At 44.6% G+C, this 70,611-nt stretch overlaps 4 protein-coding genes across 6 annotated transcripts in view; 1 reads left to right on the plus strand and 3 right to left on the minus strand.

Annotated features, from left to right (window-relative positions):
- LOC135522850 (carboxypeptidase A6-like) overlaps positions 1–10,536 on the minus strand; it is a 58,917-nt gene extending 48,381 nt beyond the window's left edge. The window contains exon 1 of the mRNA XM_064949485.1: positions 10,056–10,536. Coding sequence (XP_064805557.1) covers positions 10,056–10,171 — 116 coding nt within the window. The 5' untranslated portion in view covers positions 10,172–10,536. The remainder of the gene's footprint in view (positions 1–10,055) is intronic.
- Positions 10,537–24,874: 14,338 nt separating this feature from the next.
- LOC135522853 (E3 ubiquitin-protein ligase RNF31-like) lies at positions 24,875–46,907 on the plus strand. The gene is made up of 33 exons (XM_064949490.1): positions 24,875–25,044; positions 25,509–25,716; positions 25,857–26,003; positions 27,319–27,474; positions 27,628–27,696; positions 27,802–27,946; positions 28,200–28,337; positions 28,462–28,621; positions 30,072–30,217; positions 30,425–30,585; positions 30,733–30,981; positions 31,070–31,411; positions 32,041–32,226; positions 32,364–32,570; positions 32,781–32,954; positions 33,195–33,293; positions 33,530–33,619; positions 34,237–34,351; positions 34,598–34,710; positions 34,881–34,994; positions 35,686–35,734; positions 35,863–35,959; positions 37,552–37,743; positions 38,473–38,524; positions 39,655–39,681; positions 40,246–40,368; positions 40,504–40,684; positions 42,669–42,820; positions 42,896–42,980; positions 43,158–43,211; positions 44,546–44,941; positions 45,053–45,168; positions 45,549–46,907. Exons 2-33 carry the CDS (start codon positions 25,516–25,518, stop codon positions 45,678–45,680), a joined length of 4,668 nt encoding a protein of 1,555 aa, XP_064805562.1. The 5' UTR covers positions 24,875–25,044; positions 25,509–25,515; the 3' UTR covers positions 45,681–46,907.
- On the minus strand, positions 46,612–56,684 carry emc9 (ER membrane protein complex subunit 9). Of its 2 annotated transcripts, XM_064949488.1 has the most exons (7): positions 56,309–56,684; positions 53,866–54,078; positions 51,104–51,300; positions 50,849–50,925; positions 50,628–50,697; positions 50,389–50,483; positions 46,612–47,247 (listed from the first exon to the last, which is right to left on the minus strand). In XM_064949488.1, exons 2-7 carry the CDS (start codon positions 53,966–53,968, stop codon positions 47,067–47,069), a joined length of 723 nt encoding a protein of 240 aa, XP_064805560.1. In that variant the 5' UTR covers positions 53,969–54,078; positions 56,309–56,684; the 3' UTR covers positions 46,612–47,066. The 2 variants fall into 2 exon arrangements, with proteins under 2 accessions (XP_064805560.1, XP_064805561.1); XM_064949489.1 differs by lacking the exon at positions 53,866–54,078 and having other exon boundaries at positions 56,309–56,650.
- Positions 56,685–60,620: 3,936 nt separating this feature from the next.
- The window catches only part of si:ch211-217a12.1 (alanine aminotransferase 2-like), a 13,266-nt gene continuing 3,275 nt past the window's right edge, over positions 60,621–70,611 (minus strand). For both annotated transcript variants that reach the window (XM_064949487.1, XM_064949486.1), the window contains exons 3-12: positions 63,682–63,771; positions 63,466–63,574; positions 63,250–63,383; positions 62,833–63,076; positions 62,661–62,740; positions 62,405–62,541; positions 62,077–62,251; positions 61,774–61,929; positions 61,516–61,628; positions 60,621–61,331 (exon numbers count right to left, since the gene is read on the minus strand). In XM_064949487.1, coding sequence (XP_064805559.1) covers positions 61,241–61,331; positions 61,516–61,628; positions 61,774–61,929; positions 62,077–62,251; positions 62,405–62,541; positions 62,661–62,740; positions 62,833–63,076; positions 63,250–63,383; positions 63,466–63,574; positions 63,682–63,771 — 1,329 coding nt within the window. In that variant the 3' untranslated portion in view covers positions 60,621–61,240. The remainder of the gene's footprint in view (positions 61,332–61,515; positions 61,629–61,773; positions 61,930–62,076; positions 62,252–62,404; positions 62,542–62,660; positions 62,741–62,832; positions 63,077–63,249; positions 63,384–63,465; positions 63,575–63,681; positions 63,772–70,611) is intronic.

Raw genomic sequence — 70,611 nt, forward strand, 5'->3', positions numbered from 1 at the left:
GATACCGATTATTGGAGGACCAAAAAAAAGCCGATACCGATTATCCAGACGATTTTTATATATATTTGTAATAATGACAATTACAACAGTACTGAATGAACACTTATTTTAACTTAGTTAACTTTAACTCAATAAAATCAATTTAGTCTCAAAAAAATAATGAAACATGTTCAATTTGGTTTAAATAATGCAAAAACAACGTGTTGGAGAAGAAAGTAAAAGTGCAATATGTGCCATGTAATAAAGCTAACATTTTAAGTTCCTTGCTCAGAACATATGAAAGCTGGTGGTTCTTTTTAACACTAGTCTTCAATATTCCCAGGTAAGAAGTTTTAGGTTGTAGTTATTATAGGACTATTTCTCTCTATACCATTTGTATGTCATATACCTTTGACTATTGGATGTTCTAATAGGTATTTTAGTATTGCCAGCCTAATCTCGGGAGTTGATAGGCTTGAAGTCATAAACAGTGCAATGCTTGAAGCACAGCGAAGAGCTGCTGGCAAATGCAGGAAAGTGCTGTTTGAATGAATGCTTACGAGCCTGCTGCTGCCTACCACCGCTCATTCAGACTGCTCTATCAAATCCTAGACTTAATTATAATATAATAACACACATAAATACGAGCCTTAGGTCATTAATATGGTCAAATCCGGAAACAATCATTTCGAAAACAAAATGTTTATTCTTTCAGTGAAATATGGAACCATTCGTATTTTATCTAATGGGTGGCATCCCTAAGTCTAAATATTGCTGTTCCATTTCACAACCTTCAATGTTATGTCATAATTATGTACAATTCTGGCAAATTAATTACGGTCTTTGTTAGGAAGAAATGGTCACAGTTCACAGTTTGCAACGAGCCAGGCGGCCCAAACTGCTGCATATACCCTGACTCTGCTTACACAGAATGCAAGAGAAGGGACACAATTTCCCTAGTTAAAATAAATTCATGTTAGCCTGTTAATGCTCGGAACAATACTGCTCCCTTTGGATGAATTGCGTGCCCATAGTAAACTGAACAAAATCTGTCCAAAATTGCTAATATATGCATATAATAATAATTATTGAATAGAAAACACTCTAAAGCTTCTAAAACCATTTGAATTATGTCTGTAAGTATAGCAGAACTCACAGGGCAGCCAATCTCCCAAACTAGTTTTGGCATCCAGAAAGTTGGGGCAACTTTGACGTCATCGCCCCCACCCTTCCCAACCAGCTATGGATCTGGGAACAGTTTCTATGTCTTCCGCGAGATGTCCTCTACCAGTAGAGCGTTTAATTGTGCAAATCCCGCAAGCTGTGACCCTTTGGCAGGCAAAATACTGAGTGTCGCGAGAAAATACATACACTTTCGGGCGCGCGTTGGGCACAGAGCTCCCTTTGTTCCAACTTGCATGAGAAGAAGTCAGATTGTCCGGTTGAATTGAGAATTGTTTTGTACGTTAATAGCATCCTAAAGCTTGATTCTGCACTTAGTTTGACCAGTTTAGTCGACATATAATATGTAATTTTGAAGTTTTGATGAGCAACTGTTCGGGACCAGAAGTCATTTTGGATGCATTTCAGCTGGAACTTGTAGCATATGCTAATACAAAGACACACGACTTGAAACCAAACGATGTATGTATGACTCCTTCCACTACATTCTGATCGAAGACCATCAAAGGTAAGGGAATATTTATGTTGTAATTTTGTGTTTCTGTTGACTCCAACATAGCGGAGAAATATTGCTTATGTCTGAGCGCCGTCTCAGATTATTGAATAGTGAACGATTTCTGTAACGTTAAAAAGAAATGTGACAAAGCGATTGCATTAAGAAGCAGTGTATCTTTCTAACTATATGTAGAACATGTATATTTAGTCAAAGTTTATGATGTGTATTGCTGTTATCTGGCGTTATCTGGCGGAGCTATCTATAATTTCTCTGGACATTTTTTTGCATTTTCTGAACATGGCGTCAATGTAAACGGAGATTTATGGATATAAATTGCATGTTATTGAAAAAAACATAAATGTACTGTGTAACATGTCCTATTACTGTCATCTGATGAAGATTTTCAAAAGGTTAGTGAATTATTTTTCTTTTAATCCTGCGTTTGTGATTGCATCTTTTGTTCGACAAAATGGCTACATATCGTCTGTGTCTTTGTGGTGGTTTGACATACATATGTGCTATATTTTCGCCGTAAAACATTTTAGAAATCTGACTCGCTGGGTAGATGAACAAGGTGCTTATCTTTCATTTGAGCTATTGGACTTGTTAATGTGTGGAGGTTAAATATTTCTAAGAATATTTTTGCATTCTGTGCGCCACTTTTGAGTTGAGCGGGGGGTGCCCTTGGGGAACGTGTAGCGTGAACACGTTAGCAGGCAATATTAACTAAATATGCAGGTTTAAAAAATGTATACTTGTGTATTGATTTTAAGAAAGGCATTGATGTTTATGGTTAGATACACATTGGTGCAACGACAGTGCTTTTTTCGCGAATGCGCTTGTTAAATCACCCGTTTGGAGAAGTAGGCTGTGATTCAATGATAAATGAACAGGCACCGCATTGATTATGTGCAACACAGGACAAGCTAGATTCACTAGTAATATCATCAGCCATGTGTAGTTAACTAGTGATTATGTTAAGATTGATTGTTTTTTACAAGATAAGTTTATGTCATGTCTTGTTATGTCTGTTCCTGTCCTTTCTCTTCACTCTGTCTCTCTCTGCTGGTCTTTTTAGGTTACCTTCTCTGTCTCTCATTCTTCAGCTGTTCTACATCTTCCCTAACTAGCTCATTCACTCCTTCCCACCTGTTCTCTCTTCCCCCTCTGATTAGGTCTCTATTTCTCTCTCTGTTCCTGCTACTTTCAGTGTCTGATTCTTGTTTGTGTTTTTGATGCCAGAAGCAAGCTGTCGTCCCGTTTGCTTCCACCTTGTCCTATCCTGTCGGAGTCCGCCTGGCAGGTGCATCCTGCATTATACTAACGTTCTTTTTGTTCCATTGACTACGTTGGAAGAGGATTTATGCCATTCCTGTTTTTCATTAAAGAACTCTGTTTTCTGTTAAAACCGCTTTTGGGTCTTCACTCAAGTACATAACAGAAGAATCAGACCAAGAATGGACCCAGCGGCTCCGGACCCTTTTCACTCCGCCGTCGAGATCCAGGGAGCGATGCTAGGCAGACACGAGGAGGAATTGTCTGCTGCTCGACATGCCGTTGAAACCCTGGCCGTCCAAGTCTCCGACCTCACAAGACAGGTTCACCAACTCCACCTCGATCCACCGCCCACTTCCAGGGTTTCCGAGTCTCCGGAGCCCAGGATCAACAACCCGCCGTGTTACTCTGGGGAGCCCACTGAGTGCCGCTCATTCCTCACTCAGTGTGATGTGGTGTTCTCTCTCCAGCCCAACACTTACTCCAGGAGCGCAGCCCGCATCGCCTACGTCATTTCTCTCCTTACCGGACGGGCGCGTGAGTGGGGCACGGCAATCTGGGAGGCGAGGGCTGAGTGTATTAACCAGTATCAGGACTTTAAGGAGGAGATGATACGGGTTTTGACCGTTCTGTTTTTGGGGAGGAGGCTTCCAGGGCCCTGTCTTCCCTATGTCAGGGAATCGATCCATAACGGATTATTCTATTGAGTTTCGCACTCTCGCTGCCTCTAGTGACTGGAACGAGCCGGCTTTGCTCGCTCGTTTTCTGGAGGGTCTCCTCGTCGAGGTTAAGGATGAGATCCTCTCCCGGGAGGTTCCTTCCAGTCTGGACTGCTTAATAGCTCTCGCTATTCGCATAGAGCGACGGTTTGATCTTCGTCGCCGAGCTCGTGGAAAGGAGCTCGCGTTCTCCGTTGCTCCCCTCTCCACATCACTGCCACCTGCCGCATCACTGCCACCCTCCTCCGCCGGCTCGGATGCTGAGCCTATGCAGCTGGGGGTATCCGCATCTCGGCCAAGGAGAAGGAACGGAGAATCACCTGTCGCCTCTGTCTCTACTGCGGCTCCGCTGGTCATTTTGTCACCTCATGTCCAGTAAAAGCCAGAGCTCATCAGTAAGAGGAGGGCTACTGGTGAGCGCAACTACTCAGGCCTCTCCTTCTGGATCACGCACTACCTTTCCGGTCCATCTCCGCTGGCCCGGTTCATCTGCTTCCTGCAGTGCCTTGATAGACTCTGGGGCGGAGGGCTGTTTTATGGACGAGACCTGGGCTCGGGAACATGACATTCCTCTCAGACAGTTAGGGAGCCCACGGCCTTGTTCGCTTTAGATGGTAGTTCTCTCCCCAAGATTCAGCGTGAGACGCTGCCTTTATCCCTCACTGTCTCTGGTAATCATAGTGAAACCATTTCTTTTTTAATTTTTCGTTCACCTTTTACACCTGTTGTTTTGGGTCATCCTGGCTAGTGCGCCATAACCCTTCTATTAATTGGTCTAGTAATACTATCCTATCCTGGAATGTTTCTTGTCATGTGACCTGTTTAATGTCTGCTATCCCTCCTGTTTCCTCTGTCTCTTCTTCACAGGAGGAGCCTGGCGATTTGACAGGGGTGCCGGAGGAGTATCACGATCTGCGCACGGTGTTCAGTCGTTCCAAGGCCACTTCTCTCCCTCCCCACCGGTCGTATGACTGTAGTATTGATCTCCTTCCGGGAACTACTCCCCCGGGGTAGATTATACTCTCTGTCGGCTCCCGAACGTAAGGCTCTCGAGGATTATTTGTCGGTTTCGCTCGACGCCGGTACCATAGTCTCCTCCTCCTCTCCCGCCGGAGCGGGGTTTTTTTTTGTTCAGAAGAAGGACGGGTCCCTGCGCCCATGCGTGGATTATCGAGGGCTGAATGACATAACAGTTAAGAATCGTTATCCGCTTCCTCTTATGTCTTCAGCCTTCGAGATCCTGCAGGGAGCCAGGTTTTCACCAAATTGGACCTTCGTAACGCCTACCATCTCGTGCGCATCAGGGAGGGGGACGAGTGGAAGACGGCGTTTAACACTCCGTTAGGGCACTTTGAATACCGGGTTCTTCCTTTCGGCCTCGTTAACGCTCCAGCTGTCTTTCAGGCACTAGTTAACGACGTCCTGAGAGACATGCTGAACATTTTTGTTTTCGTTTACATGGACGATATCCTGATTTTTTCACCGTCTCTCTCGATTCATGTTCAGCACGTGCGACGCGTCCTCCAGCGCCTTTTGGAGAACTGTCTTTATGTGAAGGCTGAGAAGTGCACTTTTCATGCCGCCCTGTCCCTTTTCTCGGTTCCGTTATTTCCGCTGAGGGCATTAAGATGGATCCCGCTAAGGTCCAGGCTGTCATTGATTGGCCCGTTCCTAAGTCACGCGTCGAGCTGCAGCGCTTTCTGGGCTTCGCTAATTTCTATCGTCGTTTCATCCGTAATTTCGGTCAGGTGGCAGCTCCCCTCACAGCCCTTACTTCTGTTAAGACGTGCTTTAAGTGGTCCGTTTCCGCCCAGGGAGCTTTTGATCTTCTTAAGAATCGTTTTACATCCGCACCTATTCTTGTTACACCTGACATCTCTAGTCAGTTTGTTGTTGAGGTTGACGCGTCAGAGGTGGGCGTGGGAGCCATTCTTTCTCAGCGCTCTCTCTCTGACGGCAAGGTCCATCCTTGTGCGTTTTTCTCTCATCGCTTATCGCCGTCAGAACGTAACTATGATGTTGGTAATCGCGAACTGCTCGCCATCCGCTTAGCCCTAGGCGAATGGCGACAGTGGTTGGAGGGGCGACCGTTCCTTTTGTCGTTTGGACTGACCATAGGAACCTTGAGTACATCCGTTCAGCCAAACGACTTAATGCGCGTCAGGCTCGTTGGGCTCTGTTTTTCGCTCGTTTCGAGTTTGTTATTTCTTATCGTCCGGGCTCAAAAACACCAAGCCTGATGCTTTATCTCGTCTCTTCAGTTCTTCTGAGGTCTCCACCGACCCCGAGGGGATTCTCCCTGAGGGGCGTGTTGTCGGGTTGACTGTCTGGGGAATTGAGAGGCAGGTAAAGCAAGCACTCGCTCACACTCCGTCGCCGCGAGCTTGTCCTAGGAACCTTCTGTTCGTTCCCGTTCCTACTCGTCCGGCCGTTCTTCAGTGGGCCCACTCTGCCAAGTTAGCCGGCCACCCCGGCGTTCGGGGTACGCTCGCTTCCATTCGCCAGCGTTTCTGGTGGCCCACTCGGGAACGTGACGCGCGTCGATTTGTCGCCGCTTGTTCGGTCTGCGCGCAGACTAAATCTGGGAACTCTCCTCCTGCCGGCCGTCTCAGACCGCTTCCCATTCCCTCTCGACCGTGGTCTCACATCGCTTTAGATTTTATCACCGGACTGCCTTCATCAGCGGGGAAGACAGTTATTCTTACGGTTGTCGATAGATTCTCTAAGGCGGCTCATTTCATTCCTCTCGATAAGCTCCCTTCTGCTAAGGAGACGGCTCAGATCATTATCGAGAATGTTTTCCGAATTCATGGCCTTCCGTCTGACGTCGTTTCCGACAGAGGCCCGCAGTTCACGTCTCAATTTTGGAGGGAGTTTTGCCGTTTGATTGGGGCTTCCGTCAGTCTCTCGTCCGGCTTTCATCCCCAGTCTAACGGTCCAAGCCGAACGGGCCAATCAGACTGTTGGTCGCATTTTACGCAGTCTTTCTTTTCGTAACCCTGCGTCTTGGTCAGAACAGCTCCCCTGGGCAGAGTACGCCCACAACTCGCTTCCCTCGTCTGCTACCGGTCTATCCCCTTTTCAGAGTAGCCTCGGGTACCAGCCTCCGCTGTTCTCATCTCAGCTCGCCGAGTCCTGCGTCCCCTCCGCTCAGGCTTTTGTCCAGCGTTGCGAGCGCACCTGGAAGGGGTCAGGTCGGCACTTTGCCGTAATAGGGGCGCAGACTGTGAGGGCCGCTAATCCAAGCGTAGGACCAAGAGTCCTAGATATTGTTGCGGTCAGAGAGTATGGCTCTCCACTCAGAACCTTCCCCTTAAGACAGCTTCTCGCAAGTTGGCCCCGCGGTTCATTGGTCCGTTCCGTATTTCTCAGGTCATTAATCCTGTCGCAGTGCGACTTCTTCTCCAGCGCTATCTTCGTCGCGTTCACCCGGTCTTCCATGTCTCATGTGTTAAGCCCGTTCTTCGCGCCCCGCTCGTCCCTCCCCCCATCCTTGTCGAGGGCGCACCCATCTACAGGGTTCGTAAGATTTTGGACATGCGCCCTCGGGGCCGTGGTCATCAGTACCTAGTGGATTGGGAGGGGTACGGTCCTGAGGAGAGGAGTTGGGTTCCCTCTCGGGACGTGCTGGACCGTTCGCTGATCGATGATTTCCTCCGTTGCCGCCAGGTTTCCTCCTCGAGTGCGCCAGGAGGCGCTCGGTGGTGGGGGGTACTGTCATGTCTTGTTATGTCTGTTCCTGTCCTTTCTCTTCACTCTGTCTCTCTCTGCTGGTCTTTTTAGGTTACCTTCTCTGTCTCTCATTCTTCAGCTGTTCTACATCTTCCCTAACTAGCTCATTCACTCCTTCCCACCTGTTCTCTCTTCCCCTCTGATTAGGTCTCTATTTCTCTCTCTGTTCCTGCTACTTTCAGTGTCTGATTCTTGTTTGTGTTTTTGATGCCAGAAGCAAGCTGTCGTCCCGTTTGCTTCCACCTTGTCCTATCCTGTCGGAGTCCGCCTGGCAGGTGCATCCTGCATTATACTAACGTTCTTTTTGTTCCATTGACTACGTTGGAAGAGGATTTATGCCATTCCTGTTTTTCATTAAAGAACTCTGTTTTCTGTTAAAACCGCTTTTGGGTCTTCACTCAAGTACATAACAAGTTTAATGCTAGCTAGCAACTTACCTTGGCTCCTTGCTGCACTCGCATAACAGGTAGTGAGCCTGCCACGCAGTCTCCTCGTGGAGTGCAATGTAATCGGCCATAATCGGTGTCCAAAAATGCCGAGTACTGTCATGGATCCCCCGGAACTGTCATTACGCACACCTGGTCCCTATTCCCATTGATTGGTAATTGTATGAGTGTGGCCTTTGTTCGCCATTGTCCTGTTGATTATTGTTGCTATGTCCATTGGTCGTGTGAGAACCTGTGCTATGTTGTTTTGGCTTTCGTGCCACGTATATGGTGCAGATGATTACGGGTCTCGTCCCATGTGATAATCAATGTGCGATTGTGTATTTATTGGAGGTACTCTTCGCTATTTTGTTTGGGTTTCAACCCTGTGTTTTGTTACATGTTTGTTTGGTCTTCGTCCCTGTGCCTTTACAAGGCACGCTGTCATTTGGAAAATAAAACCCCTATTACACATTCCTGCGCCTGTCTCCCGATCTATAATAAGCCATGGAAAAGGTTGTAGAATTGCAGGAAATTAGCTTTAAAACAGAAATATTTCTCTCAGCCCCCATGAAAAAAAAATGGCATTGCAGGAAACTAGCTTTAAAACTGTAAAATGTTCTCTCCGCTGCATAGCAAAATGGGTAGAATTGCAGGGAATTAGTTTTAAAACCGTGCAATTGGCCGCGCTCACTACCCCCCCCCATGCTAACTTTACCACCTCTGCTGAAAAAATCTAGGGGAAACACTGGTATTAGACCATGCTCAACCAACAGGAGACATGATAATTACCGAAAGTAAACTCATATAATCACAAAGATTTAACAACAATAGTGACCATTTAGTCCTTAAGACTAAAGGCTCATTGTGCAATCCTTCAACAGATTAAAACTAAGTGGGACAACACCCACTATCATACAGTATAAGGAATTCTGAACAGAACGGCACAGAGTTCCCTACAGTGTCAGCGTCGGGAGTCTTGTTTCCTTGCCCTGGTTTTCCTACCTTGATAAAGTGGGATGGTCTGTGCTGAGCAGCTAGGGTTTGGGTGGGTTACCGGGGCTTTTGGAACAAGTCCAGGATGCAGGGGAAAGAGGGGGGTGGGGCTATGGAAGGACAGATGGGATCCTGCTGTGCTTCCCAAAACTACCCCAAAGCTCCCTGAAATTATGTCTAGAGGAGAGCAATTACTTGCTCAGGAATACCCTCCAAAATTACCCAAAGTGTACTCTAAACTATCCCTCAGTTCATCAATGTGCTTCAGGCGCCCAAAGTGTTCCCACTGTGCCCCCTCGGTGTGCCCCATGCACCTTGACGGAACTCTGTGAATTCTAGAACTTCAACACAGCCAGGTTCTCTGCTGAGGTTCTCTGTCCCAAAAGAGGCTGTCTCTCAATGTTCCAGTTTCCCAGATCTGTTTGGTATCAACTGCAGTTGCTGCATCTCTAACTAGCCAGCACTTATCATAAGAGCTGTGGGGCCAAAACGTGACAACTATGGGCTTATCTTACATCCATCATAACATTTTGGTGTCCCATATGTCTCGAATACACAAAGTAGAAAACACGTGTCTCCAGCAAGGATTATTTACTATCCATACGAGAGAAAAACGTGCACTCACACATACAAAGTTGCTTTGGAAAATCCATCTCTTTTCAACAGGAGATGAAGGGAAGTAAACCCCATGCTTAATCTGAGGATAGAATTACTTTCAGTAGACCAACTTAAATCAGCAAAGTAGAAACAATAACAAAGCGTCCCTGCCTCTGTTTCGGTAAAAAGCTGAGGGATAGGGCAAGAGAAATGTAGGCCTAACCACTCTCAAATTTGTAGAATGAGCTATGGATGCAAAGGCGACCATCCATGATATCCTATGCATTGTTTTCACTATGTTTTTAGTGGTTGTTGACATTTACTTTGTTTACCAACATTGGAGTAAAACAAGCTTATATTTTGAGTTCTGATGGGATATGACAGTTTAACTAAGTTCATGACTCATTTATAGCCTATGTTATAATCTTCCAGAATCAATGGGTAGGCTATATTTCATGAATGAATGAATCCAAAAATGGATGTAGCAACTGCTGATTGCCCCTTTAAAATACAGATAATTGCTTTTATGTTTTACCCTTCTTTTTTTTTACTTCATAGGTGTTCAACTTCAAGTCTTCAACACGAATGAGAGCTCAGGATTCAACTTTATCTTCCAGTCACAAAGCACAGAAATGAATGAGAATCCTCACTTACCCTGCATAGCGGTTGTTGTAGAGGTACGCACCAACGGGACATAGCACGTTACTGAGGATAATCACACAGCCCAGTAAAACTAAGGCTTGAACTGCGCATCTAAAGTTAACTGCCATCCCGAGCAAATATTAATAATGACAGAGGATAGCCCCACTTTTCGCCCTCCAATTTGATTTCTCTGCAGACTGTAGATCAACTTCGTATAAGAATATAAACGGGGATAAAAATAGGACGGGGCCCCAGTCAACAGGTTTGATTATTAAGTCTCGTGTCGTTGGTGCGTTCAGCGCGTTGTTCCGTTGACGCTCCTCTGACAATTGCACAAAAGGGCTGCGGAGGTGCGAAAGTCGGTCAACTGGCACCGGGGAGTCATTTAGCCACCTCGGTGAAGCCCTGGTGTGAATTGAAGGATATCCCGTTCTTTTTAAAATGTGCAGGATCTGTCACGTGACCCGGTGTGTGTCAAGGAGGTCGGTAAATGGATCCCTATCCCGTTTGGATACGAATAGTGCTATGCTGTATCCTTGGGACATATATACACTGAACCGTCCCTAACCTTAACCCTAACCCTAACCTTAACCCTTACTACCTAACCCTAACATTAACCGTTACCTTAACCATTTGAAATGTCAACTTCAATGGGGTAGGGACTTCCCGATTATCCCAAATAGCAGAGACGATGCGCGTGTTACCGAAGCGAGTTATTTAAATCGATAGCATCGTTTAGTTACACTGTGAACAGGACCATATGCCTCTTGCAAAATAGGCTTTGCCTGACGGTGCTCAATCGGAGAAGAAACGTCAGTTTGGCCAGAGCGGTGTGGATGGGTAGACAGGCTATATAATAGCCTGCCTGACAAAGAACTAACTCTAACAAAAAAATAACTATTGGGGTCTTTAAATACATTTTGGAGAACAGATATTATTCCATTTATTTAAACAAAAAAATATAAGTATTAAATTACTTATATGATGGTATATATGATGGTGCATTGATATAATAATAGCCATTATTTTTGCATTTATGCACAAAGTCGACCTTTAAATTAACTTTCCACTGTTTCCATATGTCTATGAAATATGATCTATAATTATGGTGCCTTCAGAAAGTATTCATACCCCTTGACTTATTCCACATTTTGTTGTGTTATAGGCTGAACTCAAAATGGATTCAATATTTTTTTCTGACCCATCTACACACCATAACCTATAATGAAGTGAAAACAGATGCTTCTACAAGGTATTGACTCAGAGGTGGGAATACTTATGTAAATTAGATATTTCTGTATTTTATTTTCAATACATTTGTTAAAATGTCTAAAAACATATTTTCACTTTGTCATTATGGGGTATTGTGTGTAGATGGGTGAGAAATGGTATTTATTTAATCAGGTTGCAACACAACAACATGTGGAATAAATCAAGGGGTATGAATACTTTCTGAAGGCTCTGTGGTTACAATATGAGTGAAATAGTTTCCTTCCAAAAAATGTTAATCAAGTATTTTAAAAAGCAGCTTTTCTATGTTGGTATGGTGTGGGCGTATACCGGTCATAAAACATATTCATGCAATGACATCATCCTCTATGAGCAAATAGCAAGCATTTTTTAAATGGTCTGTTTGAGATCGAAGCTTGAGGTGGTTATGCATTGGCCACAAATAAGAGTATAGGATAAGTCATCAACATTATTTGGGTATCAGTTAACAGAATATTAACTGTTAAAAGTGAGATGTTTCCAGGGCAGTTCATTTAAGACAGATAATGTTTCTCTCTGCCCCATGGTAAAATGTGTAAAATTGCAGGAAATTAGCTTTAAAACTGCAACATTTTATCTCAGACTCATGACAAAATGTATAGAATAGCATTATAAAACCACACATTTTTCTCTCTGCACCATGGCAAAATGTGTTGAAATGCAGGAAGTTTGCTTATTCCTAAAATAAATATTTCCACTTATCCTTTCACTTATACTGTGTTTTCAAAATCCCCCTCCATATACCCCTAAAAATAAATGTCAAACTGTAGAATTGCATGATGTTTCCACCCCCATGCTTCACAGTATGTATGGTGTTCTTTGGATGCAACTCAGCATTCTTTGTACTCCAAACACAACGAGTTGAGTTTTTACCAAAAAGTTATATTTTGGTTTCATCTGACCATATGACATTCTCCCAATCTTCTTCTGGATCATCCAAATGCTCTCTAGCAAACTTAAGATGGGCCTGGACATGTACTGGCTTAAGCAGGGGGACACGTCTGGCACTGCAGGACTTGAGTCCCTGGCGGCGTAGTGTGTTACTGATGGTAGGCTTTGTTACTTTGATCCCAGCTCTCTGCAGGTCATTCACTAGGTGTGTGGTTCTGGGATTTTTGCTCACCGTTCTTGTGATCATTTTGACCCCACGGGGTGAGATCTTGCGTGGAGCCCCAGATCGAGGGAGATTATCAGTGGTCTTGTATGTCTTCCATTTCCTAATAATTGCTCCCACAGTGGATTTCTTCAAACCAAGCTGCTTACCTATTGCAGATTCAGTCTTCCCAGCCTGGTGCAGGTCTACAATTTTGTTTCTGGTGTCCTTTGACAGCTCTTTGGTCTTGGCCATAGTGGAGTTTGGAGTGTGACTGTTTGAGGTTGTGGACAGGTGTCTTTTATATTGATAACAAGTTCAAACAGGTGCCATTAATACAGGTAATGAGTGGAGGACAGAGGAGCCTCTTAAAGAAGAAGTTACAGGTCTGTGAGAGCCAGAATTCTTGCTTGTTTGTAGGTGACCAAATACTTATTTTCCACCATAATTTGTAAATAAATTCATTAAAAATCCTACAATGTGATTTTCTGGATTTTTTTTCTAATTTTGTCTCTCATAGTTGAAGTGTACCTATGATGAAAATTACAGGCATATCTCATCTTTTTAAGTGGGAGAACTTGCACAATTGGTGGCTGACTAAATACTTTTTTGCCCCACTGTATATATATCTACAGTACTAGTCAAAAGTTTGGGCACGCCTACTCATTCAAGGGTTGCTCTTTATTTTTACTATTCTCTACATTGTAGAACAATAGTTATGACATCAACACTATGAAATAACACATATGGAATCATGTAGTAACCAAAAAATTGTTAAATCAAAATATATTTTAGATTCTTCAAAATAGCCTTGGCATTCTCTCAACCAGTTTCACCTGGAATGCTTTTCCAACAGTCTTGAAGGAGATCCCACATATTCTGAGCACTTGTTGGCTGCTTTTCCTTCCCTCTGTGGTCCAAGTCATCCCAAACCATCTCAGTTGGGTTAAGGTCGGGTGATTGTGGAGGCCAGGTTATCTGATGCAGCGCTCCATCACTATCATTCTTTGTGAAATAGCCCTTACACAGCCTGGAGTTGTGTTGGGTCATTGTCCTGTTGAAAAACAAACGATAGTCCCTCTAAGCACAAACCAGATGTCTGCAGTATCACTGCAGAATGCTGTGGTAGCCATGCTGGCTAAGTGTGCCTTGAATTTTAAATAAATCCCTGACAGTGTCACCAGCAAAGCACCCCCACATCATTACACCTCCTCCATGCTTCACGGTGGGAACCACACATGTGGAGATCATCCGTTCACCTACTCTGCGTCTCACAAAGACACGGCAGTTGGAACTAAAATCTCAAATTTGGACTCATCAGTCCAAAGGACAGAGTTTCACCAGTCTAATGTCCATTGCTCGTGTTTCTTGGCTCAAGCAAGTCTCTTCTTATTGGTGGTGTCCTTTAGTAGTAGTTTCTTTGCAGCAATTCAACCATGAAGTCCTGATTCACGCATTCTCTACTGAACAGTTGATGTTGAGATGTGTCTGTTACTTGAACTCTTTGAATCATTTATTTGGGCTGCAATCTGAGGTGCACTTAACTCTAACACACTTATCCATTGCAGCAGAGGTAACTCTGGGTCTTCCTTTCCTGTGGCAGTCCTCATGAGAGCCAGTTTCATCTTAGCACTTGATGTTTTTTGTGACTGCAAGTTCTTGAAACGTTACAGATTGCCTGACCTTCATGTCTTAAAGTAATAATGGACTATTGTTTCTCTTTGCTTATTTGAGCTGTTCTTGCCATCTTCTGTATACCACCCCTACCTTGTCACAACACAAGTGATTGACTCAAACACATTAAGAAGGAAAGAAATTCAACAAATTAACTTTTATCAAGGCACACCTGTATACCTGACTACCTCATGAAGCTGGTTGAGAGAATGCCAAGCGTGTGCAAAGCTGTCATCAAGGCAAACAGTGGCTACTTTGAAGAAACTGAAATATAAAATATATTTTGATTTGGTTAACACTTTTTTGGTTACTACATGATTCCATATGTGCTATTTCATAAGTTTGATGTTTTCACTATTATTCTACAATGTAGAAAATAGTAAAAATAAAGAAAAACCCTTGAATGAGTAGGTGTGTCCAAATTTTTGACTGGTACTGTATATAGATCAGGGGGCGTCTACTGTTCTTCCCCCTTGTTTATCAGTTTTATTAAGCAACTATTTTGACAGCATAGCCTTACGCATATTTATAAAGCACAGCTAAAGTGATAGTCTTCATATGTCCTTTCTGTAGGCCTACTCTGTAAAACACTTTTTTAAATTTAAAAATGAATCCACTCAGTGTTTGCTGAGCTCCTGCACACTGAAATATTTATATATTTTTAACCTTTATTTAACTAGGCAAGTCAGTTAAGAACAAATTCTTATTTACAATGACGGCCTACCCCAGCCAAACCCTATCAATGCTGGGCCAGTTGTGCACCACCCTATGGGACTCCCAATCACGGCAAGTTGTGATACAGCCTGGAATCGAGCCAGGGTCTGTGATGGCGCCTCTCGCACTGAGATGCAGTGCCTTAGACCGCTACGCCCCTTAGGAGCCCTAATTAAGACTGTTAAGTCTATATATTAATATACCCTAATTAAGACTGGAAATCATAGACCCTACAAGAAGGTTTCTTACACAAACTTCCTAGGTGGCAAAGGACGGGCTGGATAATGTAATTTATAGTAACAAACACCAACCTCACAACCCATGCAACCCGAAACTGTTCACACCCCTCTTGTTGCCAGAGAGAAAAAATAGCAGCTTTAAAGCTATTTTTCTGCAGTTCTACACGTTATAAACATGTCTTAATGGAAACAGAGATCTGTGGGGTTTCAATCCTTGACTGGACTGGAACAATGTAATTGTCCCCAGCCCTGAGTTCAATAGAGGTCTGTGCCATTTAATCAGTCCATCAGTCAGTCAGTGTGCCCCAGACTATGGGGGAATGAGTGAAGCCAGACCCTATGTTAGAACTGGGACGAGAACAGAATATCTCCCCAAATGTTCAGATAGAGCTAGAAATACTAGATTGTTGTGAAATAATAACTTACAGTGAAAGTATTCTGACCACTTGACTTTTTCCACATTTTGTTACATTACAGCCTTGTTCTAAAATTGATTAAATAGTTTTTTTGCTCATCACACTCATCACAACATTTTCAAAAATAAATATGTTTTTGTTTTGTCGTTATGGCGTATTGTGTATAACACAATACGCCATAACGACAAAACAAAAACATATTTATTTTTGAAAATTTTGCAAATGTATTACAAATAAAAATGGAAATATCACATTTACATAAAATGTGGAAAAAGTCAAGGAGTGTGAATGCATAGTAGCTACCCAGCGATCCATCAAATCGCCAGACCCATTGAAGATGATACAGTTCTGTCTGGCCTGATGATTGGGGCATCCATCCCAGCCTACTGCTACTGCGTTGGCATGTTTCCACCAGGAATCCCTGTGTAGGCTTTAGGTGGCTCTCCCAGTTATTCCAGGCATCGCGTGCCTTCGTTTGATCCTATACTTATCATCCAGCACTGTGATTAAACGTCTAAATCAACCGCCTGGCTTTTCCCTTTGTGATTGCATGGCAGCAGCACATTTTTCACATGCTTCCCTCCTATGTCAACACTGCTCCACCTGTTTTACACCTGATTACTGTACAACACTTTATTCCCCCCCAAACAGATACAGACAGGAATGCTCTGGTTCCTGCCCAGACAGTGAGCTGAAGGAGAGAAGCGTTGTACATGTAATAGAAAACGGTATGGGTTCTCTACATTGGTAGAAGGCATCGTTCTACTACCTTAATATTGATAATATTGTTCCTAGGCTGTCATTGAAAATAAGAATTTGTTCTTAACTGACTTGCCTAGTTAAATAAAGGTAAAATAAAAAATACAAATAATTATCGTGGCAAAAGTTGGTGTCTATATATTCATTTTAGTGTAAAGTAACTTCTCCTATGGAGAACTTATTCCCATGCAGCAATTACATTTGGATATAACTGAAATATATCTCCAGAAAAAGTGATTCCACAAGACACAGTTTGGGGATGATGCCCCTGGTGTGCTTGTTGTGAAATGTAATGGTTTTTCAATCAATCATTCTGTGAGTACCACTGCTCACCGAGTTGACTGCAAATCATACCTACAAAAAAGAATGGGGTCAGAATCTGATAGTTGAGTGTGAACATCCATTATCTCTCAGGTGCTGAGTAATAAAATACTATTAGAGTGACTGACAGCTATGCTCACTGTAAAATAAAACATAGATGTTTAGGGTGCATGAATGAGTGTGGGTGCTGGGCGTTCTTCCTCCTGAAGATATAATGTGATCATGGAATCATAATTGGAACTCAGCCCGTCTGACACCGATGTGTAGTATGCTCTGCATTTGGTCTGCTTTGGCACATTCCACCGGCCTATTTCAACAAAATCTGTCTGCCACATTCAAAGAGAAAAACAGGTTCATGAGAAACAGAAGAGTAATTTTTGCCTGTCAGAAGCAATTGAATCAAAATGTGAACTGGTCAGTTTGGAAAGGTATAAAAGGCAGAGTGGTATGTGTTTTAGCTGACGTCCATTGAAAACACATCATTGAAATCCTCCTACTTTTGTGATCTTCACAGGTACATTTAGTAGAGCAATATGGTCAATGCAGAGGGCCGTTGACATACCCCATAGCCAGTTTACAAAATAACATAAAACCCCAGCGGAAGTGTTTTTGAGTACCTTGACAGCCACACATACAGTAGCATATTCATAAGACTCCTGCTTTGCGTATTAGTGTGCATATATCATGTTCTGGGTTGTGGGAGGACACAGATATGTTGCATATATGAAGACTGTGTTGCTTGGCGGACGGGCAGTAAAACTGAGCCGTTGACTTTTTGTTCGGTCAAAGACTCTTGAGATGTAGAGAGGGGCCACTGCTACCTCTCTGTGTCGCTGTGGTTTCCATGTTGTTTTTGAAGCACGGGAACGCAGTGCTCCGGTGTACAGTTGAGCTCTTCCTGTGGTTTGTGGGATATGTGGAGGATCCACTCACTCTGGCTCTCACAGAGCCAGGTTCTATACAACCTGGTATGGATAAAATGTCACTGCTGATACTGGGGGCCAGTAAATTAGAGTGTTTTCTCTCTCAGGCGGACAGTGTGTTGTGAGTGGAAACTAGGGTGTGAATGAGTTCTTTAATATGTCTCTGTTGGCCTGGGGCTGTGGGCATGCGTTGAGGGGGCCTCTGGTCAGACTGACTCTGCTATGCTCAGGGGGTGACTGCAGTTCTTTATGTCCAAACCCCCTGTTGCTCTGCTGGGTCAACGATTAAGTCTGAGCCGGACTGTGAGTACACATCTACAACCTTTGACCTTTTGGGGGGAGGGTTTGGTGAGTGAGTGAGTGAGTGAGTGAGTGAGTGAGTGAGTGAGTGAGTGAGTGAGTGAGTGTGTGTAAGGATTGATGTGCGAACAATCAGTCAAGGTCATTGTTGAAGGATGAAGGGTAGAAGCAATTCATCCCTAAATGTGATGAAATTCAGCAATGTCGTTACTCAGGGTTTCATGGGGATTGACAGGGCTTGCTTTAGTTGCGCTAGCTAGGGGCCTGAATTCTGAAGCCCTTCTGAGGTCCTGAAATATTCTCTCAACATTAGGGACATCAGAGTTGATTGGAAACACACTAGACTAGATCCAGAGATTCACTCAGTGGTTAGAGAAGTTGTTTCACCCTGATCCTGGATATAGAGATATAGGGGGTACATAACACAACAGCTTGGGGGAAGGAGAGCGAGAGAGAGGGGTTTGACAGGTAAAGAAGTGTTAGCATAAAGACATCTGCCATCCCCTGCCTTCCATCTCCACACACAATGAAGCTCTCTGTTAATAGAAACCAGTGAGTCTGTCACTGGTATTCAAAATATGAAAGGGCAGCATAAAAGACCATCGTTTGTTTTTTTTAAGTGTCAGATGAACTCAAAAGGACTCAAACCTTCATGGTTGCCCTTCATGGCTGATACCCACAGGCACTTATTGTGTGTGATTTTTAAACGTAGTATGAGTTTAGCGAGTGGAATGAGAGAGGGAGGAGAGTAACAGATGAGGTCTGTCTACTCAGACATTGAGATGATGAACACAAAGATAGATGGTTGAGGTTAGCTCACCCAGGCTTGGTGTGATGTTGTCAAGAGCAACATGTTTGGACATTCACCCACCATTCTGAGAATGATTCATCCTGCAATGGTAGCTACATCACACAACACTAAACACAGATATAGGAACTTACCACAGATATTGTATTACGCTGAAGGTGGAGGTGGGACACAAAGCCATCTCTGTATTTCCATAAGAGTGCTGTACTTCCATCATTGAGTGAAAGAAATGTGGTGTTGCTATCCTTTCAAAGCTACTTTGATGCATCTCAAGTATAACATATCTTCAACCCTTTAAAGGTGTCACAGTGGGTAATATTCCTTTAACATCCCATATGTGGGTCCTGATCTGAAGCTGTGACTAGTCTGATAAATGGTATCGGATTATGAATTTGAGACGTATCTAAGTGATGCGAGATGGAGGTCTGTTGTGCTTGGCACAAACCTAATTTATATGTGTGAATGGTACAAGGGGGGTAGAGATAGGCTGCTCACACTTACTGGTCTGAGGCCAAACCACACGACCAACAACATTGACCACTTTATGGAACACAAAGCCTTCACTATCTCATCCTGGAATATCCACGTTCTGAGGTCATCTGCCTTTGGCCTGAAGAGCAGGAACCTGGACTTCATCAAAGAAATCGGAAATACAGACATTGTCATCCTACAAGAAACCTGGTATAGAGGAGACGGACCCACTGGTTGCCCTCTAGGTTACAGAGAGCTGGTAGTCCCATCAAACGACCAGGTGTGAAACAGGGAAGGGACTCAGGGGTATGCTAATTTGATATAGAGCAGACCTAACTCACTCCATTAAATTTCTCAAAACAGGAACATTTTACATTTGGCTAGAAATTCAAATGAAATAATCTTAACAGAGAAAAATGTCCTCCAGTGTGCTACCTATACCCCCCACTAGAAACTCCAGACTTTAATAAAGACAGCTTCTCCATCCTGGAGGGGGAAATCAATAATTTCCAGGCCCAGGGACATGTACTAGTCTGTGGCAACCTAAATGCCAGAACTGGACAAGAACCTGACACCCTCAGCACACAGGGGGACAAACACATACCCAACAGAAACGGGTCACAACTCCTGCAGCTCTGTCGCATGCTGGGTATGTACATAGTCAATGGTAGGCTTTAAGGGGACACCTATGGTAGGTACACCTACAACTCATCTCTTGACAGTAGTACTGTAGACTACTTTATCACTGACCTCAACCCAGAGTCTCTCAGAGCGTTCACAATCAGCGCACTGACACCCCTGTCAAACCCCAGCAAAATCACAGTCTACTTGAACAGAGCAATACTCAATCATGAGGCATCAAAGCCAAAGAACTGAGTAATATTAAGAAATGCTATAGTAGCAGTAGTATGCCAAAGTAGTTTGGAAACCTACCAAAAAACAATTAGGCAACAACAAATCCAATCCCTTTTAGACAACTTCCTGGATAAAATGTTCAACTGTGTGAAGTGAAGGTGTAAACTTGGCAGTAGAAAATCTTAACAGTATATTTGACCTCTCAGCTTCCCTATCAAATCTATAAATCTCAAATAGAGAACCGAAGAAAATGAACAACAATGACAAAAGGTTTGATGAAGAATGCAAAAATCTAAGAAAGAAATGAGAAACTTGTCCAACCAAAAACATAGAGACCCGGAAAACCTGAGTCTACGCCTTCACTATGGTGAATCACTAAAACAATACAGAAATACACTACGGAAAAAGAAGGACCAGCACGTCAGAAATCAGCTCAATGTAATTGAAGAATAGACTCTAACCACTTCTGGGAAAATTGGAAAACACTAAACAAACAACAACATGAAGAATTATCTATCCAAAATGGAGATGTATGGGTAAACCACTTATCCAATCTTTTTGGCTCTATAACAAAGAACAAACAGCAAAAACATATATATGATCAAACACAAATCTTAGAATCAACTATTAAAGACTACCAGAACCCACTGGATTCTCCAATTACCTCGAATGAGCTACAGGACAAAATAAAAACCGTCCAACCCAAAAAGGCATGTGGTGTTGATGATATTCTCAATGAAATGATAAAATATACAGACAAAAAAATCCAATTGGCTATACTAAAACTCTTTAACATCATCCTTAGCTCTGGCATCTTCCCCAATATTTGGAACCAAGAACTGATCACCCCAATCCACAAAAGAGGAGACAAATTTGACCCCAATAACTACCGTGGGAGATGGCATGAGGGTCTTGTATACAAATTGATGGAAAGTGGTGTTGGGGGTAAAACACATGACATTATAAAATCCATGTACAAAAACAAGTGTGCAGTTAAAATAGGCAAAAAACACACATGTGTCTTCCCACAGGGCTGTGGGGTGAGACAGAGATGCAGCTTAAGCCCCACCCTCTTCAACATATATATAAACTAATTGCCGAGGGCACTAGAACAGTCTGCAGCACCTGGCCTCACCCTACTAGAATCTGAAGTCAAATGTCTACTGTTTGCTGATGATCTGATGCTTCTGCCACCAACCAACGAGGGCCTACAGCAGCACCTAGATCTTCTGCACAGATTCTGCCAGACCTGGGCCCTGACAGTAAATCTCAGTAAGACCAAAATTATGGTGTTCCAAAAAAGGTCCAGTCGCGAGGACCACAAATACAAATTCTAGACACCGTTGCCCTAGAGCACACAAAAATATATATACACCTTGGCCTAAACATCAGCGCAACAGGTAACTTGTGAACGATCTGAGAGACAAGGCAAGAAGGGCATTCTATGCCATCAAAAGGAACATAAAATTCAACATACCAATTAGGATCTGGCTAAAAATACTTTAATCAGTTATAGAACCAATTGCCCTTTAAGGTTGTGAGGTCTGGGGTCCGCTCACCAACCAAGAATTCACAAAATGGGACAAACACCAAATTGCAAAATTCTGCAAAGATATCCTCCGTGCACAACGTAGAACACCAAATAATGCATGCAGGGCAGAATTAGGTTGATACCCGATTATTATCAAAATCCAGAAAAGAGACGTTAAATTATACAGCCACCTAAAAGGAAGCGATTCCCAAACCTTCCATAACAAAGCCATCATCTACAGAGAGATGAACCTGAACAATAGTCCCCTAAGCAAGCTGGTCCTTGGGCTCTGTTTACAAACACAAACAGACCCCACAGAGCCCCAGAACAGCAACACAATTAGACCCAACCAAATCATTATAAAACAAAAAGATAATTACTTGACACATTGAAAAGAATTAACAAAAAAACAGAGCAAACTAGAATGCTATTTGGCCCTAAACTGAGAGTACACAGTGGCAGAATACCTGACCACTGTGACTGACCCAAACTTAAGGAAAGCTTTGTCTATGTACAGACTCAGTCAGCATAGCCCTGCTATTGAGAAAGACCGCCGTATCCACATCTGGCTCTCAAGAGAAGACAGGCTATGTGCACACTGCCCACAAAATGAGGTGGAAACTGAGCTGTACTTAGCAACCCCCTGCCCAATGTAAAACCATATTGGAGACACATATTTCCCTCAGGTTACACAGATCTACAAAGAATTCGAAAACAAACCCGATTTTGATAAACTCCCATATCTACTGGGTGAAATTCCATAGTGTTCCATCACAGCAGGAAGATTTGTGACCTGTTGCCACAAGAAAAGGGCAACCAGTGAAGAACAAACACCATTGTAAATACAACACATATTTATGCTTATTTATTTTCCCATTTGTACTTCAACCATTTGTACATCGTTACAACACTGTATTTAGACATAATATGACATTTGTAATGTCTTTATTATTTTGGAACTTCTGTGAGTGCAATGTTAACTGTTAATTTTGATTGTTTATTTAACTTTTGTATATTATCTACCTCACTTGCTTTGGCAATGTTAACATATGTTTCCCATGCCAATAAAGCCCCTTGAATTGAAGTGAATTGAAAGAGAGAGAGAGAGCCAGAGAGAGAGAGTTGATAGGCATCATTTTGGCAAGTCGCCAGCAGCATCAACACACGATTAATTCTTTATGATAACTAGAGTGAAAAGTCATAGGAGAGGAACTGCCTGGATTCTGAAATAGACCTGCATTCGCATTAGTTCTACTCTCCTTCTCTCTCTCTCTCTCTCTCTCTCTCTCTCTCTCTCTATCCCTCTCTCTCTCTATCCCTCTCTCTCTCTCTCTATCCCTCTCTCTCTCTCTATCCCTCTCTCTCTCTCTCAATCTCTCTCTCTCTCTCTCTCTCTCTCTCTATCCCTCTCTCTCTCTCTCTCCCTCTCCCTCCCCCTCTCCCTCTCTCAATCTCCCTCTCTCTCTCTCCCTCTCTTTCTCTCTCTCTCTCTCTCTCTCTCTCTCTATCCCTCTCTCTCTCTCTATCCCTCTCTCTCTCTCTCTCTCTCTCTCTCTCTCTCTCTCTCTCTCTCTCTCTCTCTATCTCTCTCTCTCTCTCCCTCTCCCCCTCTCCCTCTCTCAATCTCCCCCTCTCTCTCTCTCTCTCTCTCTCTCTCTCCCCCTCTCTCTCTCCCTCTCCCTCTCTCCATCTCCCTCTCTCTCTCTGTCTCTCTCTGTCTCTCTCTGTCTCTCTCTTCATCTCTCTCTCTCTCTCTCCCCTCTCTCTCTCTCTCTCTCCCTCTCTCTCTCTCTCTCTCTCTAATGTTGTCTCCATAGACAACATTGGCAGTAGAATGCCCTTACTGAACAGCTCAGTGACTTTCAACGTGACACCATCATAGGATGCCACCTTCCCAACAAGTCAGTTCGTTAAATTTCTGCACAGCTAAAGCTGCCCTGGTCAACTGTAAGTCTAGAAGAAATAATAGCTCAGCCGCGAAGTGATAATGCCACACAAGCACACAGAACGGGACCGCCGAGTGATGAAGCGACTAGTATGTAAAAACCGTCTGCCCGCAGTTGCAACTCTCACTAACCGAGTTCCAAACTGCCTCTGGAAGCAACGTTAGCACAATAGCCGTTTGTCGGGAGCTTAATGAAATGGATTTCCATTGCCGAGCAGCTGCACACAAGCCTAAGATCACCATGCGCAATGCCAAGCATCAGTTGGACTGGTGTAAAGCTCACTGCCATTGGACTCTGGTGTAGTGGAAACGCGTTCTCTGGCGTGATGAATCACTCTTCACCATCTGGCAGTTCAATGGACAAATCTGGGTTTGCGGATGCCAGGAGAACGCTACCTGCCCCAATGCATAGTGCCAACTATAAAGTTTGTTGAAGGAGGAATAATGGTCTGGGGCTGTTTTTCATGGTTCGGGCTAGGTCCCTTAGTTCCAGTGAAGGGAAATCTTTAATGCTACAGTATACAATGACATTCTAGACAATTCTGTGTTTCCAACTTTGTAGCAACAGTTTCAGCATGACAATGCCCCCATGCACAAAGCGAGGTCCACTTGACTGGCCTGCACAGAGCCCTGACCTCAACACCATCAAACACCTTTGGGATTAATTGGACCGCCGACTGCGAGCCAGGCCTAATCGCCCAACATCAGTGCCCGACCTCACTCATGTTCTTGAATGGAAGCAAGTCCCTGCAGCAATGTTCCAACATCTGGTGGAAAGCCTTCCCAGAAGAGGAGAGACTGTTATAGCAGAAAAGGGGGGACCAAATATTGGAATGAGATGTTCGACAAGCAGTTGTCCACATACTTTTGGTCATATCGTGTATGTCAGTACAAGCCTGAGTTAGATATTAGATATCACATAAAGGCCTTTCCCTGAAGAAAGGTCATTTTGTTGTTATGGCTCAAGCCCTAATACTGACCACTGCCGTATGGGTCACCTAGTCAGTGACCATATCATTGTCATTGCAAAAACTTAAATCACACTCTTGTGTCTTCTGAGTTCTTTTTGCCAGATCACGATGAAAAGGCACTATTAATTATTAAAATAGCAGTTGCCTCCTCTAGTGGTAAAACAGAGAAAGTACAATCTTTTGAACGTTGTACATTGGGCAAATGTTGTGCTTAGATGATTAAAAAAGCTTACACACAGAAGAGTTGAACTTGTATTTAAGTTATTTCTAATACTATGAATAATGAATGAAAGCAGTCCAACCATGAAAAGTAATGTTTCCAAGACAGTGTTCTGTGTTCAGTTCCAAGAAGACACGTGAACTGCAGTTTGTGGCTTTCATGATTGAGTGAGTGATTGATTTATAACAATGTAATAATAACAATGTTGTTTAACTGTAGTCAGCGTAACTACAGTAACTACTATTCTTTATAATACCACTAGAGGGTAGTGTACATCAAGGTTTATTCTACATCGCCCCTCTCGATAACAACTTCCGCGTCAACTACATTTTCACTGTTGTTGTGACTTTAGCTAGCTGTGCTTTTGAAGACATGCTTCAGAAGACCGACGTGATACAAGAAATGTAGCCACATTTTGCCTTGATATAACAGTCAGTTGGATTCATAAAGGACTTGGATCACGAAATACATCTGGAAACGCAGAAGATAAGGGTAAAGTGACACTGATCTGGCTGTCATCATAAACTTTCGATGTCGCCTTGCTAGCCAGTCATACATTAGCGTGAGCATAATTACAAATTGACTTGCCAGCCAGCTCAATGTGCCACTTCAATTTCAGAACATGCACCACTACAGCTAGCTAACTGTAAAGTTTACAGCTATCTAGTGTCACGTGTCATTTTGAGATATAAGTTGAAACTTCAATGTACTTACATTTAACATTTGAGCCATTTAGCAGAAGCTCTTATCGAGACAGAACTACTTATATTAGAAACGTTACCCTGGCGAGCGCTCTACCATTTGAGCTACCTTGGAGATATCCATGTTCACAGTAGACAGAGTAGCTAGACGGTACACCCATATACATAAGACATGACGGTAGGCCTACCTACTGCACATCAGTCAACAGTCCCATCCCTGAGTTGACCTGTCATTTTATATCTCTATCCCCCCAGTGTGTGAATGATGAGTACCCAGCCTGTCCCTTTTGAGGAGGTGCGGAGGAGAGCTGAGTCCCTCCTGTCCTATTCAGGCTCTGCCCAGGCATTGAAGACTGATGTCCAGTTCATGGCCAATGTTCCCCTGTCCCTGTCTGACAAGTTTCACCACATCACAGCACAGACCATGGTGACACAGAACATAGCAGGGCAGAGCAGGGAGGAGGTGAGGTTTTATATTCAGTCCAATCCAGTTGCCCCCTAAATGTATCTTTTGTCTTTACTGTACGCCTTGCACCTTCAGATATTCTTGTTAACCCCTCTGCCCCCTGATCCCCTCTCCCCCACCTCTCCTCCCTCCATCAGGTCCTAGAGTCTGTTGGACGGTTGTTTAAAGCCTTGAGCATCCTGGAAAAGTATGGCTGTAACCTGACCAGCCCCAGCAGGCCCAGGTACTGGCGCAGCGTCAAGCACAACAACCCAGTCTTCAGGGCTACCGTGGACGCCATCAAGGTAAAGGAGGGAGACAGGCCTCTTTAAACCCAATTATTTTCTTTTTTTTCTCACCTTTATATAAATAGGCCAGAGTGGCGAAATAATTACAATTTCGCTAATAAACACTGGAGTGATAGATGTGCAGAAAATGAATGTGCAAGTAGAGAAACTGGGGTGAAAAGGAGCAAAATAAAACAAAATAAATAACAATATGGGGATGAGGTAGATGGATGGGCTATTTACAGATGGGCTATGTACAGGTGCAATGATCTGTAAGCTGCTCTGATAGCTGATGCTTAAAGTTAGTGAGGGAGATATGAGTCTCCAGCTTCATTGATTTTTGCAATTCGTTCCAGTCATTGGCAGCAGAAAACTGTAAGGAAAGGCAGCCAAAGGAGGAATTGGCTTTGGGGGTGACCAGTGAAATATACCTACTGGAGAACGTGCTACGGGTGGGTGCTGCTATGGTGACCAGTGAGCTGAGATAAGGCGGGGCTTTACCTAGCAAAGACTTATAGATGACCTGGAGCCAGTGGGTTTGGCGACGAATATGAAGCGAGGGCCAGCCAACGAGAGCGTACAGGTCGCAGTGGTGGGTAGTATATGGGGCTCTGGTGATGAAACGGATGGCACTGTGATAGACTGCATCCAATTTGCTGAGTAGAGTGTTGGAGGCTATTTTATAAATGTCATCGCCAAAGTCAAGGATCGGTAGGATGGTCAGTTTTACAAGGGTATGTTTGGCAGCATGAGTGAAGGATGCTTTGTTGCGAAATAGGAAGCCAATTCTAGATTTAATTTTGGATAGGAGATGCTTAAAATGAGTCTGGAAGGAGAATTTACAGTCTAACCAGACACCTAGGTATTTGTAGTTGTCCACATATTTTAAGTCAGAACCGTCCAGAGTAGTGATGCTAGGCGGGTGGGCAGGTGCGGGCAGCGATCGGTTGAAGAGCATGCATTTGGTTTTACTTGCATTGAAGAGCAGTTGGAGGCAACGGAAGGAGAGTTGTATGGCATTGAAGCTCGTCTGGAGGTTAGTTAACACAGTTCCTAAGTTCCTATCAGGAACTTACTGCCCTTTTCTTATTATTACAGGATCATTATTGACTTCCTTGTGCATAGGACAGATTAGAGTCTATTGTTTTCACTACAAATAGTCAGATTGTTCAAATAGGGAGTGGATCAATAAGCAATGTTTAAAGTGCCTTATGGGTCATAGACATAGACCTAGAGCAGTGGGTACCCAGTGATTTTTAAAGCATTTTAGTTTACTTTTTCACTAATTTGAGTCAACGGTGGTTTATTCTACTGTCTGCTATCTTTTCTACAGGGTGGCAGGTCAGTCCTGTTTCTCTACGGTTACACCAATCAACAGCCAGACGGCCTCAGCTTCCCCGATGATGTCACAGATCCAGACGTTGGGAAGGTTGCTGCAGTGACCATTGAGGTCATGACCCTGCGCATGGAACTGGACATGCTTATCAAGGTGAACGTTCATATGAGAGTCTAAGAGTGTTATTATCTAATTAACATGTTTAAATTGTTCTCACTCTCATTTTGAGGATAACCACAAAGATGAGTTTCCATGGTTGATCTCTTGCTGACTCTTATGTGTTACTGTGTTGTTGTTGTCTGTCAGGGTACACATGCTCACCCAGAAATCTACAGCAGTATAATCCCATCCCTTAGTCTCCCGAAGACAAATCAGGTCTGTGTAACAACGTACAGTCGAGTGGTTAATCGGTTTGTCTGTTTCTACTTCTAACTTTTGCTGTGATTACTGTTGTAATTAGGGCTATTCTGCTCTCTTCAGGAGAAACCAGAGCTGATGTCTGATGCAGTGGTCATCCCACCAGGAGAGGAGCATGGGGACAGTGGGAAAGACCTTCAGCTGCTATCTCCTCCACCCAAACCGGCTGCTAGTCCTGGACAAAGACACGCCCCGACCACTCCCACAGGTGAGACAGACACCCACTCCCTGTACGAGTTTACCTGTCTGTTACCTGGCAACCTGCCCACTTCCAACCCCACTGGCATATGTCATCTGCCTGTCTGTTGTACTGTCATTGGATGACAAACTTATTGCATATTGCTTATTGAGCTTCTCTCCCTCTCTCTCTCCCTCTCTCTCTTTCTCTCCCTCTCTCTCCCTCTCTCTCTTTCTGTCCCTCTCTCCATCTCTCTCTCTCTCTCTCTCTCTCTCTCTCTCAGATGGGGGGTGTAATCTGTGCGGTGCCACTCCCTCTCTCCTCTGCCCACCCTGTGGTTCTCTTCCTTTCTGTCAGTCATGTGACCTCATCTACCACCGCCACCCGTCCAGAGCCAATCACAGGAGAGATAGAATACAGGGTAAGATATGGGTCATAGCTTTGACCATTTCAGCTCAAATCTCACTTTTAATCCAATATTTATTTAAATATTCTTACCCATGAATATGTAAACTAACACTTATCATCTTTAAACCCCCCCTTAGAGACCTGTACCATCTGTGGTATGTCCCAAGTCTACGCCCCTTGCTCCACCTGTTCTCAGAGGCTGTGTCTGGAATGTGACAGACTGTACCATTCTCACCCTGACCGTGGGGGTCACAACAGGACACTGGTTACCCCCGCCAAACTAACAAGAGCTTTTAGGTCAGAAATGAGGATGTGTTATAATCGACTCTACACACACATGCACACATACACACACAAACCTGATCACTCACTTCTTCCACCATATGTCCACCAGACGCGTTTTGCCCTATGTTGTTTTTGCCAGATGTCTAGACCACATTTTCCATACTCGATGCACATCTGCTTCGCAAGGCTGCAGTACGGTTTGCAGCATGGAGAAGATCATTATTGACCTGTTCAACGAAAGCTAATAGTTAAAGCAGATGAATGTTATTCTCATATGGACCTACTGGTTTCATCGGCTGCACACAAGGCCACATTACAGGAATTCATCGAGGTTGTTTCTAACCTTCTGGCACATTCATCTCGAGCGACATGAATAAATTGAACTGGTTGTTCCCATATAGAGTAGGCTACTGATTTCAAATCACTAGTTTGTCATGCATGATGGCACGCTAAATTACGCACAGAACAGTTCTGTGGATATTCATTTTACACGTCATTCTGTTGGCTGGTTTCCTGAAAACTATCCAACAGGTCTCACTGCCTTTTATGAACGTTTTGCAATGCACAAGTTGAAAATATTGAACTCATGTGGTAGACAGGGCGCACCTCGTATCTAGTGCAGCATCCCAACCTAGCGCAGCATTTCAACCTAGTGCAGCATCCCAACCTAGTGCAGCATCCCAACCTAGCGCAGCATCCCATCCTAGTGCAGCATCCCATCCTAGTGCAGCATCCCATCCTAGTGCAGCATCCTATCCTAGTGCAGCATCCCAACCTAGTGCAGCATCCCAACCTAGTGCAGGATCCCATCCTACTGAAGGATCCCGTCCTACTGAAGCATCCCGTCCTAGTGCAGCATCCCAACCTAGCGCAGCATCCCATCCTAGTGCAGCATCCCGTCCTACTGAAGCATCCCGTCCTAGTGCAGCATCCCGTCCTAGTGCAGCATCCCAACCTAGTGCAGCATCCCAACCTAGTGCAGCATCCCATCCTAGTGCAGCATCCCAACCTAGTGCAGCATCCCATCCTAGTGCAGCATCCCATCCTAGTGCAGAATCCCATCCTACTGAAGCATCCCATCCTAGTGCAGCATCCCATCCTACTGAAGCATCCCATCCTAGTGCAGCATCCCATCCTATTGAAGCATCCCATCCTACTGAAGCATCCCATCCTAGTGCAGCATCCCATCCTAGTGCAGCATCCCATCCTACTGCGACGGACTGCTCCACTGATGCTGAATGACTTCCCAGCGGAACGTAAAGAGTTTGAGGCGTCTGCTGGACACGAAGCTTTTCTAGTCTCTCTCTTTCCTCTCACTTGTGTTTCTTCTCTTTTCTAGCCTCTCTCTTTCCTCTCACTTGTGTTTCTTCTCTTTTCTAGTCTCTCTCTTTCCTCTCACTTGTGTTTCTTCTCTTTTCTAGTCTCTCTCTTTCCTCTCACTTGTGTTTCTTCTCTTTTCTAGCCTCTCTCTTTCCTCATGGGAGTGTGCTCAGTGCACTACAGTCAACGAGGTGAAAGCTGCGCTGTGTGTGACCTGTGAACGACCCCGTCTGGCCATCGCTTCCCTTATAGATCTGGAGGACCCGGGGCAGCCGCAACCCAACCCAGGTCACTTTCATATACACGTCTCAACTGTTGAGTAATTTTCATGTGATGTTCATTTGAACACCACATCAGTCACCTGTCCTGTCCTGTTCTGTTTGAGGTGTTCACGTAACCTGTGCCTCTATATCAGTAATAATAATCACGCATTACTAGAAGCTAAGATCAATATAAGGCTGTCTGTTTATCTACCCTCTCTGACCTCTTTCATAGAGTGGCAGTGTAAGAGCTGTACGGTGGTGAACCAAGGCAGCAGTATACTGTGTGAGGTGTGTGAGCGCCCCCGTCTGGCCACCCGTCCCTCTATCACGCCAGTACTCCCCAGTACTCCAGTACTACCCACGGCAGGACCCACGGCAGACAAGGAAACAAAGGTTACACCCCCCCCCCAGTGGTTTAAATACTCTCTAGAGTTGGAATGTTCTGTGAGATCAAATCATTCAAGTGTATCTTTTTGGTTTTAATCTTTCACAATCTCTCCCCGTCCCTGCCTCTTTCCCATGCTATTTCTCTCTCTGTAGTGGATGTGTCAGTTCTGCACCTATGTGAACTCTCCTCCTGCAGTGGTTTGTGAGGTGTGCAACCTGCCGTGCAAAGATCCTCCAGTGACCAGTCCCAAGTCCCTCCTCCTGCAGTCTCCAGTCAAAGACTTTGTCCCGCCTCCTGTGATGCCCCAGGTCCCTCCGGAGATCTCTTCCAGGGTAAACATCGACATTAAGAGACAGAACCTGATGAGGGATGAAGGACTGAAGCTGGTCCATCAAATACGAGTAGGTGGCTTTTGAACTGACTCTAAATGTGAATTAAAGCCACATTAACTGGTATTATTCTAACTTCTAAATGGATGTTTTTCCTCAGAAGGGAGAGAAGAAGGGAGTGGGCCCTGAGGAGGTGTACGCAGCCCTCTGCATTTCCAGGGGCAGCAACGTCAACCCCTGTGATTGGCTGAAATCAGAGCTGCCTCACCTACTGGATGAGATCTGTGCCATGGCAGCTTCGGCAGCTTTGCAGAACTTCAAAGCAAGGGTTTCTGGGCCGCAGGATAACACAGATAAGGGGTCGACAGAGCAACAGAGTCCCAGTGTGCTGCTGGGTGAGGGAGTGCAGCTGTCCAGGGTTGAGGCCAAGCAGGCATGGCTGGCAGCAGGGGGCAACACTGAGAGAGCAGTCCGTCAGCTGCTCCGAGACAGACAGGCCAAGGTGAGAACCAGACAGTTCACCTGACCCTAATGGTCACTCAAAACTGATATGGCTAATCACTTTAGATATCCACTCAAATAACCAAGCGTTCACTAGACCCATCTGTGGCCTTGTGGTTAGATTGTCAGCCCTGAGGTTGGAAGGTTGGGAGTTTGATTCCAGGCCGAGTCATACCAAAGACTGTAAAAATGGGACCTGAGGTGACTCTGCTTGACACAGATAGTCTCATGCTCCTATGAGCCATTCCAACTCATGCAAGGCTACTTACTGAGCTAGTCTGTGTCACAATTAAGCCTATATGCAAAGTATACTGAAGTTAAAAAATGTTGTCAGGTAGCAGAGGCTCTTATCCAAAGAGACTTAGAGGAGCAATTAGGTTTAAATGCCTTGCTCATGGGCACATCAACAAATGTTGAATCTTGTCGGCTCAGGGATTCAAACCAGCGACCATTCAGTTAATGGCTCAGCGCTCTTAACCTCTAGGCTACATGCACCAAACCAACGTTTATTTGTTACGTGCACAGGATACAGCAGGTGTAAACGTCCAGTGAAATGCGTACATGCATGCCCCTCAACAATGCAGTAATACTAAGAGATATAAAAGAGCTGTTTCTACTCTGACTGTGTAGATGCGGGAGCTGCGTTCGCTGGGCTTCCGAGAGGCGTCGCAGTGTGAGGAGGCTCTGCGTCTGAGTGGAGGGGAGGTGCGGGGGGCTCTGTCCCTGCTGCAGCGGCCCCTCCTGGAGCCCTTCCACCAGCGCATCTGGAGCGACCAGCCAGAGGCCCCCATTGATGCCAAGAACCCTGACAAGCAGGTACTGCAGAGAGTGTGTGTCTGAGAGAGACAGAGAGAGAGCATGCACAAGTCAACTAAACTGCATTTTCCAAGGCCATAGATAACACAAATCATCTGATTGTTGTTCATCATCATTACCCTCCATTGTCCTCTCAGAGGATGTGCAGGCGCCTGCTGGCGTTGTACGAGCTGCCCAGCTGGGGGCGCTGTGAGCTGGCCCTGTCTCTACTCCAGGAGCCTGATGCCCAGTACTCCCTGGAGGACGTCATCCAGGCCGTCAGAGAGTCCCAGGACAGAGAGTTCCTCCGCCGCCTCCTCAACAACGAGTGCCCCTGCTGCCTCAGCATCTTCCCCCACAGCAAGGTGGGCTGCTGGGGGTTTGGTTGAGTTTGTGTGGAATGGTGGAGCTACATTGCACTGCGTGTTGTTTTGTCATTCTTTAGCACAATTGACATACTGTAACTTTCACTTTGGTGCCCTCCTCTCTCAGATATGGTGCGTAATTTCCTATAAGATGTTAATACCGGTATGTGAGTTATTGGATTAATGCTATATATTCTCTGTACATCTCAGATGCAGTCCCTGACCTCGTGTCAGTGCTCGGTGTGCCACGAGTGTTTCACACAGCACTTCACCATCGCTGTGAGAGACAAACACATCAGAGACATGGTGTGTCCTGTGTGTGCAGGACCAGACATCAACGACCCTGAGCACCTGGACAGCTACTTCTTTACTCTGGACATTCAGGTGAGAAGATGAAGAAGAATCAACTTTATTTGGAATGGAAGATATGGAGATAGAAGTGAGAGATCCAGTTAGCAGTTACCTGTTTTCTTTTTTCAGAAATTCCAATTTGAGCATTTTTGGAAAAAGTCTACAATTTTGCGTCCCTTGGAGGGGCTATAGGTAGATTGAAATGGGACGATCATGAGCTGCTGCTGGTTGTGTTTCATGTTTATAACATTGTTATTGATGTTGTGTGTTTAGCTGCGAGACTGTCTGGATCGTGAGGTGTACGAGCTCTTCCACAAGAAGCTGATGGAACATGCTCTGATGAAGGACCCCATGTTCCTGTGGTGTTGTCACGTGAGGGGGTTTCTAACCAGCTCCATCACATCAACAGTCTCTACTGTATTTCCCTTTTCATTCAGGGAAAGGGGGATTTCTAGTCAGTTGTCCAACTGAATGTATCCAACTGAAATGTGTCTTCTGTGGGAGGGGGGGGGGGGGGCTGCCTTAATCGACATCCATGTCAGCGCTCAGGGGAACAGGCTACCTGCCGCCACTCTCACCACTCTCTCTCCCTCCTCTTCCCTTCTCAGTGCACCTTTGGCTTTATCTATGATGGAAACCAATACAAAGTCACCTGCCCCACGTGTATGAAGAGCTTTTGTAACCAATGCAAAAAGCCTGTAAGTACAAAATATACCTGTTGTTACCTTGCCTGCCATGTAGTGTCATTTCATAGCCACGTGTATGTGGGACCCAAATAATGATGCCTGTCTCTCTTTCTCTCTCTCTATCTCTCTCGCTCTCCCTATATCTCTTTCTTTATCTCTCCCTCCCTCTATCTCTATCGCTCCCTCTCTCTATCTCTCTCTCCCTCCATCTCTCGCTCCTCTATCTATCTATCTATCTCTCCCTTCCTCTATCTATATCTATCTCTCCCTCCCTCTCTCTCTTTCTCTCCCTCCCTCTCTCTCGCTATCTCTCCCTCCCTCTATCTCTCCCTCCCTCTCTCTCCCTCCCTCTCTCTCCCTCCCTCTCTTTCTCTCCCTCTCTCTCTCTCGCTATCTCTCCCTCCCTCTATCTCTATCCCTCCCTCCCTCCCTCCCTCCTCTCTCTCTCTCTCTCTCTCTCCCTCCCTCTCTCTATCCCTCCCTCTCTCTCTCTCCCTCCCTCTCTCTATCCCTCCCTCCCTCCCTCTCTCTATCCCTCCCTCCCTCTCTATCCCTCTCTCCCTCCCTCTCTCTCCCTCTCTCTCTATCCCTCCCTCCCTCCCGCCCCCTCCCCCCTCTCTCTCTGTCAGTGGGAAGCTCAGCACCAGGATGTATCCTGTGAGCAGTTCCAGTTGTGGAAAAGAGAGAACGACCCTGACTACCAGAGACAGGGGCTGGCCGGGTTCCTGCGGGACAACGGCATCAGTGAGTCAGTCAGCCTAAACAGCCTGCAGTTATTGGCCCATATTCACAAAGAGTATGATTGCTGATATACGATCAGATTTCATTTTTTAGATAATGATAAATACGATTATCTGGACAGATAGGGCCTGGTCCTAGATCAGCACTTCTACTTTGAGACTCTTGACTCCTGGCACACAATGCCATCTCATCACCATCATCATAATTGTTATAACACAATGATGTGGCCCTTCTCATCTCTCTACGTAGCCTGTCCTCACTGCAGGTTCCAGTATGCCTTGACCAAAGGTGGCTGCATGCACTTCAGCTGCTCCCAATGCAGATACCAGTTCTGCAGTGGCTGCAACAATCCCTTCCACACTGTAAGTCACATAAAATTGACTGCATGGAGTACCATATTTGTCACTAAATGGATTCAGTCAGAGAGAAGGATCTCCCTTTCCCCCAGGGCTTTCTTATCATACATTCCCAGCCTCATGTCTGCTTCCTTTTTCGCTTTCCCTTCTTCACCCTCCGCCTCCCTCTCTCTCAGACGGCTTGTAAAACTGTCCAGTGTAAGATCACAGGTCTCCATGCTCATCACCCACGAGACTGTCTCTTCTACCTCAGGGACTGGGAGCCTGCCAGACTACAGGCCCTGCTGCAGGTACAGAGATGAGGGATGTTTTGGGAACATTACATGGGTGAATGTACTGGGAATGTTCTGGGAACGTTACAGGGGGGAAACGTTAGAGGGAATGTTCTGGGAACGTTACAGAGGGAATGTTCTGGGAATGTTACAGAAGGAATGTTCTGGGAACGTTACAGAGGGAATGTTCTGGGAACGTTACAGGGGGAAACGTTAGAGGGAATGTTCTGGGAACGTTAGAGGGAATGTTCAGGGAACGTTACAGAAGGAATGTTCTGGAAACGTTAGAGGGAATGTTCTGGGAACGTTACAGGGGGGAAACGTTAGAGGGAATGTTCTGGGAACGTTACAGAAGGAATGTTCTGGGAACGTTAGAGGGAATGTTCTGGGAATGTTACAGGGGGGAAACGTTAGAGGGAATGTTCTGGGAACAGAAGGAATGTTCTGGGACCGTTAGAGGGAATGTTCTGGGAACGTTACAGGGGGGAAACGTTAGAGGGAATGTTCTGGGAACGTTACAGAAGGAATGTTCTGGGAACGTTAGAGGGAATGTTCTGGGAACATTACAGAGATAATGTTATAGAGAATGTTCAGAGAATATTTCAGGGGGAATGTTTTGGGAATGTTAGAGGGAATGTTCTGGTAACGTTAAAGGGTTGTCATTTCAATGTTGTGTTTCTGAGCTGAGTTGTTTGTATTTTGTCCATAGAGGAATGCTGTTGAGTTCAACACAGACCCCCCTAATGGGACACAGACTGGTGAGAGTGACCTCTTGTTTATCCTCTCTTAGATCCCAGATCTGTGAGAACTTTACTCTATTTTTTTCTCTCTTTCTGCCCATACTTTGATTTTCTCTTTCTGTCTGACTCCTTTCTGTGTGACTCAGACGCATGTGGAGTGATGGAGCAGAAGGACGAGGGGGGTCAGCAGATTGACTCACCCTGTGGAGTCCAAACTCAGCCAGGACAAGCTGGACTCTGCAAGTTAGTCACACACACACATAGTTGAAAATACCTTATTGTTTGTTTGTGCACTACACCCACATGCACACACACACAAACACACAATTGAATTGTATTTAATTGTAGAGGAGAGTGGGGTAAATTGAGACATTTTTTACATTCAGTTGGTTCAAGGAAAATACAGTATTCTTTCTAATAAAGATATCTACATATATTTCAGGATGTTCTGTATCCCTGGAAATAATCAGATTTATCCAAAAAAGCCTCCCGAGACGGCGCACAATTGGCCCAGTGTCATACAGATTTGGCTGGCTAGGTTGTCCTTGTCCCATTGCACTCTATCGACTCCTGTGGCGGGCCGGGCACAATGCACACTGACACGGTCGTCAGGTGTACGGTGTTTCCTCTGACACATTGGTGCGGCCGTCTTCCGGGTTAAGTGAGCATTGTGTCAAGAAGCAGTGCGGCTTGGCGGGGTCGTCTTTCGGAAGACGCACGGCTCTCGACCTTCGCCTCTCCCAAGTCCGTACGGGAGTTGCAGCGATGGGACAAGACTGTAACTACCAATTGGGGAGAAATAGTGGTAAAAAAAATAATAAAATGATTTGTCCAAAAAAAGTGGCCTCTTGGCACAACTTACCCCAGGTCTTGTTAAGTCGCCTACAAACGTCTGTACTGAATGAAATATCACCACTACCTTTTCAAAACCATGTATCTTCATTTCCCAAACACAATTCAACACAAATCACAATCGCTTTTTTGTCCTTTAATCATTTTAATCATCTTTTAACAGGTTTAACACCTAACAAACACTTTGCCTTGCATTATTCCTTGGAAGAAAACGTCAACTTGCCATTGGTTCAACCATTGGCTCAATTTACCCGTGGCAAACATTTTGACAATATAATCCCACACAGCTACAAGGATGCATTTTCATGCTTGGTTTAGGACCCAATACTGAAGCTCATAGAGACACAACTGATGTATAGAACAATCTTAAAATGACCTACTTTGGTTTAGATACAAGCATCATGAAACCTCTAACACAATAAACTAATTTGACTTGCTGAAAATCCATTTTTTGGACCTAACTTGCTTTCCACTTTTTCCATGTGGTTTCTTCCTTCACAGACTCCATGAAATGATGACCTCTTCCTAAATAGTTGGCCAAATTATATATTTTGTGTATGGTTTCTTAGAAATAAGGGTGGCTAAACTTACCCCACTCTCCGCTATTGAAGATATGTCATGAAAAGTTAATCATATTTATGCAGTAAGGCCTGAGGAGGTGTGGTATATGGCCAACATACCACGGCTAAGGGCTGTTCTTAAGCATGACGCAATGCGGAGTGCCTGGATACAGCCTTTGGTATATTGGCCATATGCCACGAACCCCTGAGGTGCCTTATTGCTATTATAAACTGGTTACCAATGTAATTGGAGCAGTAAATATACATGTTTTGTCATACCAGTGGTATACGGTCTGATATATCACGGCTGTCAGCCAAACAGCTTTCAGGGCTCGAACCACCCAGGTTATAATCCATTTTTAACCACCTTTTCTGGCTGTTAGGCTGTTCTCACTCTGTCTGTCTCTGTGTGTGCCATTGTAGTAAACACTACAGAGAGTATCTGGTTAGTCTCATCAACGGACACACCCTGGACCCCGGTATTCTCTACGACCAACAAGAGGTGACAGTTGCCTGCAAGAGGTACCAGGTGGAGGAGCAACAAGGGGAGGGGGAGGACGACAGGGTGTACAAGGCTCGACTGCTGAAGGTCAGTCATCACTCAGTTAGGCTTGTGTCCTCACTGGAAGTTTGCACTAAATCGTTTCTATGTTCATTTTGATGTAGTGTTTTTGTTGTGGTTCAGATTGTGTGAAAGTGTAATTGACTCTTTCTTTACAGAAACTGATGGAAGTTCCACTTGGAGAAAAGGTTCCTCGGATGAGATGAAATTGATTTTAAAGAATTTATTATCCATTTTAAGGAAAGTACAGGTATCCTATTTGCAAACAGCATCGGGTTTCAAACCTCCCACCACATAGCATTACCAACCTAGCTGTTATATTACATCTCATTGAAGTTTAACATGCTTTGTTTGTTATATGGTTCGTTAGATTTCTGAAATAATTTTGTTCACAATTACACATCTACAGGTAGTATCTCAATTTCCTCTCTGTACAAGGACAAAGCTGCAAAGGAAGACTTACAAGAAATACATGATCTCTTTCTGGTTTATTTGGATTAAATATATGAGTTTAAAATACAGCACTAAACAACTTCAGAACTCATAAGGGGAAGGTGTCTGTCATCTTCAAAATGGCAGTCAATATTGTGAGATCAATAGCACATACTATACAGAGTGTAACATTAGGGTATACCATGCAATAAAGTATTTTATTGATTTAAAAATTACTTTTGTGACCGGTCTCAATTTAGTCTCATCCAGTTGCAGGATATGCTCTGAGAAAATATCCAATATTTGAGTGAAATGTCGCCCCCAGTTGTCTAAGCAGTAACCTGCTGTAGTTCTCTAAAGTCACGTGATTTCGGGGAAAGGGAGCGCCTGCCTCTGCTCTGCGGGAGGCAGGCGCTCAGCCTCTGGATTTTCCAGTCAAAAGTACAGTACTATGCGCTCATAATCCGCTCTATTGAAGAATCCGAGGAAACGCAACCTAAGGTAAATGAAACTATTCACCTTCATCACACTATTTCTAAATATGTGGAAAAGTGGTATGTAAAATAGTTACACTTCATTAGCAATTTTATTTATTTATTAGTTTGATATATTTAGATGGGGACTTCAGTAGTTGATTTGATTACAGTATCGGCTCTAAGCATAATAGTTGCCTACATTCATAAATAAAACATAAATATAGTTATTTCAGCTGTTTGAAGCTGATGTAAAAAGCCGAAAGTAAAAAGAGCAAAAAAACGCAACTGGAAGCATAGAAATGGCTCTACCGGATCTACCGCTTCTCATATGCATTCAATGAGAACCTAGCCTTTACTACTGCGCCTTTAAGTAGCTATTTTGCAAACATACATAGCAGTCTGCCAGTGTGAATGTCCTCAGCTGAACTACACACACACGTCACGCATACATAATCAGTCATGTACTCACAATATTCGTTATCTTGCTAGCGCTGCTCTTACTGTATTATATTGAGTTTGTTTGTATCAGCCTATGTAGGCAGCAGGAGGTTGGTGGCACCTTAATTGGGGAAGACGGGCTCGTGGTAATGGCTGGAATGATATCGAACACATGGGTTAATGCCATTCCATTAGCTCTGTTCCAGCCATTATTATGAGCCGTCCTCCCCTCAGCAGCCTCCACTGAGGTAGGCCTAATACTATGTGTATAGTTTGTATGACACAATTATATATATATTTTTTGCCAGACTAGATGGAAATAAAGTTATACTGTTTTCACAGCTATGGCATCTGGGAGAATTCGCTCAACCCGCAGACTACGCTCCTGGATGGTAGACCAGGTGAGTGTTTGAGGATGATTTGTTCAATAGTTCCTTTTGAGCAAATTAATGTGTGTGCACCAACCGCTGTTTGTAGTGGATGTGTCTGAGCTGGTACACCATAGTGACCTGTATATATATTTATATTTTTTGTAATTTTTACCCCTTTTTCTCCCCAATTTCGTGGTATCCAATTTTTGTAGTAGCTACTATCTTGTCTCATGCTACAACACCCGTACGGTCTCGGGAGAGACGAAGGTTGAAAGTCATGCGTCCTCCGATACACAACCCAACCAGCCGCACTGCTTCTTAACACAGCGCGCATCCAACCCCGAAGCCAGCCCGGAGGAAACACCGTGTACCTGGCAACCTTGGTTAGCGCGCACTGCGCACGTCCCGCCACAGGAGTCGCTGGTGCGCGATGAGACAAGGATATCCCTACCGACCAAGCCCTCCCTAACCCAGACAACGCTAGGCCAATTGTGCGTCGCCCCACGGTCGCGGCCGTTTACGACAGAGCAGAGCCTGGGCGCGAACCCAGAGTCTCTCATGGCACAGCTGGCGCTGAAGTACAGCGCCCTTAACCACTGCGCCACCCGGGAGGCCCAGTGACCTGTATATTTGAGTCATTTAACTGATGCTCTTCTCCAGAGAAATAGGGTTAACTGCCTTTCTCTTTATTTTTTAGTCGGCTCAGGGATTCAAACCAGTTATAGGGCCAACATTCTTAACCGCTAGGCTATCTGCCACCACAGTTAGTGTACTGTCTGTCTGGGACATGGGTTGAGTGAGTGTTGTCCTGGTCTCACCCCCACCGTGTCTTGTGCAGGTCAGCAGTGGGAAGTACCCTGGCCTGATATGGGACGATGACGCCAAGACCATGTTTCGTATCCCCTGGAAACACGCCGGGAAACAGGACTTCCGCAGTGAAGAGGATGGTGCCATCTTCAAGGTCCTGACACTTTATTAGTACTATCCCTAGTTCGTTAAGTCGTCATTTTACAGTAGCCCCTTGTTATTTATAATCTATTAAAACATACAGTAGGCATTATTTCCTGAGCTGTGAGTCTAAATGCCTCATCCATAGGCATGGGCGGTGTTTAAGGGGAAGATGTCCGATGGGGGTCGTGTGGACCCTGCCTCCTGGAAGACCCGGCTGCGCTGTGCTCTCAATAAGAGCCCGGAGTTCAAAGAGGTCCCCGAGAGGTCCCAGCTAGACATCTCCGAACCATACAAAGTTTACTGCCTTGTACCGATGAATGAACAAGGTGAGAGACACACAAACACACACTGAGTTAGTTATGCAATGTTTATTTCTACCCCTCTTTTACAATGTTCCAGCCATTATCTTTTGATCTTGTGTAGGAATCTACAGTATAACCACATCCTCATATCCACTATCTGGGAACAGACCGGGTGTAGCAATGTACATTCTTTAGGTTTGAGGAAGTTACACTCGAGATTGAGAAGATTTAGATTGTTAATACTGGCTAACTCCATGACCACATGCATTCAGCACTCTACAGTTGTGGCCAAAAGTTGAGAATGACACAAATATACATTTTCACAAAGTCTGCTGCCTCAGTTTGTATGATGGCAATTTGCATGTACTCCAGAATGTTATGAAGCGTGATCAGATGAATTGCACTTAATTGCAAAGTCTCTCTTTGCCATGCAAATGAACTGAGTCCCAAAAAACATTTCCACTGCATTTCAGCCCTGCCACAAAATGACCAGCTGACATCATGTCAGTGATTCTCTTGTTAACACAGGTGTGAGTGTTGATGAGGACAAGGCTGGAGATCACTCTGTCATGCTGATTGAGTTCGAATAATAGACTGGAAGCTTCAAAAAGGAGGGTGGTGCTTGAAATCATTGTTCTTCCTCTGTCAACCATGGTTACCTGCAAGGAAACAAGTGCAGTCATTATTGCTTTGCACAAAAAGGGCTTCACAGGCTGCCAGTAAGATTGTACCTAAATCAACCATTTATCAGATCATCAAGAACTTCAAGGAGAGCGGTTCAATTGTTGTGAAGAAGGCTTCAAGGCGCCGAAGAAAGTCCAGCAAGACCCAGGACCGTCTCCTAAAGTTGATTCAGCTGGTGGGATTGGGGCACCACCAGTACAGAGCTTGCTCAGGAATGGCAGCAGACAGGTGTGAGTGCATCTGCACGCACAGTGAGGCGAAGACTTTTGGAGGATGGCCTGGTGTCAAGAAGGGCAGCAAAGAAGCCACTTCTCTCCAGGAAAAACATCAGGGACAGACTGATATTCTGCAAAAGGTACAGGGATTGGACTGCTGAGGACTGGGGTAGGGTCATTTTCTCTGATGAATCCCCTTTTTGATTGTTTGGGGCATCCGGAAAAAAGCTTGTCTGGAGAAGACAAGGTGAGCACTACCATCAGTCCTGTGTCATGCCAACAGTAAAGCATCCTGAGAACATTCATGTGTGGGGTTGCTTCTCAGTCAAGGGAGTGGGCTCACTCACAGTTTTGCCTAAAAACACAGCCATGAATAAACAATGGTACCAACACATTCTCAGAGAGCAACTTCTCCCAACCATCCAGGAACAGTTTGGTGACGAACAATGCCTTTTCCAGCATGATGGAGCACCTTGCAATAAGGCAAAAGTGATAACTAAGTGGCTCGGGGAACAAAACATTGATATTTTGGGTCCATGGCCAGGAAACTCCCCAGACCTTAATCCCATTGAGAACTTGTGGTCAATCCTCAAGAGGCGGGTGGACAAACAAAACCCACAAATTCTGACAAACTCCAAGCATTGATTATGCAAGAATGTGCTGCCATCAGTCAGGATGTGGCCCAGAAGTTAATTGACAGCCTGCCAGGGAGGATTGCAGAGGTCTTGAAAAAGAAGGGTCAAAACTACACATATTGACTTTTTGCATCAACTTCATGTAATTGTCAATAAAAGCCTTTGACGCTTTAGAAATGCTTATAATTATACTGCAGTATTCCACAGTAACATCTGACAAAAATATCTAAAGACACTGAGGCAGCAGACTTTGTGAAAATTAATATTTGTGTCATTCTCCAAACTTTTGGCCACGACTGTACTCTACTATAGTTCCCTCAGTCAGTCCAGAGGGACATAGTCATACAGGGGTCAGCGGTGCAAATTTTATCAGAGCAGCAATAACTCCACATAGTTTGTAGCTGTTGAGACAACTTCAAAGCAGGCTAAATTGCAGTAAACCAATTGCTAACATATGGTGCCTTTTCCCTTCAGTGTTGGGGAATGTTAAAATAAGGGGCCGAGCCAGAGCAGGAGGGAGGAAGAGAAGGAGCAGCGATTCAGATAGCGAGGAGGAGGAGGAGGTGAAGGAGGAGGTTGTGGTCAAACAGATGAAAGAGGAGATCATCACCGCCCCAATCACCATGGTAGGTCTGGCATTTTGAAGACAGAAACAAGTTCTAGAAACATTTGGGATGTCAATTTGTGTGTGTTTTTATCAGTCTGTTCAGGAGATTGATGAAAGTGTTCTTACCATCCAACAAGACCAGTTCGATCAGCCCTTGGTCATCCTGAAGAGCGATGGGAGTAAGTCTTATGTCTTACTAACTCAATGTCATGTCTGTCCTCCAAATGTCTGTCAAACACTGAATCTCTGTGTTAATTTATGTTGGATCTCTCAGCCACTGTTTCTCCACTCTTGGGAGTTCTCCAATAGCATGTGGTTGATTGACATGCTGTTGATATTCTGTTGTCTTCCTCTAGCGGTCGATGAGCTCCAGGTGAACGTCACGATTGAGACCGTCCCTCCCCCTGGAGGTAATGCTATGCAGAAAGGAAGTCAAATCAGCTTCTCAATCACATGGGGGCCGATTCTGATCTGAGTTAAGTGCACGTAAATGGAATGCATTTCCATTTTTATGCACTTTTCTCTCTACTCGTATTTTGACCTTAAACTTAAGCATGGAGATTGAATAAATGTAGGTGTGTATAAAAAAAATGCTGCCCCAATTTCGTGTCATCTAATTGTCCCATCGCTGTAACTCCCGTACATACTCGGGAGAGGCGAAGGTCGAGAGCTGTGCGTCCTCTGAAACACAACCCAAGTCGCACTGCTTCATGACACAATGCCCGCTTAACCCGGAAGCCAGCCGCACCAAAGTATCGGAGGAAACACCATACACCTGGCGACCATGCCAGTGTGTGACTGCACCGCCACAGGAGCGGTGATGGGACATGGACATCCCTGCCAGCCCTGCCTCCCCTAACCCAGACGACACTGGGCCAATTGTGCGCCGCCCCATTGGTCTCCCGGTCGCGGCCAGCTGCAACAGAACCTGGACTCGAACCAGGATCTCTAGTGGCAGAGCGATGCAGTGTCTTAGACCACTGAGCCACTAAGGAGGCCTGATACGCCTTGTTCTGACCTCGACTTAATTCCCTCATAATTCCACCACCTTTAGGAGCGAGGAAACCATGAATAACATCTAGCGAACCTACTGGTATCAAGTGGAAAAACATCTACTTTATTTTTTCAGATAGAAATAACACCAATTCTTCATATATTGTAATTTACAACTTTATAAATGCTAGGTAAATGAGTAATCCGTTTGGACAAGAGAATTGTAAATATAAATTACACTTGTTTTAGATATACTGTAGTTTCCTAACCCTAAATAATCTACAAGATCAGAGTAATTTTTTTATCTACCAATTTGTACTGAAACGGAGACGAATAAGCATATATCTGGATGGCTTTCTTTCATTGATCCCTAATATTCTGAACGTGTTCTCTCAAAATATTCTAGTGAGTCTGTCAACAAAATTCTAACTAAAAAGGTACACCGTATTTAAAGGGATGGCTTAAGTTAAATGTACTGTAGACCCTATTTAATTTAAACTCCATTAAATAATCTGTTGGCCAGCAAGTGGGAGGGTTTTCAGCTGTTGAATTACATTTGTTAAGAACGCGCCCGCCTGCAAAGCCTGTTACGCACCTTCGTGAGGGAAGTCTGAATAGCAACTATTGAGAAGTGCGTAGGAAAGGTGGAATTTCCTAAACTGGAATCGGGCCCATACTACATGAACTATTCCTGCTCGGTCTCTCATTCACTCATCTCTCTCTCTCTCTCTCTCTCTCTCTCTCACTCCAGCACGGGACTCGTTCCATGTCTTAGTGAAATACATAGGACAGGAGGTGCTTAAACGTGAGGTCATAGGCAGCGATGTCCGAATCGCCTACCTGCCCTCATCACCTGTTCCACCCACCCTGATGATGGGTGGGTTCCCACGCATCCCCCTCCCAGAGTACCCCTCCACCCTGACCTCCTGCCCTGGCATCGGGCCTCAGCTCCAGGCCCTCTCCACACTGTTGCCCTTCATGGAGAAAGGGGTGATCCTGACCTCCACGGGGGCAGGGATCTATGCTAAGCGCTACTGCCAGGGCCGGGTGTTCTGGACAGGGCCACATTCAACCACGACGGGACCCCACAAGATGAACCGTGCTGTGGAGCCCGTGCTGCTCTTTGACAGAGAGGCTTTCAAAATGGGTGAGTGACATGGTGCTGCTCACGCTCTCTTGGTGAGGATAACCCACTTCTTTGTTGGCCCCTTATTGGATATTTCAGCAGTCAGTGTGTATTTACTGACTGTTTCCTTAGAGCTGGACCACTTCCGCAGTTACGGGGGAGACCCTCCTCAGTGTGGCATCACCTTGTGTTTCGGAGAGGAGTTCAGTGCCACAGAGGACCCATCCAGCAAACTCATCATCACACAGGTACAGCTGAAAGCTTTTCCTCACTTACTAATAAACAACTGTAACACCTGTTCAAATGTAACCAAAAGGTGCAGTAAATGCATACCTTAGAACAGGGTTTCCCAACTGGCGGCCCCCCAAATTGTCTGTTGGACATAAAACACTGTAAAAACACCAGCAAATCAGCTCCAAGTGATTTTAATTTGGGACGTCTGTTCCAAAAATATTCCCACACATAATAAAGAGATATGTGATCGTATACAAATGTAAGCAAGGTTTGAAATTATTGGATCTAGTTGATGATCCCTGCCTTTCAACTAAGGTTTATGTAAGTACAGGATAACTACACGTTTCACTGTGAATTAAAGAGGGACTGAACCACGCACCCCTTCCTTCTCCAGATAACCCTACCCTGGGCTCAGCAGCAGGTCAAAGAAGCTGAAGACTTCCGGGAGTCAATGACCTACCTCCGCGACATAGCCAGCCAATCAGGAGATGTCACCATCAACCTGGTTCCAGTGCCTTACCCCTGAGCATCTGATCACAGGACATCTCGTATAAATTAAGAGAGAGAAAATATTGAAGCACTATCTGATCTGATACCAAGGGCTCAATTCAATCCGTGTCGCGGAAATTCAGCGCAATAGCGCAATTTAAAGGCAATGTTCCTGCGTTTGCGGAGACTGCATTCACGGTGAACGCTGCACAAGTCGGCTCAGTCGGAAATTAGTTTTACATTTCAATCGCACTGAACATCCATGATACGGATTTAACGGAGTCCCAAGCCTTCTCAGACATGAACCACTCGACTGAATAGCACTACATGGAATGGAGACATCACTTTGGTTTAGCCTTCAGGATTGCCCTTTACCAACCCAATCACCTGATGTTATACTATTGGTCCAAATGATATTCAACTCACTTTGGCTGTGTTTACATAGGCAGCCCAATTCTGATCTTTTTCTACTGACCAATCAGATCAGCTATGAAAAAGAGATGTGATTGGTCAAAAGACCAATTAGTGGAAAAACATATCACAATTGGGCCTTTTTATAGGGAGTCAGAGACTTTTACTCCTTATTGCTGTCTTTATGAATGCTGACTGTGGTACTGCTTCAGATACCTTTCAGGATCCTCCTCGTGTTGTTCACATAGTCTGTGATAGCGTAACTGTTGACAAAGCTGTTGTATGAGATTCTGCCAAAACAGGCTCAGAAAGCCATAGTAGGGCCAAAGTTCAGTTATTTGATCATCACCATGTCAACTGTTCGAGGCAGGAAACCAACTTGTCTGTCTGAGGTTTTGGTTTCTGAAAGTGGTAATGCTTGTTCAGCACATTTATATTGAGAAAAAACAATATTGTGTACTTTATCTCTTCGTCATATAGAAATGAATCCAGGGGGGGGCTCCTTTCTCTTATGAACCGATGTTTATATGAACACAATATCACATGAATACTTTAAATAGTTTGTAGATGTAGTTTAATGAGTTGATAAGCTTACACACTCTGAAAGCAGTGGGTCAGGATGTACGTAATGTTGTGATGCCATTGGCAGCCATTTAACAAAGCCGTGCTCATAGTTCATGATTGTAAGTGGGTTAACAACATGGCTGCTGGGTTTGACACAAGGCACACTCTGGACTGAGAATGTTGTTAGGTGGAAGACTGCACAGATCTGTCAATATTTCAGTTATTTATGCATGTCTTGTGTTGTCAGTGTTCTGCCTGACCGTATTAAATCTATTTCATATTTTGAAAATATCGTGGATGTGCTTATTTGGCTGTTAGATGGTAATAATAAAAATAAGATTCTTAACTAAATATGTGTAGTTTCAGCAGGTTTAAGACATACTGTATATAATTCCAACTATTTAAATTTGAAAGATGTTATCAAAAGTTAGTTATCTACAAGCTTATTTCAAACATTACCATTGGCTGGTGAGGCAAGCTCTGCTATTTTGGCATTCAGTTTCTGATTTGTCCAGTCCCTAGTGATGTCGTCCAAATGGCTGTCAAAATCAACTAATAACGAGTGATCTCCAGAGTCCAGCAGCTGACTGGCTATGTCCCGAGTCTCCTCCCACTGCCGCAGCATTATCCTGGGGAAAGAAAAGGTATCTTTAATGAATGTATACTTCAAATAAATGTATATTTTTCTAACAAATAATTGTATTTGTCACATGCTTCGTAAACAGCAGGTGTAGACTAACAGTGAAATGACAACGGGCCCTTCCCAACAATGCAGTGAGACAAAAGAGAATTAATAGAAAAATAATTACGAGGAATAAATAGACAATAAGTAACGATAACTTGACTATATACACATTGTACCAGTACCGAGTCGATTTCCCCGGGGTACGAGTTAACTGAGGTAGATATGTGTATATATAGGTAGGGATAAAGTGACTAGGTAACAGGATAGATAATAAACAGTAAAAGCAGCATATGTGATGAATCGAGACAAAAAGGGTCAATGCCGATAGTTAGTTAACAAATAGCTACCCGGGTTAATTATTTAGCAGTCTTATGGCTTGGGGGGGGTAGAAGCTGTTCAGGGTCCTGTTGGTTCCAGACTTGGTGCATCGGTACCGCTTGCCGTGTGGTAGCAGAGAACAGTCTATGACTTGGATGGCTGGAGTCTTCGACAATTTTCAGGGCCTTCCTCTGACACCACCTGGTATAGAGTTCCTGGGTGGCAGGGAGCTCGGCCCCAGTGATATACTGGGCCATGTGCACTACCCTCTGTAGAGCCTTGTGGTCAGATGCCAAGCAGTTGCCATAAACAAGTGGTGGTGCAGCCAGTCAAGATGCTCTCAATGGTGCAGCTGTAGAACCTTTTGCAGATCTTTTCATCCTCCTGAGGGGGAAGAGGTGTTGTCGTTGCCCTCTTCATGACTGTTTTGGTGTGTGTGGACCATGATTATTCCTTAGTGATGTGGACACAGAGGAACTTGAAGGCCTACCACCGTCGTGTCCTCTGCAAGCGTATTGATGGTGTTGGAGACGCTCGTGGCCACGCAGACCAAGCACGCTCCCCTGTGGCGGATGTGTTGTTACCTACCCTCACTACCTGAGGGCGTCCCGTTAGGAAGTCCAGGATCCAGTTGCAGAGGGAGGTGTTTAATCCCAGGGTCCTTAGTTTAGTGATGAGCTTGGAGGGCACTATGGTGTTGAACACTGAGCATTCTCACGTAAGTGTTCCTTTTGTCCAGGTGGGAGGGGGCAGTGTGGAGTGCAGTAGAGATTGCATCATTTGTGGATCTGTTGGGGCGGTATGTGAATTGGAGTGGGTCCAGGGTGTCTGGGATGATGGTGTTGATGTGAGCCACGACCAGCCTTTCAAAGCATTTCATCTCTACAGATGGGAGTCCAACTTTTGCATTCTTGGGCACAGGGACTATGGTGGTCTGCTTGAAACATGTAGGTATTACAGACTGGGTCAGGGAAAGGTTGAAAATATCAGTGAAGACTGGTCAGCTGGTCAGCACATGCTCTGAGGACGCATCCTGGTAATTCATTTGGTCCTGCGGCCTTGAGAATGTTAACATTTACATTTACATTTAAGTCATTTAGCAGACGCTCTTATCCAGAGCGACTTACAAATTGGTGAATTCACCTTCTGACATCCAGTGGAACAGCCACTTTACAATAGTGCATCTAAATCATTAAAGGGGGGGGTGGTGGTGAGAAGGATTACTTATCCTATCCTAGGTATTCCTTGAAGAGGTGGGGTTTCAGGTGTCTCCGGAAGGTGGTGATTGACTCCGCTGTCCTGGCGTCGTGAGGGAGTTTGTTCCACCATTGGGGGGCCAGAGCAGCGAACAGTTTTGACTGGGCTGAGCGGGAACTGTGCTTCCTCAATGGTAGGGAGGCGAGCAGGCCAGAGGTGGATGAACGCAGTGCCCTTGCTTGGGTGTAGGGCCTGATCAGAGCCTGGAGGTACTGCGGTGCCGTTCCCCTCACAGCTCCGTAGGCAAGCACCATGGTCTTGTAGCGGATGCGAGCTTCAACTGGAAGCCAGTGGAGAGAGCGGAGGAGCGGGGTGACGTGAGAAGATAACTTGTTTAAAGTTCTTTCTCACATCGGCAACGGAGAGCGTGATCACACAGTCGTCCGGAACAGCTGGTGCTCTCATGCATGGTCCAATGTTGCTAGCCTCGAAGCGAGCATAGAAAGTATTTAGCTCATCTGGTAGGCTCATGACACTGGACAGCTCGCGGCTGGGGTTCTCTTTGTAATCCATGATAGTTTGCAAGCACTGCCACATCTGACGAGCATTAGAGCCGGTGTAGTAGGATTCGATCTTGGTCTTGTATTGACGCTTTGCCTGTTTGATGGTTTCTCAGAGGGCGTAGCAGGATTTCTTATAAACATCCGGATTAGTCTCCCGCACCTTGAAAGCGGCAGCTCTAGCCTTTAGCTCAATGAGGACGTTGTCTGTCATCCATGGCTTCTGGTTGGGATATGTACGTACGGTAATTGTGGGGACGACATCGTTGATGCACTTATTAATGAAGCCGATGGCTGATCTGGTGAACTCCTCAGTGCCATCGGATGAATCCCGGAACAATCTGTAACTGAACATCCCCTTCATCGGACCACATCGGACCACTTATTGAGCAAGTCACTGGTGCTTCCTGTTTGAGTCTTTGCTTGTAATCAAGAATCAGGAGGATAGAGTTATAGTCAGATTTGTCAAATGGAGGACAAGGGAGAGCTTTGTATGCATCTCTGTGTGTGGAGTAAAGGTGATCGAGAGTTGTTTTTTTTGCCTCTAGTTGCACAGGTGACATGCTGGTAGAAATTAGGTAAAACGGATGTAAGTTTTCCTGCATCAGTCACCAGCCACTTGGAGCAACGCCTCTGGGTGAGCATTTTCTTATTTACTTCTGGCCCTATACAGCTCGTTGAGGGCGGTCTTAGTGCCAGCATCAGTTTTGTGGTGCTAAATAGATGGCTACGAATAATATAGATAAACTCTCTTGGTAAAATGTATGGTCTACAGCTTATCATGAGGTATTCTAACTCAGGCGAACAGACTTCCTTAATATTAGAGATTGCGCACAAACTCTTAAGAAACCCCCTCTCCCGAGCTTCCTCTTAAAAATACAATGTAGTCCTACACAGCTGCTACAGCCACAGCTACTGTGAATGTACTTGATAGAGGTGTGCTATCAACAGAAAAGCAAATGGTAATTAACTATCTTGAAAGAAGGATAGCAGAGATGTCCAGATCTTACGTGTGTTTGTCTTTGAGGGTCCAGCGGGTATCTTTTCGCTCATACATCATGATGGGAGGCACCCTGTAGTCAGGAGACATCTTTCCACCATCAATCTGACAAGCCACACAGGTCACAGTTAGAGAGAAGGGGATGCAGACACATCAGAAAGATTTACCAAAAAGCTGCTGCATTGTGAGCTTGGACACACACACGCACAATAAGGAATTACAGACAATAAAACCACAGTGGATGCCTACCATTAACAAAACTGCATTGTTACACTGCTCTGCGATCTTGTCTGCAATCTTCAACGCACATGGCGTAGGGCTGCCCAGCGAAGGGGAGAGAGAAGGAGCGGTTATTGTTTAACACAGGTGATTAGCATGTGATAAGCAGGCTAACAGGCCGCTGAAACCACATGATAGAGAAATTAACATCTAGAGTCAATAGTGAAGCTGAACCACAGTGGGACACACACCTGCTGTCTGACACACAGGCGTTGGCTTGGTAGTAACCTACAATCCTCTGCTGTGTCTGTGCACACCATACATCCACCTGAAGCAAAGAAGGTATGATACATTACAGCACATAAATACATGACAAGCCAAAAGACTGATCCACACTGTACATGCACCACTGCCAGTTAAGAACGAGTAGTTAGGCTACTTGTGTTTGATCATTTCTGACATACTGTATGTTGGACAGCAAAGACCACAGGTTATTAGGTGGTTACCTGTGTGAGAGCCAGCTGGGTGATGGGAGCCAATGGTAGGTGAGTGTGAAGCAAGGGAACGCAGTCTGTCACACACACAGCGCCACCTGCTGGGCTGGATGACAACAACAGCCCATTGACACTGCACCGTGGAAACAGACAGGCGTGCAGGTACATCTTCACATAGGCGAGACAGGACAACTCAACCTCTCCCATGACTGTAGACAGAAAATGATACACAGATCTGAGAACAATGCAGCAAAACACCAGGCCAAAAACACTAGTCAGGGCTTGATTTGAGCAAATTGATGACAGAAGATGTAATGACATGAAGGCTGACAGAATAAATAAGATTTAGTAATAAATCCTTGCATTACAAACTTGCTGGATGACACAATAAGGACCTTTTCAACTGCACTAATACATCCAACCAATATTGTTAGAGCCAGGGAGGGACGCCCAAGCAGTTCAATCAAAAGCCACACAGCAAACCATTGTTTTGGACATTGATTGACTGCTCTAGCTAGCTAGCTTGTCGCCCCCTTGTTAAAGAAGTAGAAAGGTTAAGCTGGGTCAAAGACAGCAGGAGAAATGAAAGTGAGTGAGGGCGAAGTATCAGAGGGGGTCGGTGTGGTGAGGTTCTCTGAGGGTCAGGATAAAGATGAGTCTGTGACAGTAGGAGTGATTTTTTTTTTTTTTTTAAGTGGACCATTGCCTTTTGGCTGATCCATTTGTGGTTTCAGAGAGGGTGAAAACAGTTGGGTGCTGTGGAATCGGTGAGGGTAAAGGAATCGGCGAGGGTAATCAGAAGTGGTCTGGTGATAACTGTTTGTGTTTCTGCTGGTCGGAGGGAGCAGGAGCTCCGCGTTAAACGAATGGGGACAAGAGATGTTAATTGTTTTGCTCTCGAGAAAAGGGTGCCAGTGAAAGGAGTGAATACTGGGTAGCGGTAAATGTTAAAGTTGACCAACTGAAGGGGAAGATTCCCTTGTTCTTTTGAGTTTTGATGTTGAGTCTTTGCCGACAAAGTGATTAGGATATGTAAGTTATCCTGTACAAGCTTTTGTGCCGAAATACATTACGTTGTTATTAGTGTCAAGCTTATGGGCTTTTGGCAGCAGTGTCTAGGAGGGAGGTTCCTAGGAAGTGACAAGTGTACCTAAGGCCATGAGACAAAGGAATGTGTAGCATTGGGGAAAGTAGTGGTCTGTGTTAATTGTATAATTGTAGGGGTGCCCATGGGGCTGGGAATCAGAAGTGTCCAGTGCAAGAGAGGCAGGTTGAGGTTCTGGTGACAGCTACAGAGGTATGTGGGTGTATGAGACTTGACATCAGAAGAGTTACAGGGTGTGTTGAGTGGTGGTGTCCCGTCCTTTCAGGCTGATGGACTAGATAGATTTAAATAGTGGAGTAATGGTGGTGGGTTTTAGTGAGTGCAGGGTTAGATGGTAGGGGATTTAAATAGTGGAGTAATGGTGGTGGGTTTTAGTGAGTGCAGGGTTAGATGGTAGGGTATTTAAATAGTGGAGTAATGGTGGTGGGTTTTAGTGAGTGCAGGGTTAGATGGTAACATTTATTGGAAGCCAACCGCCGTTATACGTCATTGAAGAAGTACCACCACAGAGTAGTGATGGGCATTCCGGCTCTTTTCATTTAGTCGGCTCGTTCAAAAAAAGAAAAAAAAGAGACGGCTCTTTTGGCTCCCAAACGGCTCTTTAAAAAAATATATGTTTTGTATTTAAATTCAAACAGTTTGTGATAGTTTGACTATGATTGGTGTTAAAACAATTAATTAAATTATTAAATGAAGTCATATGCTACCTTAACCAGAATGTATTTAAAAATTAATTGGTTTGTTATGAAAAAGTGCTATTAAACATTTGCAACTTTTTTGCATATAAATGTAACAATTCAAAATGAATACAATCTGAACAACATAATAATAGAATATTGTACCATATCAAAAGAAAAATAAATATCAATGTGCAAAACTGCAACATCCCACATAAAACAGGTCCCTCTTCTCTCTCTTCTTTATTGCCATGTTATAACCAGCAGCACACAGCAATGCTGACCGTATTTTGCTTTATGAGAAATTTGCATTCAGAAATGCAAGCTGCCTCACTTTCAGGGGGCTGATGCGGTTTCTTCTCTCAGTAATTATGTCCCGTTTTTGAGAAGACCCTCTGAGGGAACAATGTGGCCATTATGCAGTCTCCCTTTCATGACTTTAGCAAGTCGTGGGTAGACAGAGGCCTTGTTCTTCCACCAGCTCAGAGAATCTGCAGATCTTTGGAGGAGGGGCTCCTTCATTATGGCATCTGCTGAGATTCCTTCGTGCTGCATCCCCAGTTGCGCTCTCGTCGAACAACACCTAAACAGCAGACGTTTGTGGCACTACTGCTGGTGCTTCTGCTCCATCTGATCCCTCTTCTTCCTGTTGCCTGAGCCAGCTGACTGATGGGGCTGTCCCTCCCTACTGCTGAGGTTATTCTTTAAAGAGCCTCATCAATCTCTCTGGAATCACTGAAGGCTAACTTAAACCTGGGTTCAAGTGCAGCGGTTTCTGTCCATCAACTCTCACATGTCCTGTGGTTACATTTTCTTCTCTCTGGCGGCTGGCTGTGATTCGCTGCAGACCCTGACACAAGAGTATCATTTTTGAGGCTGTCACATAGCTGAAGAGAACAGTAACTTATTAGTTCAGGTTCATGTTTTGTCTACTGATACGACATTCTCATCTACTGCTCATATACATATGTAGTAATAACAGCTTACTGTACCTCTCTCCACTGATCTCCACAGTGACCTCCACCACCTCCCATTCCTCTTGGGTCTGAGCATCAACAGGTGCATTGACAATGGCCAGGGTAGAGATGACGACATCCTTTGCCTCAAGAAACCACTTCAACATATAAAATGTTTAATTCCACCTTGTAGAGCGGTCTTGTTTAGGCCTCAGCTCAGGCATCCCCATCAAGGCAGCTACTGTGCTCCTGTGGAAGTATTCCACAGCTGCTTTCACTTTGTCCACAGTGGGCTTCATGACCTTCAGAGCATCTTTTACAATCAGGTTTATTGTGTGGATAAGACATGGACGAAGAGTCCATTTAAACAGTTTCATGGCTTCGGTTATGTTAGCTTCATAGTCGCTAACACAACAGACCACTTTTCCATCTACTTGCCATTCTCTGGCCACTCTCAACAGTTCCTCTGCTAAGTTCTCTGAAGTGTGTCTGTCGCTGAACTCAAAGCAGTCCAGAAGACTGCTAGACACTGAAAAATGTTCAATGAAGTGACATGTAACCGACATGTAAGAAGTGGTTACCCTTGATGTCCAGCAGTCATTGGTAAGGCAAACTGCAGTAGCTTTTTGTACTCTTTCCTGTACTGAAGCCTGTGTACATTGGATTTAGGCTATTGCTATAATTTCAACAAAAAAAAGTCCTCCATCGTAAATTCCTGGAAATCGTTGGCAATCATTTTTGCCAATGCAATATCAATTTGGCCTTGTTTTGCTACAGACATAGACTTTGGCATAAACTGGTCCATAGAAGACTGCGTTGCTGAGGAGGTGCTGGCTCCACCACTATCACTAGCAGGCCCGCTAGTTTCTCGCAGCTCCGCTACAGCGAGCTTCACAGTTGGGTGCACAGTTCGCAAACGCCGGTGTAGGTTGTGCGTAGAACCGGCCTTATATGAGATTTTGTTTTGGCAAATTCTACACAGTGCTCTAACATTGTCTACATTATTAAAACGTATCCAAATGCTACTGTGTTTCCGACTCATTTTCTCCACTTCCCCTCTCTCCTCCGCTGCTAAGTGTGTGACTGAGTTGGCTCGGCCCTCCCTCGCGCATCTTTGGATCATTGGTTGACACTGCGTGTCTGATTGACGGGAACAACAGGTGAGGCTGTTAGTCTGAGCAGACAGAACGAATGTGTGTGCTCTTGAGCATTTAGGCCTATATTATTTTATCTTTTTTCGTTCTATGAATTAGTTAATTCCATTCATTTAAATCTTTTGATTATTCATATCTTAATTTTGTATTTCTTTTTAGAAATAGATTCGGCTCTTCTGATATGCGAGCCGGCTCCCAACGTTCTAAATCGTTAGCGAACTAGTGATGCCAATTTAGCAATTTTGTTGCAAGATTTAGCAACTTTTCAGACTACCCTGGTAACTTTTTTTCAAACAGCACCGAGCAACAAATGTAGCTAAATTTAAAAATGTATTTGGAACTTTTAGCAACTTCTGAAAAGTGACAAACGCTAAAATGCACGCATTTTCCATCTCAATGACACAAAAACGTTTCTCTGTCACAACACACGTGCCTGGCTGTAAAAGTGCGTTGTGAGTGACGTTAGCAGCAGGCAGCAACAATTTCAGCAAATTGCAAATCATTGTTGGCCGAATAGCAGTCAGTCGACGAGCCAAACCCAATAAATATAGTTGGTGACGAATGTTTGATCTTGAACAGAACTTACAACATTAATTAACATGTTTCAATCAAAATTATACGGCCAGAAGTACAGAAACGAGTGGGAGTCTGTAACTGAACAAATGTCAAATCATATTTTTGGCCGAGATGGCCGGTCAATTTGAGTAACGTCATTTAGCAACAAATCAACCTGCCTCTAGCAATTTACCCTGAAAACGAGTTGGCAACACTGCTACCAACCCAGAGGGGCAAGGTCGCGAGGCTGAACAGACCGGGCAAAGGTTTGAGAAGTGAAAAAGTATTCCTTAGTTAATTTTCTCGAAATCTGAGCGCACAATCTAGATTCGAGCCAATGTATTAAATAGTTGAACATATTAATACTCCAACCTCGTGAAAGTGACAATTACATTTTAATTGAGTAAAAAACGACTTCATATCGGAATGGCTTTGATTCGACGGCCTGCACATACACGCATGAGCTTATCTAGCCAACGTCGCCATGACATCGCCCACAAGTGTGGTCGGGGATTTCTATTGGAGAAGCAGTTCTAGCCCATCTTCATACTCTTCGGTTTCAGCCGGTCGTTGTTAGTACTCAGCAAGCTAGCTTGCCAACATCAATGGTCAAAAGGTCTGCCTACGTAGCTAGTTATGGCCAATAGCAGTTCAAATAGATCTGGGAAAGTATATACTAGCTAACGTTATATAGATATTGGAGAAAAAAAAAACATTTTATGATAGCTAGCTAGTATAGCTAACACTTGGCTACCTAGCTGGCAACTTACCGTCAAAGGATATTATTTCTTGGGATGAGATTTCAGAAGACCAGTAAAGCAAGCGTCCGGATTCAAACTCAACTGTCTAATATTGCATATTAATAAAGATAACAAAATATTGAATACATGGATAATTTACAAACATGTGCACTGTGGAGCAGAAGCTTCATCGATTGAGCAAATTTCCTGTTTAGTGCCCGCCCACCTACAGTATCTGCATTTGGGATTGGTTGCAAGTGACTGTCAAAGTCTACTGGCGTCTCTGTATTATGCCAATCATTTGTTACTAGACCCCATTCGTTCAAGCAGTGAGGCGTCTCCTCCTTGTTGACATTGTTTGGCATACCTTGTAACCCAATAATGCATTTTTACATGGTTTTGAAAAATGTACAAAATAGTAAATTGTAGTACAGCCTGCTGCCACATCTGTTTGTGCCGTCTTGTGAACTCATATAGACAACTGTAGAGCCTCTAGCCCTGCTCATTATTATTTTTTTAACCTTTAACTAGGCAAGTCAGTTAAGAACAGATTCTTATTTTCAATGACGGCCTAGGAACAGTGGGTTAACTGCCTGTTCAGGGGCAGAACGACAGATTTGTACCTTGTCAGCTCGGGGATTAGGCTACCACTAGGCTAACCTGCCGCCCCATTATACCTTATCTAACCTTTCAGTTCCACCACCCACACATGCGATGACATTATCACCAGGTGTCAATGATGTTTCTAGAGACAATATTTCTCTCATCACTCAATACCTAGGTTTACCTCCACTGTATTCACATCCTACCATACCTTTGTCTGTACATTATACCTTGAAGCTATTTTAATCGCCCCCAGAAACCTCCTTTTACTCTCTACTCCGGACGTTCTAAACGACCAATTCTCATAGCTTTTAGCCATACCCATATCCTACTCCTCCTCTGTTCCTCTGGTGATATAGAGGTGAATCCAGGCCCTGCAGTACCTAGCTCCACTCCTATTCCCGAGGTGCTCTCTTTTGATGACTTCTGTAACTGTAATAGCCTTGGTTTCATGCATGTTAACATTAGAAGCCTCCTCCCTAAGCTTGTTTTATTCACTGCTTTAGCACAATCTGCCAACCCGGATGTTCTAGCCGTGTCTGAATCCTGGCTTAAGAAGATCACCAAAAATTCTGAAATCTCCATTCCAAACTACAATATTTTCAGACAAGATAGAACGGCCAAAGGGGGCGGTGTTGCAATCTACTGCAGAGATAGCCTGCAGAGTTCTGTCCTACTATCCAGGTCTGTACCCAAACAATTTGAACTTCTACTTTTAAAAAATCCACCTCTCTAAAAACAAGTCTCTCACTGTTGCCACCTGCTATAGACCACCCTCCGCCCCCAGCTGTGCTCTGGACACCATATGGGAACTGATTGCTGCACATATATCTTCAGAGCTCGTGCTGCTAGGCGACCTAAACGAACATGTTTAACACCCCAGCCATCCTACAATCTAAGCTTGATGCCCTCAATCTCACACAAATGATCAATGAACCTACCAGGTACCACCCCAAAGCCATAAACAGGGGCACCCTCATAGATATCATCCTAACCAACTTGCCCTCTAAATACACCTCTGCTGTTTTCAATCAAGATCTCAGCGATCACTGCCTCATTGCCTGCATCCGTAATGGGTCAGCGGTCAAACGACCTCCACTCATCACTGTCAAAAGCTCCCTGAAACACTTCAGCAAGCAGGCCTTTCTAATCGACCTGGCCGGGGTATCCTGCAAGGATATTGACCTCATCCCGTCAGTAGAGGATGCCTGGTTATAAAAAAAATAAGATAAAAAAGCCTTCCTCACCATCTTAAATAAGCATGCCCCTTTAAAGAAATTTAGAACCAGGAACAGATATAGCCCTTGGTTCTCTCCAGACCTGACCGCCCTTATCCAACACAAAAACATCCTGTGGCATTCTGCATTTGCATCGAACAGCCCCCGTGATATGCAACTTTTCAGGGAAGCTAAAAACCAATACACACAGGCAGTTAGAAAAGCCAAGGCTAGCTATTTGAGGCAGAAATTTGCTTCCTGCAACACAAACTCAAAAAAGTTCTGGGACACTGTAAAGTCCATAGAGAATAAGAACACCTCCTCCCAGCTGCCCACTGCACTGAGGATAGGAAACACTGTCACCACCGATAAATCCACTACAATTGAGAATTTCAATAAGCATTTTTCTAAGGCTGGCCATGCTTTCCACCTGGCTACCCCTACACCGGGCAACAGCACTGCACCCCCTACAGCAACTCGTCCAAGCCTTCCCCATTTCTCCTTCTCCCAAATCCAGTCAGCTGATGTTCTGAAAGAGCTGCAAAATCTGGACCCCTACAAATCAGCCGGGCTAGATAATCTTTCTTTCTAAAATTCTGCCGAAATTGTTGCAACCCCCATTACTAGCCTGTTCTACCTCTCTTTCGAGTTGTCTGAGATTCCCAAAGATTGGAAAGCAGCTGCGGTCATCCCCCTCTTCAAAGGGGGGGACACTCTTGACCCAAACTGCTACAGACCTATATCTATTATACCCTGCCTTTCTAAGGTCTTCGAAAGCCAAGTCAACAAACAGATTACCGACCATTTCGAATCCCACCATACCTTCCCCGCTATGCCATCTGGTTTCAGAGCTGGTCATGGGTGCACCTCAGCCACGCTCAAGGTCCTAAAAGATATCTTAACCGCCATCAATAAGAAACAATACTGTGCAGCCATATTCATTGACCTGGCCAAGGCTTTCGACTCTGTCAATCACCACATCCTCATCAGCAGACTCAATATCCTTGGTTTCTCAAATGATTGCTTCGCCTGGTTCACCAACTATTTCTCTGATAGAGATCAGTGTGTCAAATCAGAGGGCCTGTTGTCCGGGCCTCTGGCAGTTTCTATGGGGGTACCACAGGGTTAAATTCTTCTCTGTATACATCAATGAAGGCGCTCTTGTTGCTGGTGAGTCTCTGTTCCACCTCTACGCAGATGACACCATTCTGTATACTTCTGGCCCTTCTTTGGACTCTTAACAACACTCCAGACGAGCTTCAATGCCATACAACTCTCCTTCCGTGGCCTCCAATTACTCTTAAATACAAGTAAAACTAAATGCATGCTCTTCATCCGATCGCTGCCTGCATCTGCCCGCCCGTCCAACATCACTACTCTGGACGGTTCTGACTTAGGTATTTGTAGTTGTCCACATATTCTAGGTGTCTGGTTAGACTGTAAACTCTCCTTCCAGACCCACATCAAACGCAACAAAGCCTCCTTCACTCATGCTGCCAAACATACCCTTGTAAAACTGACCATCCTACCGATCCTCGACGACGTCATTTACAAAATAGCCTCCAATACCCTACTCAATAAATTGGATGCAGTCTATCACAGTGCCATCCGTTTTGTCACCAAAGCCCCATATACTACCCACCACTGCGACCTGTACGCTCTTGTTGGCAGGCCCTTGCTTCATACTCGTCGCCCAAACCACTGGCTCCAGGTCATCTACAAGACCCTGCTAGGTAAAGTCCCCCCTTATCTCACCTCGCTGGTCACCATAGCAGCACCCACCTGTAGCACGCGCTCCAGCAGGTATATCTTTCTGGTCACCCCCAAAACCAATTCTTCCTTTGGCCGCCTCTCCTTACAGTTCTCTGCTGCCAATGACTGGAACGAACTGCAAAAATCTCTGAAACTGGTAACACTTATCCCCCTCACTAGCTTTAAGCACCAGCTGTCAGAGCAGCTCACAGATTACTGCACCTGTACATAACCCATCTATAATTTAGCCCAAACAACTACCTCTCCCCCTACTGTATTTATTTATTTTGCTCCTTTGCACCCCATTATTTCTATCTCTACTTTGTACATTCTTCCACTGCAAATCTACCATTCCAGTGTTTATTTATTTATTCATTTTTAACTTGCTATATTGTATTTACTTCACCACCATGGCCTGTTTTTGCCTTTACCTCCCTTATCCCACCTAATTTGCTCACATCGTATATAGACTTATTTTTCTACTGTATTATTGACTGTGTTTTTTTACTCCATGTGTAACTCTCTGTTGTTGTATGTGTCAAACTGCTTTGCTTTATCTTGGCCAGGTCACAATGGTAAATGAGAACTTGTTCTAAACTTGCCTACCTGGTTAAATAAAGGTTAAATAAAAAATAAAATAAAATATATATAGTAGGTGACATTGCCATAAACATTTCCAGAGCATACGATAAGATATTTTTTTGTAGAAGTATTTTCAGCTTCCCACACTGATGTGGTGCACAGACAAGGCATGAGCAAATCAAGACATAGAAATTACACTTTCATTTATATTTTTACAATTCAAGATAAAAATCAACATGGTTATTAAATACTGTAACTACATTCAGACTGTTCATCGTACACACAGTAGTTCACAGTATCCTTTTCAATGCAACAGCCATTGCACTCCCTCTGGCATGCAATAAAAGCACACCTCTGCCAACTATTTACTGATATTAGTATGACTGATCATAATGTAGCTGTATAACCTGTAAAACTAGATAGTTGAGGGTTTTACTTGTTTTGCCTGACACAATCAGTTATAGTCATGAACTGAAAATGACTAAAACATTATCACATATGTACACTGTGCAGATGCTGTCTGACACACAATTTAAACAATTAGCTGAAACAGAACAGCATGCCAGGTACCATGCTAAAAAGTGCAGTTTCTTAACACATTGCTCCTCTTTTAATGTCAAGTCTAGGACACTAGATGGGAGAGTCTCGAACAGGGGGGGTGTTGGTAACACACTGGCACTCTTTCAGTTAGATATTTTCACCATCTCTCCAACCAGTTTCTGAGGAGGAAGGGTGGGGTTTTGTTACAGACCGGACTGGGAAGAGGGGTGGGCTTTTGTTACAGACCAGACTGGGAAGAGGAGTGGGGTTATGAGAACTCCTCTGTGAACCGCTTATGAAACTCTCTGATCTTTTCCAATACAACCTTCAGCTTTTCAGTTGCAGGTAAGATGGTCATCCTACACAGAGAAAGAAAGAGAGTGTGATATTTTTTAATCTCTATGTTTTCTTAGCATGAACATCACTGGGGGCAGGGTACCAGTCTGTTTAGCTATCATTCCACTCTTTGCCATGAAAAACATTTGACATGACAAGGAGTGGAATGATAGCTAAACAGACTGGTAGACAGGCGACCGGTCTAACCTGAAATGGTAGGTTCCATCTCTCTGCCCGAAGCCACTACCTGGAACCAGGCAGATACCAGTCTCCTCCAGCAGCTTCATACAGTAGAACATGTCTGGAGCCTGGCCTTTCTCCTACACAGAGGTAAAGAAGGTTGAATAACAACACAGAAGGGATTGGAATAGGAAGAATCAGACAACTGAGCATCAGAAACAGGCAGGGAAAGGAGAGATCAATTAACAGAGAGGGAGGGTGAAAGAGGGGGATGGAAAGACATACCTTTGCCGCATTGATGGCTTTCTCTGGCAGTGAGAGGCGGGGGAAGGTGTACATGGCTCCCTGGACAGGGTTACAGTGGATCCCTGGGACCGTGTTGAGGACCTGCTCTGTCATCTTGGCCTTCTCAGCCAGGATATCCAGGTTGGCAGTACGCTCCTGTTAAGTGGTCAGAGGTCAGGATAATACTCACAAATTGTGACACAATGTACATACATTTTTACTGAACAGCACCTGTTACACTGTAATAATATTAATGTGACATTTAGGGCTGAATCCTAACATCCACATCATGTGTATGCTGACCTTGATGAAGGTGGCATAGGAAGGCTCGTCAGGCTGAGGGGGATTGACCACCAGGTCCAGTAGGGCCTGCCCAGGGATGGGGGGGCACAGCCGCACAGACACCAGCTTAGTCAGCTGCAACTTCACCTCAGGGTCCATGTTAACCACCTCCATGTACCCTCCTCTGAAACCACACCTGTATGACAGGAACACACACATTCATATGGTACAGTAACTGGCATACTTGATTCACATACTGTACGACGTGTCAAGTTCGTTTTTCCTAATAGAGCCAAGTTATATCAGTCACCATCTGTGAGAATACGTGGATGTGTAGCTACAGACTTACTCTCCCATGAAGCATTTGGAGGTGGAGTGGAAGGAGACCAGCTCCACAACACTGGAGTACTCTGGTCCCATCTCAAACAGAACCTTCTTAAAGGAGTGGAACTGGCAACCCTCCGCATACACATTATCCTGGTACACCTGGTAGCCACAGAGGGAGGGAGTGATATGTATTGAATATCTTGTCTGGAAGAAAAACCTTAGAGAAGGGGGAGAAAGGGTAAGATCAGGTAGAAGAGATTGTATTATTACTAAATTACCTCATCAGCCATCAGGAAAAGGTGTTCCTCAGCAGCGAATCGGATCACATCTTCAATGCACTGCCTGCTCTGGACCTGACCTATCACAGTGATGGGTGACAAGAGTTCTCTAAACAGAACAGAGATGGTATAAAAATAAGAGAGTCAGATCCCTAAACTTGTGTCCACATACCTGTGGGGTTGCCAGGGTTGATAATGCAGAGGGCGCGGGGGTTACAGTGCTCCCTGGCTGCCTTCACAGCCCTCCTCAGCTCATTGACGTCCAGGCTCCAGCACTTGTCCTCGTCCAGGTAGTAGCTGATCTGGACAGCCGCCAGCTCAGCCAGAGCAGCAGAGTAGAGGGGGTACTGAGGGATGGAGATCATCACCCCTGTACGGTTCTTCCCCTCGCCTGACGTCAACAGCTTTAGCATGGTCTATAGAGAGAGATGTGAGGGAGATAGAAAGGACGGATAGGGAGAGTCATGTGCCGTAAGATCCGATTCAGCATTGAGAGATGATTTACTGATCCAGTTGTTGGTTGTAATCAGCATTTTAGTCACGCGAGCACAAGTCAAGAACTCAGTACTACTGCCATCATCAGTCTTACCACTATGGCATCACTGGCCCCGGTGGAGAGGTAGATGCTGTCAGGGTTACTGGGGATGCCACCGTCCCGCTTCTCAATATATTTAGCCACATCCTGTCGTATGATCTCAATACCTGGACTAGCACTGTATGCACCTGAAATAGATAAAAGTTCAATGGATATTTAACAAAAGGCGGGGGTTTTTACACACTGCCTGCCTACAGTAAGTTATTTCACCTATACTTCCCCCTCCACAGGCCTGAAGAATGCGCCGTGCTCTATTTTTAGCATCCTCTGGAAACTTGTCGTCTTCTAGGAGATCTGGGTAGGCGCAGAGCGCTACAACCTGACGGGAACAGAGAAGTTGTAATGTATAGTAAATAGTCATCTATAATAATAATGGGACACTTCCATATAAAATACACCACAGCTTTAGAACAACGATTAACAGACCTGTCGGAGAAATGTAATTGGTTTCTGGCCCATAGCATGCGCATCACCAATGTTGGCCTTGATGACCTCTGTAAAAGGCTTCTCAACCCCCTGCAGAAACAGAGAAAGTCGCAGTTATTACACAGATATGGTTATCTTGATAATTAAACATAAGTCACATTTAGTGCATGACAATCCCCAATAGTAATACTTACGCGCCAACCTCTATGAGTATGATAACTCTACACTTGGTTTAAAATCCCTGCCTATTCAACCATTGGACTTTGTATAATCCTGGAAGCCAACAGCATGTTAAACAGAGGGACTGGGGACAGCTGTGATACTCCCACTGTGTGTAGACTGGGGAGGGCAGGAGAGATCTGGGTAAAACAATAGGGCTGTTGCTGTGCCAATGCCTCTCACTCTCACTCTTTTTTCTCCCTGTCATTCTGTCCCTGCTCAAGCCTACTCCATAGCCCTCTCCAATTCTTATAATCATAATTTCATTCAAACTCATGATACTGGTAAAAAAAAATACAACAGGGAGCATATCATCTGCAATGCAAAGGCTTGATAAACAAGCATTCAGGCTTGTAGCCAATACAAGAAACTCGATGGACAGGACCTAGAGTGGAAACAGTGTAACGCGACAATGACAACATGTTCTTTGCGTAGCCTGATAGATGTGGTTGACCTAGTAGTCGTGGTAAACCTAGTAGTCGTGGTAGACCTAGTAGTCGTGGTAGACCTAGTAGTCGTGGTAGACCTAGTAGTCGTGGTAGACCTTGTAGTCGTGGTAGACCTTGTAGTCGTGGTAAACCTAGAAGACGTGGTAGACCTAGTAGTCGTGGTAGACCTAGTAGTCGTGGTAGACCTAGTAGTCGTGGTAGACCTAGTAGTCGTGGTAGACCTAGAAGACGTGGTAGATCTAGAAGACGTGGTAGATCTAGAAGACGTGGTAGACCTAGTAGTCGTGGTAGACCTAGTAGACGTGGTAGACCTAGTAGTCGTGGTAGACCTAGTAGTCGTGGTAGACCTAGTAGTCGTGGTAGACCTAGTAGTCGTGGTAGACCTAGAAGACGTGGTAGACCTAGAAGACGTGGTAGACCTAGTAGTCGTGGTTGACCTAGTAGTCGTGGTAGACCTAGAAGACGTGGTAGACCTAGTAGTCGTGGTAGACCTAGAAGACGTGGTAGACCTAGAAGACGTGGTAGACCTAGAAGACGTGGTAGACCTAGTAGACGTGGTAGACCTAGTAGTCGTGGTAGACCTAGTAGTCGTGGTAGACCTAGTAGTCGTGGTAGACCTAGTAGTCGTGGTAGACCTAGTAGTCGTGGTAGACCTAGTAGTCGTGGTAAACCTAGAAGTCGTGGTAGACCTAGAAGACGTGGTAGACCTAGTAGTCGTGGTAGACCTAGTAGTCGTGGTAGACCTAGAAGACGTGGTAGACCTAGTAGTCGTGGTAGACCTAGTAGTCGTGGTAGACCTAGTAGTCGTGGTAGACCTAGTAGTCGTGGTTGACCTAGTAGTCGTGGTAGACCTAGAAGATGTGGTAGACCTAGTAGTCGTGGTTGACGTGGTAGACCTAGAAGACGTGGTAGACCTAGTAGTCGTGGTTGACCTAGTAGTCGTGGTAGACCTAGTAGTCGTGGTAGACCTAGTAGTCGTGGTAGACCTAGTATTCGTCGTAGACCTAGAAGACGTGGTAGACCTAGTAGTCATGGTAGACCTAGAAGACGTGGTAGACCTAGTACGTGGTAGACCTAGTAGTCGTGGTAGATCTATAAGACGTGGTAGTGGTAGACCTAGTAGTCGTGGTAGACCTAGTAGTCCTGGTAGACCTAGAAGACGTCGTGGTAGACCTAGTAGTCGTGGTAGACCTAGAAGACGTGGTAGACCTAGTAGTCGTGGTAGATCTAGTAGTCGTGGTAGACCTAGAAGACGTGGTAGACCTAGTAGTCGTGGTAGACCTAGTAGTCGTGGTAGACCTAGTAGTCGTGGTAGATCGAGTAGTCGTGGTAGATCTAGAAGACGTGGTAGATCTAGTATTCGTGGTAGATCTAGAAGACGTGGTAGACCTAGTAGTCGTGGTAGATCTAGAAGACGTGGTAGACCAAGTAGTCATTGAACAGCATAATCTGATAAGCCCCTGAATACACCCCCCTATGGTTTTACTGTACAGCACCTGGATTAGTGGGATTTGGAGTTTAACTTTCTTTTAACTTTTGTAGTCCCCTGAGGTGTCATCAAAGCTACACACTACATAACCTAATATTAACAGTTAAAAGAAAGCCTATGTGATGTCTATGCTGCATTTACTGTCCGAGTGCTCCGTCTTCACATCAGCCATCTTGGTATGGGAATGTCTATACTGTAGATTACACTGCTTTCCTTGTTGTGTAGCTAAACAGGCACTCTGTTCATCCCCCAACTGAAACCTAAACCCACATGATACCTTCCTGCTTTCCTCCTGTAGGTCAATATCAGGGGGCGTCTCATGATTTCTGCCAATCAAAATGGAAGGGGGAGGGGGACACCCAACTGTGTTTAGGCAGGGAGAGCAGTTATTCCATTTTACAAACAGAGAAAGACACCGGAGCTGAATGCCACACAACAACTATCCAAAATACATTTTTGGACTTGCCTAATGAGCTTAGTTCAACTGTTGTACCCCATCAGAACCCAAAATAGAAGCCTGTTTTACTCCAATGTTTGTAAACATTGTAAAATGTAAACAGTGTATAGCCTCAAAACATGGTTAAACACTAATGTTGTTATCATCGACGGTTAGTCCTTGCATCCATAGCTCTGTCTATACAAGCCCATCCCTCAGCTTTTTACCAAAACACACTTTGTTATTAATTGGCCCTTTAAATAACTTGAGTTAAACGTCCAAAACACTTCTCAGGATTCTTAGAATGGGACACATGGCACATGCATAATGAAAGATCAGCTGTTCATTCCTTTCAGATCAGCTGACATTGGCTGCGTGTAAAATCAAATCAGACTGGTTCATTCCCTCATCGCACAGTCCCAATCCCCTATGCCAGTCCTCCTCTCTCATTAGCAGCCCTGTGCCCCCAGGTTCTGTGTAGAGTCGGCCTGGCAGAGAGTCGGCCTGGCAGAGAGTCGGCCTGGCAGAGAGTCGGCCTGGCAGAGAGTCGGCCTGGCAGAGAGTCGGCCTGGCAGAGAGTCGGCCTGGCACAGAGTCAGCCTGGCACAGAAGTTACAGAGGGGAGATCAGGACCTGGGTAGACTACAGAGGATAGAAATTATATTTTGGTGAGGGGCGATTCTCAGAATGAATCATGCGCCGTCGGAGTTCTTCAATGTTATGACAACCACGGTATGTGAAAAATATATTTTTAATTTCCATTGTTTCAGTTAAGTAACAGAAACTGGCTGTTATCTGGCTGTTCATTGTCTCTGGTCTCTTTCTATTGAATAATTTTACTGAGTCAACATCCCTATTATGTTAACCTACTGTGATTCACCTCATTCTAACTACCATACAGATCTGATCGGGAAGGTCCGAGAAGGGACGCAAAGCTCTTCCCTTCTTGGTCTTATCCCTCGCTTGAGTCGAACAATGAGTGTGCTGTTCACTGTGTGAGAACTGCCCCCCTCCCACTGGTCAGCTCTGGGTTCTCCTGTTCAGCACCAGGCACTGACAACAGGGCTTTGGACCGGCCAATTGAGACCAGGACACAACTCTATTCACTATAGCTTTATCAGTGAAATTCATGAATTGCAAGTTCTGGACAAATGTATCAAAAGTGACATACACCCGTTCCAGACATTTGTATGATGTCCTTTGATCCCCTTGTCATGTGCTCTTGCTGTGAGACACTCTGGATAAGGGCATTTGATAAAATGTTATTTTCAGTTCTTCACAGCAAAGCCTGGGAATTGAGGTAGGTCACCATAGAAACCTCATTGAGGCTAAACTAAGCACTCTCTCATTGATCACCATCATGAAAAGACCCTTGTTGTGCCAACCAGACACACAGGCAGAGCTACTAGCTTGCACCAAAACAAATTGGTCCGTGCTATTCGGAATCCATGAGACACTACCCCATTGAAGTTGACATTTTAAATGGTTACGGTAAGTGTTAAGGTTCGGTAAGGGTTAGGCTAATGGTAAGTGTTAAGATTCGGTAAGGGTTAGGCTAATGGTAAGGGTTAAGGTTCGGTAAGGGTTAGGCTAATGATAGGGGTTAAGGTTCGGTAAGGGTTAGGCTAATGGTAGGGGTTAAGATTCAGTAAGGGTTAAGGTTCAGTAAGGGTTAGGCTAATGGTAGGGTTTAAGGTTCGGTAAGGGTTAGGCTAATGGTAAGGGTTAACGTTTGGTAAGGGTTGGGGTTGGGGTTAAGGTAGGAATGTACCAAGGATTCCGGATAGCACTGACCAAAACAAATTGGCCCAATTATATTGACCTAATACTTGTTTTATGAAATTTGCATTTTTTTCTGGAAAAAGTCACTGGAAAGTTGGCTATAAAATTCAAAACCCATTCACTGTATGCCAGTCTTTGGATGCAGCCGAGGAATAAATGACTGACCAGTCTGAGGTGAATGTATCAGCCATTCCACTTCAAACCAGACTGGCCTTAGTCCCATCTGTTTTGCTGAGGTGAAAAGACCTCAGCACTGCCCAGTGCCCTGACAGGAAGTCTCTCAGCATACCAGCCAATGCAATGGGCATATCCCACTCCATGTGAATGCTAGTAAGCTTCTGTAACATATCCAATAACCTTTGTCAAGTTGAATCTCAACATAATTTTAAAATTAGGCAATTATTGTATTCTTTGAACCCTGTTATAACTGAAACATGGAAAGGATACTACTATATTACACATACTTTATGGCTGGAGGGAGGGAGAACACAGGTGGGGGTATTGTGGTGTTGAACTTTAGACATAACTTTACTTTCTGCTAAACCTAAGCACCCTACATGGCCTCCTCAAAGAGAAGCATAGGGGTGGTGATGTCACAATGGGCACCTGCTCGACAGGGTTTAGCTGTTGGCACAGTGCCCAGTCAACTGCTCCAGTAGCCCAAGTGAAGGAGTCAATTCACAGACAAAAGAGAGGGAGGGTGTATACTCAATTGTACTCTGAATCAATCCACTCTAGTTTGGTAACCATCCCTTCCTCAGGCCTTAGGAGTGAACGACTAAGACCCCCGGGGGTACATGGCCTATCCAGGAAGGTACTTGAGAAGACTTCTGAGACAATAGACCTTCTGGTAAAATGTACATGAGGGGGTACTTCAGGGGTATTTGTATTTATTAAGGATCCCCATTAGTTTCTGTCAAGGCAGCAGCTACTCTTCCTGGGGTCCATTAGTTCCTGCCAAGGCAGCAGCTACTCTTCCTGGGGTCCATTAGTTTCTGCCAAGTCAGCAGCTACTCTTCCTGGAGTCCAGCAACATTAAGGCAACTATATACAATTTAAAACATTACATTACATAACCCTTTTCACAACACATTAAGTGTGTTCCCTCAGGCCACGACTCAACTGCCACATATCTACAATACAACATCCATGTGTGTGTGTGTGTGTGTGTGTGTGTGTGTGTGTGTGTGTGTGTGTGTGTGTGTGTGTGTGTGTGTGAGAGACTCTTCACAGTCCCCGCTGTTCCATAAGGTGTATTTTTTTATCTGTTTAAAAAAAATCTGAATCTACTGCTTGCATCAGTTACCTGATTTGGAATAGAGTTCCATGTAGTCATGGCTCTATGTGCACCTCCCATAGTCTGTTCTTGATTTGGGGGTTGTAAAGAGACCTCTGGTGGAATGTCATGTGGGGTATGCATGGGTGTCTGAGCTGTGTGCTAGTAGTTTAAACAGACACCTCGGTGCATTCAGCATGTCAACACTTCTTACGAAAACAAGTGGTGATGAAGTCAATCTCTCCTCCACTAATTTTATCTCTCTGTGTATATTTAAGGGCAAGCCATGCTGCCCTATTCGGAGCCAATTGTAATTTTCCGAGGTCCCTCTTTGTGGCACCTGACCACACCATTGAAAAGTAGTCCAGGTGCGACAAAACTAGGGCCTGTAGGACCTGCCTTGTTGATAGTGTTGTTAAAAAGGCAGAGCAGCACTTTAATTATGGACAGACTTCTCTGCATCTTTGCTACTGTTGTATCAACATGTTTTGACCATGACAGTTTATAATCCAGGGTTACTCTCCAAGCAGTTTGATCACCTCAACTTGCTCAATTTCCACATTATTTATTACAATATTTAGTTGAGTGTTAGGGGTTTAGTTAATGATTTGTCCCAAATACAACGCTTTTAGTTTTTTTATATTTAGGACTAACTTATTCCTCGCCACCCATTCTGAAACTAACTGCAGCTCTTTGTTAAGTGGTGCATTGATTTCACTCACTGTAGTAGTGGACGTGGATAGTGTTGAGCCGTCCGCATGCATAGACACTGGCTTTACTCAAATGTAATTAGTAAAGATTGAAAAAAGTAAGAGAACTAGACAGCTGCCCTGGGGAATTCCTGATTCTACCTGGATTATGTTGGAGAGGTTTCCATTAAAGAACACCCTCTGTGTTCTATTAGACCGGTAACTCTTTATCCACAAAATAGCAGGGGGTGTAAAGCCTTAACACATACGTTTTTCCAGCAGCAGACTATGGTCGATAAAGTCCAAAAAAACAGTACCACAATTTTTTTTATCATCAATTTCTCTCAGCTAATCATCACTCATACTTCAGGGATACAAAGCAAAAAGCAGTTGGTGGTACAGTACCAGAAAAAGGTTGGAAGCCACTGCTTTAGGAGACTACTGCCTTTAAAACAATGTTGTTGCTCAGGGTCAGCTTCTCCAAAAGAGTGAGCATTAGTTTCAGGGCAGTCCCTCATAAAGATCAGTATCCTTTGCATATTTGTGTGTTCTCTAAGGAAAGAATGGTGATCTATGATACGTGCCAATGT

The sequence above is a fragment of the Oncorhynchus masou genome, chromosome 30, assembly GCF_036934945.1.
Source record: "Oncorhynchus masou masou isolate Uvic2021 chromosome 30, UVic_Omas_1.1, whole genome shotgun sequence".
Taxonomy (NCBI): domain Eukaryota; kingdom Metazoa; phylum Chordata; class Actinopteri; order Salmoniformes; family Salmonidae; genus Oncorhynchus; species Oncorhynchus masou.

Bases quoted from the DNA above. Each gene is read 5' to 3' on its own strand.
- LOC135522853 (XM_064949490.1), top strand. From the start codon at position 25,516: ATGATGAGTACCCAGCCTGTCCCTTTTGAGGAGGTGCGGAGGAGAGCT. The intron at 30,586-30,732 runs GTTACACCCCCC...CTCTCTCTGTAG, and splicing joins CGGCAGACAAGGAAACAAAG to TGGATGTGTCAGTTCTGCAC. The intron at 39,682-40,245 runs GTCATGCGTCCT...TGTCTTGTGCAG, and splicing joins GGGAGAGACGAAGGTTGAAA to GTCAGCAGTGGGAAGTACCC.
- emc9 (XM_064949488.1), bottom strand. From the start codon at position 53,968: ATGTCGTCATCTCTACCCTGGCCATTGTCAATGCACCTGTTGATGCTC. The intron at 51,301-53,865 runs GTACAGTAAGCT...TTCTGTCTACAG, and splicing joins GTGGAGATCAGTGGAGAGAG to TCATGGGAGAGGTTGAGTTG. The intron at 50,926-51,103 runs GTAACCACCTAA...TCTTTGCTTCAG, and splicing joins CCCAGCTGGCTCTCACACAG to GTGGATGTATGGTGTGCACA.